At 48.1% G+C, this 70,063-nt stretch overlaps 5 protein-coding genes across 6 annotated transcripts in view; 1 reads left to right on the top strand and 4 right to left on the bottom strand.

Annotated features, from left to right (window-relative positions):
• Positions 1-2,713, bottom strand: part of LPO (lactoperoxidase) — a 14,591-nt gene extending 11,878 nt beyond the window's left edge. Inside the window, exons 1-3 of the mRNA XM_081110190.1 lie at positions 2,632-2,713; positions 1,980-2,067; positions 410-570 (exon numbers count right to left, since the gene is read on the bottom strand). Coding sequence (XP_080966316.1) covers positions 410-570; positions 1,980-2,067; positions 2,632-2,707 — 325 coding nt within the window. The 5' untranslated portion in view covers positions 2,708-2,713. The remainder of the gene's footprint in view (positions 1-409; positions 571-1,979; positions 2,068-2,631) is intronic.
• A 20,068-nt stretch (positions 2,714-22,781) lies between these two features.
• MKS1 (MKS transition zone complex subunit 1) lies at positions 22,782-34,323 on the top strand. 2 transcript variants are annotated; one of them, XM_081109988.1, is made up of 18 exons: positions 22,782-22,894; positions 23,289-23,398; positions 24,742-24,812; positions 25,255-25,410; positions 26,805-26,899; positions 27,087-27,215; positions 27,483-27,587; positions 28,242-28,350; positions 28,884-28,940; positions 29,981-30,023; positions 30,280-30,345; positions 31,364-31,434; positions 31,788-31,857; positions 31,958-32,065; positions 32,697-32,830; positions 33,284-33,366; positions 33,449-33,546; positions 33,648-34,323. In XM_081109988.1, the coding sequence occupies exons 1-18, from the start codon at positions 22,815-22,817 to the stop codon at positions 33,737-33,739; spliced, it is 1,677 nt and encodes a 558-aa protein (XP_080966114.1). In that variant the 5' UTR covers positions 22,782-22,814; the 3' UTR covers positions 33,740-34,323. The 2 variants fall into 2 exon arrangements, with proteins under 2 accessions (XP_080966114.1, XP_080966113.1); XM_081109987.1 differs by lacking the exon at positions 33,284-33,366 and having other exon boundaries at positions 22,804-22,894.
• A 995-nt stretch (positions 34,324-35,318) lies between these two features.
• EPX (eosinophil peroxidase) lies at positions 35,319-45,935 on the bottom strand (the record flags this gene model as incomplete). The annotated part of the gene is given in 13 exon segments (XM_081109290.1): positions 35,319-35,520; positions 36,076-36,313; positions 38,361-38,508; positions 38,512-38,531; positions 38,984-39,239; positions 39,617-39,777; positions 41,588-41,906; positions 43,271-43,477; positions 44,648-44,777; positions 44,896-45,013; positions 45,201-45,376; positions 45,612-45,705; positions 45,812-45,935. Coding segments are annotated over 13 exon segments (2,193 nt in total).
• A 5,872-nt stretch (positions 45,936-51,807) lies between these two features.
• LOC308532518 (olfactory receptor 4D2) lies at positions 51,808-52,743 on the bottom strand (the record flags this gene model as incomplete). Its single annotated transcript, XM_081110045.1, has 1 exon — positions 51,808-52,743. The coding sequence occupies one exon, from the start codon at positions 52,741-52,743 to the stop codon at positions 51,808-51,810; it is 936 nt and encodes a 311-aa protein (XP_080966171.1).
• Positions 52,744-59,743: 7,000 nt separating this feature from the next.
• On the bottom strand, positions 59,744-60,679 carry LOC308531777 (olfactory receptor 4D1; the record flags this gene model as incomplete). The annotated part of the gene is made up of 1 exon (XM_081108883.1): positions 59,744-60,679. One exon carries the CDS (start codon positions 60,677-60,679, stop codon positions 59,744-59,746), a length of 936 nt encoding a protein of 311 aa, XP_080965009.1.
• Between the last annotated feature and the right edge of the window lie 9,384 nt (positions 60,680-70,063).

Here is a 70,063-nt window from a genome sequence, read left to right as displayed (position 1 = left end):
TTGGAAATCTCATCTCCTGTAAGTGCCCCAGACACAGGTGGCTTAAACGTCCCCGTCACAGGCGGAAAGTGGCGACACTGTGGTTTGGAACAGGGAGCCCGTGTTCACTGACGTTAGTACTTCCTCTGGATAGAGGCCTCATAGATGTATACCGAGAGCACGCGTGTCCCCTCACTTGGAGTTGACAGTGTGGCCTCCTGGGCTCTGAGTTCCTTTCTCTGCCAAAAAAGAGCACGGGCCTCACTGTCCTCTGAGCCCCTCCTTGCTCTGCAGTTCTGAGAAGGGAGAGACAGGAGTGCTTCTCTGAGGAATGGCTCTTCAGAGGGAACGCAACTGTTGGTGCCTTCTGCTCTCTCCTGAGAGGAGACCACCCCTTCCTGCCCTCGGCGGGCTAGTGGGTTTTCTGTACCTGTGACATTGGTGGAGGTCGCTTTCTGCCTCAGTCTCTTTAAGGACTCCTCCCACACCTGCCCGTTGCGGATGGCTGTGCGCGTCCGGCCCTTGGCATGCTTGAGGTACTCTGAGAGCTGTCGGGTGGTGGCTGCCTTATTGCTCATGGAAGTCTTCAGCCTACAGTGAAGAGCAAGGGGGGGAGTCATGACCGGGCCCCCTGGGCCCTGGCCTGTAGAGGGGTGTGAGGTGGTGTGTGTATGGGGAGGCCACGGAGGGAGTGCTTTCAGGATCTTTGCTCCGCTCTCTTCTGATGCCTCTGGAAAAGCTATTCTGGGAGGAGGAAGCTGCCGTGTGCCTTTAAGCTTTGTCAGGTCTGGCTCCGAGAGAGGAACGGCAGATGGACTGAGTGCTGCCTGGGTTAGAACCAGATGGTTGCGGCTGTGGCAGAATCGATTGGGGAACCTTAAAAACACCGTAGTCCCAGGACATACAGATTCTGACTGAGGACCCCAGACATGGACCTAGCATCTCACGGAGGCTTGTGGGCGGAGAATTCTAGAAATGGCATGCCCAGGAGAGCGTTCTTAATCACCTGTGGCCCTAGAGTTGGTGTGGAGTTTGTTTAGATGTGGGCCTAGCACCCAGCCTCTTGCTGGCCATTTCTTGGGCCAGATGTTAAGCCTTTTATTCCTTAATTTCCCATGTGTAAAAAGAGAAGCCCAAACCCTTTTACTAAGAAGCTTGTGATGGTACAGAGATGACCAAGGCAAGGTGGTGTCCGAAAAGTCCCTCCATGGGGACACTCTCCCCTTCCCTGTGCCTCAGTCTCCTCATGCATGAGCTGAAGGGGTTCTCTGAGGTCATCTGCAATATTGGAAGAGGCTCGAATTCACACAGAAGACAACGCTGCTTTAGGGGTACAATTCACTGGCTGAACATCTGGCCTGTCACTATTAACTCTACTTCCAGTGTGAGGGGACACGGGGTCTCAGCCTGAGGGGTTATGTGGGCATGTGGGCCAAGCATAGGGACTGTGATAACCAGGCTCTAATCACCAGGCGTATCCCCTTCCAGCCTGCCCCAACCTTCATAAGAAGGAACCCTAACCTCTTTCCTGCCCCAGGACCTTTGCCTGTGCTGTTCCAGTCTCTGGAAAGCCATCCCTCTGCCTCACCACAGAGCTAGCTCCTTCTCATCCTCCATCCGGCTTCCCTGACTCCTATACCTGCAGTAGCAACCATTGCTGTGTTGATGCCTTCATTCCATTGCCAGTCATGATTACCGGATTGTCGATGTGCTTGTGTAACAAGCTGTTTAAATGTGATTCTTTACATCTCCATGAGGCCCCCAAGTCCAAGAGCGAATGAATGAGGACAAGTTCTAAACGGGCTGGTCATCCTATGCATGACTTGCATGGGAGGCGATGAACACGGACTCTGTGGCTTTTATTCAATCCCCAGCTTGGGGCGATAAGAGGATTGACATGAAGGAGCGGGGGAGAATTTTCATTTGGAGACAGTTGCTGAAATACTAGGCGTTTCCCTCCCCTGCCACCATGGAAACCTTCCTCGTTGTGTCTCAAATACCTGGTCCGGGAATCCAGGAAGGCCTTGTTGACTTGGACCTTGACCTGACTCACAACATAAGACATGGTAGCAGTCTTGGTGGCCTGTTCTTGGAGGGGAAGAAACAAGCAGAAGGTATCAGATGCCACTCCTGGGAGATGCCCTCTGCTTCTGTCCCTCTTTCTCATCTCCCCCCCCCACCCCCCCCGCCACACACACAGTCCCTCAAATCTGAGCAAGCAGAAGATCAGAAGATCAAGATTAGGAAAGTTTCTGGTACCAATAATTAACCAATCACATGCAACCTTATGTGATGTGACCAATAAGGTGCAACTCTATTATATGACCTATGTATTTATGGTTCGAGACAGGGCATTCACCCCTGACGGCTATTGTTGTGTTGACTGACCGTTGTCATTTTTTAAATTTGACAATGTAAGGGAAAAGAGGTCAGTGCCCTAAATATATGGTATTGCATGTGTTAAAAATTCTTGCGGCACACCGGCTGAAAATTACTGCTCTGGAGCCTTCAGAGGAGCATCCTGCTGGCACCTTGAGTTTGGATTTCTAACCTCCCAAACTGTAGGAAAAAAACTTGCTGTTGCCTTAAGCCAACCAGTTTGTGGTCCTTTGCTGCAGTAGCCCCAGGAAGACAATACAGGGAGGCACTTACCACTTGTGGCAGATGCTGCAGCGTGGAGCAAGGCCAGGGAAGCTAGGAGGCCTGGGACACAGAGAAGGGCCCGCATCGCTGAAACAAGATACAGATCATGGTGTGAGCCTTGTCAAGCCCCCAGAAAGGGGATGGTAAAGCAGAGAATCCCCAGGGACACCAGACACCCTAATATTGGAACAGAGAAGGGGGAGCTATAGTAACAGCATCTACCATATGTGCAGGCCCTTGCCAGGTGCTCGAATGAGGCAGTGGGAGGGAAAGAACTCAGCTTTGGTGTCTGGAGATCCTGAATTGTAGTTCTGCATTTGCTCTAAGTAGCTCTATGACACTGGGCAGGTTACTTCATTTAATATCTCTGGGCCACTGACCTGCCAAGTGAGGAGGGTTGGACCAAGTGATGCAGGACTTTTTATCGTGTCCTGACAGCCAGTGACTGAGATCCTGTACCCGTCTTGCCACCTACCTGTCTCAAAGAGAAATGCTGTTACCAGACCTGGAACATGTCTGTGGGTTCCTTCCCTCTTTCCCCTCAGGATGTATTGCTCCTTGCAAGCCATCCTCTGGCCCAACACCGGGAAGTATGCTCTAGAAGCAGACACTCAGCAATTCCCTTCAGAACTGGCAGGGGCTTCACTTCCCTCAAAAAGCCAATTTGATGGGAACACGGGAATGAAAGTTGTGGCAAAGCTCAGACTCCTCTGAGCCCATAGCTGTGTCCCAGGTGGCCTGGGGAGATTCCAGCTCCTTTCATTATGAGCTTTAACTTGGAACCTGAATCATCAGGCTAAAACTTGTACAGCTTTGTTTGCTGATGGGGGCTTAGGGGCTTAGAGTGTTGGTTAGGTTTGGTGGAATAGACCTTAAACATCTTTTGAGGAGATTCTAGCTCCAACCTAGGGAGGTGTCCATATGCGGATGGAATGATCATGTGTTTAGACTATGTTCTTGGCAGGCCCTCTGCTTGCACAAGAGGGCATAATTCTCCCCTCAGTGTGTGTTCACTGGTGAACCCCAGAAACACGTCAAGGAGAACATTCTCAGATTGGCTGTCCCCTCCACACCTGCTCGAAGCTCCCGAAGAGATATTATAGTTCAGGAGCTTTGCCTGAGAGACCACCAGGCAGCCTTCCAGACACTCTCTCGATAATAGCCCCTTGGACTAGGCCAGCCCAGAAAAGAAGAACTAACTGGTCATTTCAGCCTCTCTCTCATTCCCTCAATCTTTCCTTATGCCATTTTAGGGTCCCCCTAATAATTTTTGCCTTGTTATAAGCTAACTCTAGAAAAAAAAAGGCAAGATAAGAACAAATAACTCTGGCTAAGATTCTCTCTGGCAATTTTTTTTTTTTTTTCTGAGAGGAGTTCTCAAAGGACTTGACCCCTTGATGGGTTCCTGTCCTTATACCTATATGGACCCAAGTAGAACCAGAGTCTTCTTTGTGACTCAAGGAGACCATTGAGCCAGCAGAAACCTACCTTTTCAGCCAAACAAAGAGAATGGTTTTGGAGTAAAAGGTATCATCTATACTAATAAAAGGGTAATATGCTAATTGGACCAGACGTCCTTCCAGGCATCATTCCGGATGTCCTTCCGGACAAAGCCAGGGCCAGAGGGAAGTAGCCCAGGTCCCAGGTGCCAGAGGGAAGCCAGTACCAGCAGCTGGGGGAAGGAAGGCCTACTCTTGCACAAATTTTCATGCATCAGGCCTCTAGTTTATATATAAATCTATATAAGAGCCTAAGCAACTACTCAACTGCTCAACTGGTAGCTATGACACTCACTGACCACCAGGGGGCAAATGCTCAATGCAGGAGCTGCCCCCTGATGGTCAGTGCCGTCCCACAGTGGGAGCACCCCTCAGCTGACTAACGGGTGCCAGAGTCGGGGCTCACGGCTGGCCACCACAGCCTGGAGACCACAGCAGAGCAGCAGCGAGCCTGCTGAGCGGAGGTGGCAGGCACAGCAAGGCCGGGATGAGCAGAAGCGGCAGGCAGGAGTGGCAGGCAGCGTTGGATTGCCGGTTTCAGCTCACATATCACTGTTTTCATGTCTGTTTCCCCTATCAGGCCATGAGCTCCTCAAGAGATATGTCTTATTTATTTGTTTCTCCAGCAACCAAGCCTAGTGTCAGTACTTAATAGGTGTTGGGTCCATGCTGAACGAAATTCCTAGAGCAGAAAAGTTCAGCATCTGGATGGTGCAGTGGAAGAGGGTGGTGACTGTCCCTGAGCAGGCTTCTCACACCTTGATGAGCCTATTAATCACCTGGGGATCATGTTAAATGCAGATTCTGACTCTGGGTCATAGAGGGGCCCAAGAGTTTGTACTTCTAACAAGCTCCCAGGCGGTGCCGTTGCTGCTGGCCTACAGACCACACTCTGAAAACTAAAGCCTTCCAGAGTCCGGCTCTCACACTTGCTGAGAGATTACCAAGGAGGCTGCAGGAAGACCTGAGAGAGGAAGGAGTCAGTGGGATCCTTTTCCATGAATTGTGAGAGCTCTGTTGAGGGAGGTGAATGAGTCGGTAAGAAAACCAACGAACACCCCAAACACCCCCAAGAACGCTCTATTTGCTCTTTTGAGCAGCTACAGGACCAGAAGGAGAATGGAGTGGAGATAGCTCTTATCAAGCCGACTATAGCAGAAACAACCCTTTATCTCAGCCACCTAAGCTCATGAAAAGCAATGTGATTCAACTGCTTTTTCCTCCCTCAAATTAAACCTATCTAATATTGCTGCAATTCATACCCTTGGTTAAGAGCCAGCTGTGCAGAGGGCATTGAAGACACCTGAGTCTAGACATTCAAGGCTAACCAGATGTTCAGATCTGCTGTAGACATGAGATGCTGGAAACAAGATGAAGATCTGTCAGCCTTGGCTTAGGAAACCCTTTGAAACACTGCAAATTTTTCATATGATATCACACCAGTCTCAAAAATACCACATAGAGCAGCGGTTCTCAACCTGTGGGTCGCGACCCCTTTGGCTGTCGAACGACCCTTTTGCAAGGGTCGCCTAAGACCATCCTGCATATCAGATATTTACATTACGATTCATAACAGTAGCAACATTGCAGTTATGAAGTAGCAACGAAAATAATTTTATGGTTGGGTCACAACATGAGGAACTGTATTTAAAGGGCCAGAAGGTTGAGAACCACTGACATAGAGCATTATTCTGTTATTATTTTCCCCCCAACTCTCTGTGTGTCCTGAACCCCTGTCCTCCTTGCCCCTCACTGGACATAATCACATTCTCCCGTACATCAAACAGGGATGACCTACCATAGTGGCTGCCAAATCTGGGACCAGAAAATGCCCAACAAGTCCAAATCCTGTACCAAGCTTTCTGAGAAGCCTTTAGGAAATGTCATCGTCAACTTTGCAGAAACCAGGAAAAATTAAAGTTAGTGATTCTTACCTGCCAAATGCCTTGGTCTCCTGTAGAAGCCAGGAGCGTTGCTCTGCTTAGAGGAGCTGGACTTTTATAACTGCTACCAAGAATTTATTTCTGGGAAAGGCCCAGAAGGAAAGATTTGGAGGGGCTGATGTGGCTTGGAGGAGAGGCTCAGGTCCAGCAGGAAACACCCGGTGACTCCAGGCAGATGCATGAGGAAACTGACGAATAGTAGGGATTGGCTGATGCAATATCACCGGCTCTGGGTGAAGCAGATCTTCTTCTCTCCACTTTCCAGGTTAAACACGTGGCCCTGATGCAGTCACAGAAGGCAAAACTCCAAACTTCGAGCAGGCTGTCCCTCGTAAGCCCCTAATGAGACCTCAATCACCCTTAAAACTAGAAACAAATAAATGGCTCTTTCCCCATTCATTTATTCCCTGCCATTTGATCCCTTCCTTGCCTTTCACCCAACCCATTGTGGAGGCCAATAGATTCATCTTTTGGTTTTAAAGTGATTAGAAAATGTTGACTTCTTCCTTTGGGGTTTAAAGTTTCAAAATACTGCTGCTTTTTGGCCACAAGAGAGGTGAGAAGAGGCCTGGACCTGACATCTGCCTCTGTCACTGCATGGCTCTGGCCAAGTCACTTCACCTTCTGATGCCTCATATTCTCTAGCTGCAAAACTGACGGTTGGTTTAGAGTCAGACGATTTTGATGATTCTATGACTTCATGCCTGCCATAGGGTGGCCCATTAAAAAACACCAATATCTGGGAGCTTATTGATTTAAAGCACAAGTATAATGTTATGTACTATCTCTGCCTCAATGACTTTGAAATGCCAAGTTCATTAGATCCATAGGAAGGAAACAGCAAGGATCCAAGAAAACAAAATTCCATGAAAATTTTACAAGCAGACAATTTAAAACATAAGCCTCTTTATAAAATTACACATTAGGTTGAAAATCTCTGGAGTACTGTCAGAAATTCAGCAACCCAAAACCAAATCCTTGTGTTTACCTTCCAAAAAGTGATGTCGCCTTTCTCCAGCTGATGGATTGTAGGTAAAAGCTGCTCTCTTGTGATGAATCCAGACAGATTAGCTGGGCGTTTCTGAAAGAGGCAGCTGGCCCAGAAAGGTGAGTGAGGGACTTCAGGATTGTCCTGTTTTCTTTGAAAGACATTTCCACTCCTCAGTCAAGCATTGTTTTTCTTTTACCATTCCCTACATTTTGGAGCAAGCTTCTCAAGGCTCTCCCTTCCAGGTTAATGAAGCTGTGTCTTTATATGGATCTTGAGCTAGTTGGTTCTGAATGATTTCAAGAGCGAACTTCATTCCGGAAGATCCTATGGGATAATATTGCTTTCTTATGTGCAACGAACAGTGAGATACTGGAGTCAGGGTAACAGCCAGAGGCAGGTCTAACTGTCTCTTGGTCTCAATCATGTTATGATAAAATATAGTATGTCCTAGGTTTATCCTTTTTTGTAATGGGCAGGGATGTGCAAGCGCCAGATCAGTATGTTTTTCCTTTGTTTTGAGCATAAAACATACCTGGAAGCAGTCACAGAGGACATGTAATTGTCCTATGGATAATTTGTATTTTCAGAGCTTTGCTGACATGTGTTGACATGTGTTAATGGACTTATCTCAATCTAGTTAGATGTCTCCCCATTAGGAAATGGCAAATTAGCCAGAGAAGTGGAGACTGGAAGACAGAAAGTCCAGTAAACAACTAAAACAGCCAATAGCTTCTCATCTATCAGCACAGAGATTTCAAGAAGTGTTAGTAACAGCAGCAGCAGCAGGAAGTATCCAATGAAAATATAGTCCATCCCTGGCACATGGCAACACACACACACACACACACACACACACACACACACACACACATTCACTTTCTAGGAATTCACAGTTTATAAATGAAGCTTACCTTGGACATGGTTAGTTTTCTTCTATGCCCTTCCAGAAGTAGAATTCTGCATACTGCACATGAAACCTTTGGCTGATCAATGGGACACTCACGGTCAGTGACAAAGTGATCACTCTGTTTATATGAGGTGATCGTAGCTCTCCCACTGGGCCACAGCCTGTCAACCATCCCCACCATTTCAGGCGCCATCTTCCTTGGAAACCTAGCCAGTGCCTTCCTCCTCTGTCTGTTTGACATCCCAACTCCCATGGACTTGGCTGTCATTCATAACTTGACAGGTTATTTTTTTTCTTTCCTGGCTAAGATGTATTTCCTCTTGTTCATTTCCCTAGAACACCAAACAAATAGACTTCTTGTCCCCACTATGGCTCCATATGCCAATGTTTATTCTTTCTGGGACTCATCCATTTGCTCTATCCCAGAGAAGGGAGGAACCCAGGTGCTCTGACATAAGCCATGCAGGCCCCTAGAGGGGTGTTGGAGATGACAACTCTTCTGTGAATGGCGACCCTGGGCAACACAGGCCCTTGGGAAGGATGGGGACATGGCCAGGCAGCCCCCTTCAGGCTGAGGAGGGATTTGTGGAAGAGAAAAATGTCTGGGATGCGTATGTGGCTCCCTCAACAGACAGAAAAAGGCTCTGTTGTCTTCTCTAAGTATTTTTTAGGGGGAGGAGTGACTGGATGTTTGGCAGCTTCTGAGACTGGCATAACATCAGGCCTAGTATCAATGAGTTTTTTCAATTAGCCACAGAATGCTGGCAACTGAAGGGCTGGGTCTTGTTCAGGGCCTCCCCAGGAACCCCCTGATGGAGTGGGCAGCGGGAATTCCCAAGAACCACTCTGGTGGAGTGAGCAGAATTCTGCCCCTTCCTTCTCTTCATTAATCAAAAATCCTTTTTTCCATCAAGGCCATTCTTCCGTGGCCCATCAGTGTTCTGTATCTTCTTTTCTTTCATCTCCCTCTTAGATATTCACCGAGCACCTACTGCTGTGTGCTTCCTGCTTTTACCTTTTCTTACTCCCAGTCCTTTTTCTTCCCAATTAGCTTGCAAATGATGAAACTTGATAAGTTTACCCCATGTGAAAAAGGTGCCAGATCTTTCCTGTCTTGTCAGGGTAATGAAGAGATAGGGCTGGGAAAAGTGACAGATCTCAGAGCTCAGCCAAGATAATCTGACCCAAAAGAAAACCAGAAATGGTCAGGGTCGAGATGGAAGATAGCCATCTGTCATCTAAGTCACAAATAAACCCAGGATTTTAAGGATTTTATCATTGAGGAGTCTGATGGATATATTTTGTGGTAAATCCACAGAGAAAACATCATTCCAGTATTGTCCTCTGTTGCTCAAGAAAGCACACATGGCCCAGCCGGTGTGGTTCAATGGTTGAGCATCGACCAGGAGACCACAGTTCTATTCCCGGTCAGGGCACATGCCCGGGTTGTAGGCTTAATCCCCAGTGAGAGGCGTGCAGGAGGCAGCTGATCAGTGATTCTCATCATTGATGTTTCTACCTCCCTCTCCCTTCCTCTTTGAAATCAATTTAAAAAAAAAGAAAGTATGCCTGTGCACATGCATGCACACAGATAAAATACCAAGCAATAAGTGAAAATGCAAGGAGGTTAGCTAGATTAGGATTCAGAAAGCCAGGTCTAGTCTGAGCTTGCTACTCACTGGCCATGTGACCTTGAGGAAGTCACTCTTCATTTGCAGACCTCAACTTTCTTATCAGTAAAAATAAGTGGGGCCACTAAGTAATTGTGGGGTTCCCTTAAGATCCGCGGTTTGGGAGTATGTTGTGAACCATCAGACCCAGGTCTTAGTACCAGTCTGCTCTGCCCTGTTGTACAATCTTGTACAGGTCACATAGCCTCGGTTCTCTGTACACATAAAAGGAATCAGGATCCTATGATATTCACTTTTAGGACCAGCTGGGGTGGGGTTTTCTTTAGTTCTGAGGGACAACCAAAATAAAAGAATGAGAGGAATCTTGTTGAGAGAGGAGAAGAAAAATTCTGCTGGGAATGTGATTATTCTCTCAGTCACTCTGGTTGGAAATCAGAGAGTCATCTTGGGTGCCTTTACTCTTCTTTATTCTCTTCTTCCTTCCTCCCATCTCACATCTCAAACACCAATTCCTATCCATTTGTCCTTCATAAATCTTGTGCATCTGTCACTTCCTTACCTTCCCACATAGTTGTCTGCCCTAAATCATCTCAGTTTTGCTCCAGTGCCACGCCCTTCTCACTGGTCTCCCTGCCACCACCTCTCCCTACCCCATGCCTCCTCTACACTAAAGTTTCCACCACTGTGCTCCCCACTACCCACAGGAAAAATCTCAAGTTTTAGCCAAGGTTTTATCCTGCCTCCCCTCCTATGTCTTCCATCACACATCAATCCTCTACCCCAGCTCTTCATTCCAGCCAAACGAGCCTCCTCTTTCCCCCCAGCACTGCTTCTGTGCCTTTCCCTCTGCCATTCCCACACCTGGCTTGCTCTGTCTCTTCTTGTCCAGGTCCAATGTTTAGCTCAAGCCGTAGCTCCTCCTGAAGCCTTTCTGCCTGTCAAGCCCTAGAGAGCATTGTACACTGGTTTTCTTTTCCTCTTCTGTGCTTTTCTTGTTTATTATCTCTTTATGCATCTTTCCTGTTGCCCAAATTAGGTCATAAATTCCTTAAGAGCTCTAAATTATATTGAGCAATCAATAATATTTGTTTTGATGGTAAAGATGATGACACTGGTGTAAAATTTACCTTGGCTTAATTTAGTTATTCAAATCCAAGTTCTTGACTGTCAGTTCTCAAGCTGTTTCTGGAAACCATACCCTAACCCAGTGATGGCGAACCTATGACATGCGTGTCAGAGGTGACACGTGAACTCATTTTTTTGGTTGATTTTTCTTTGATAAATGGCATTTAAATATATAAAATAAATATCAAAAATGTAAGTCTTTGTTTTACTATGGTTGCAAATATCAAAAAATTTCTATATGTGACACGGCACCAGAGTTAAGTTAGGGTTTTTCAAAATGCTGACACGCCGAGCTCAGAAGGTTCGCCATCACTGCCCTAACCTGACTACAATACTGTGTTTAACGTGTAGCTAGAGTTTCTGGATTATTCTCTTCTCTCTTCCATCTTCCCCAACGTCAGAGCCCTACTGCCCATTCTAAGCTGCACAGAAACAGTCAAGAGATTATGAAGAACATCTGAGTCTTGGTCCCTTTACAGTTGGGAGAAACAGCAGCTTAAACCACCTTTGAATCTTAAGGTGGAACTTCAACACCTGTTTCCCAGATGGCTAAAGAATCTTTCAGCTTATTAAGAGATATTATCCTGTGTGCTTTGGCTTATGAAATTATTATAATTTCTACAGCAAGTTTGTGCTTAAATAAATTGCTGGCGAAGAAAAAAAAAATCTTTCAGAAGCAACAGAACCCATATGCCCCAGGCTCATGAAGTTTTATCGTTCGGTCTCTGTGGTGGATGGAGGCTGAAGTCCTGAATGGATGTCCCTGAGGAGGCACCCCACTCCCCAGCTGACTCTCCCAGCACTAATGGGTGGTGTCCATTGGGTGCCAGGGTGTGTCCTCTGGGACTTACTGTAAATGGCTGAGTTCTCACTACTTTTTTCAAGGTTACTTGGGGGTGTGCACGAATAACATGCTCTGGAAGATTGTGGTAGAGGCTGGAATAGGGTGAGGCATACTTTGTGGTAATAGAATCCCTTCCACTCAGGTGGGAACCTGGGGAGGGCTCATTGGTTATGTGCCTGTCTCTCTTCTCACAGTGGCCATGGGAGAGGAGTGAAAATATCCTTACCATCCTGCTCTTTTGTTCTTCTCTTAAGAAATGCAAGCTTTGCCCTAGCCAGTTTGGCTCAGTGGATAGAGCATCGGCCTGTGGACTGAAGGGTCCTGGGTTCGATTCTGGCCAAGGGCACATGCCTGGGTAGCGGGCTCGATCCCCAGTCGGGGGCATGCAGGAGGCAGCCAATCAATGATTCTCTCTCATCATTGATGTTTCTATCTTTCTCTCCCTCTTCCTTCCTCTCTGAAATCAATAAAGAAATATATATATATATTAAAAAAAGAAATGCAAGCTTTGCAAAATGCTGTAGACTGTCCTTCTGCAAACAACAGGGGGTGGGCAATGCTTTTTTATACATTGTCTCTGACACAACTCTAGCAGGGGTACCTGTACCTCTGACCAGAAACCCCTGAAGGAAAATACAGTTTCTTTGATAGCTCATACTTTTTAAAATAAAGTTTTCATTTCAGAACAGTCTTAGATTTGCAGGATTATTGGGAAAATGGTATAGAGTGCCCGCATTCCCACACCTAGTTTCCACGATTATTATCACTGTCATCTGATCACTACGGTACATTTCTCACAAACAGTCAACCAACGTTGTTACATTATTATCAACTAAACGTTTGAGATCTCACATTTTAACTAAAAAAGTCACCCTTTTGTGTCTTACGGCAGAACTTATCTGCATTTGTTTTTGTATACAATTTTTAAGTTTACTTTGCATTCAGCTAAAATGGACACCCCGAGGAATGCGGGCCACACTGCGCCTGTGCTCTGTTCTCTGGGCTACTCGGCTCCCAGGGGTGTCCAGGCAGCTCCCTCGGCATGAGCCTAGGACAGTGAGCTCAGAGCAGGGTCGGAAGATCTCACTGGGTCCTGACAGCCCGGTCCAGAGGCTGTGCAACCCCCGACAATCACTCGTCTCAGAGACCCAGCTTCCTCCTCTGGCAGAAGGAACACGGCGCCCGCCTGCTGTGAGGGCCACCCGAGACCATGCAGCAGACGCGGAGAGCATGGCACACGTGTAACATGACTATCGGGCTGAGTTCTCAGTCATGGGAGGGAGCAGCTACTTCAGCAGGAGCTTGTTCTTGAGACATCGTGCTTTGGCCTCATCTGAATCTCTAGGTACAATTCTGAGGAGGTAAAAAATGGAAACTAAGAAAGAAAACTGCTTCAATCGCATGTCCTCGTTGCCGGCTTGCATTTCACAGATTGGAGGAGGAGGAGGGATTTTTCCCTGGATCCCAGTCCAGTGCTCGGGGCACTGCTACTCCTGATAGGTTGAGTTTAGTACAATTCAGATGATTATGTACTGAGTCATCGATTGGGTTATCCGAGGATACAAAGATAAATTGAATCTGGTTCTTTTAGGTTCACTGGTTAGTGGGGAAGAAAAATATAAGAAGATAATTGTTCATTTCTTGAGCAAGTGCCTACCATGTGCTGGGCACATAAGTTCTGGGGATGCCTTGGGACTCAAGACAGACATTATTGCTGCCTTCACGGAGTTAGAGTAGACAATTTTTTTAAGTCACACTTTTAATGGTATAACTACAAACTGTAAGAATGCCAGGAAATAGGGTACATATGACGTGAGGTCATAAGGCAAGGGTGGTGGAGGCTGCTCTGAGCAAGGGGTGTTTGAGGAGGACAGTGAGCTCAAGCAGGGGTTGTAGGGAGGGAAGGGAGAATATTAGGCAGAAAGGACACACTGTGCTTATATTGACACAGAACACCCTGTGTGTTGAGATAACTCTGGAGGGATGAGAATGTGGTCAGATTGCCCAGATTTAGCCTGCCTATACACCTGCCTGTTTTCTTTCCCATGGCCTGTGACCACCTGCCAGGACACCTGTCAGGGCACATCTTACAGGCATTCCCTAATGCTTGCTTTTTTCCAGGCCACCAGCTGTAACCCATCATGGTCCTCACTGGATTTTATATCTTTACCAACTCAACAAGCCCTTCTCCTAACCCTTGCAGGGAGTGGAAGTCCAGCCCCTCCTTCCAGCCCCAAGTTCTAGGACCAGGTTCCTGCCAGTCTCCATGAATCCTTCCCTATGTGGCTCTGTCACAAGAGAGGAGACTGAAGATGGGCAGGTAGGAAAACAGGAATTGCTCAAACCATTCTGTGATTCTGCATCTAGAGCAGCCGTGGGCAAACTACGGCCCGCGGGCCGGATCCGGCCCGTTTGAAATGAATACAACTATTGAAATAAAAGACCGTACCCTTTTATGTAATGCTGTTTACTTTGAATTTATATGAGTTCACACAAACACTCCATCCATGCTTTTGTTCCGGCCCTCCGGTCCAGTTTAAGAACCCATTGTGGCCCTCGAGTCAAAAAGTTTGCCCACCCTTGATTTAGAGCAAGAGATCATGGTTCTCACAAGCTCAATTTGGATCACTCCTGTTGGTGGGATTTTATTTATTTATTTTACCCTCACCCGAGGATATTTTCCCATTGATTTTTAGAGTGGAAGAGAAAGGGAAAGACAGAGAGAAATATTGCTGTGAGAGAAACATATTGATTGGTTGCCTCCTGCAAGAGTCCAACCAGGGCTGGGGCTGGGAAAGAGCCTGCAACCGAGGTACATACTCTTGACCAGAATCGAACCTGGGATTCTTCGATGTGCAGGCTGATGCTCTATCCACTGATCCAAACTGGCTAAGGCAAGGGATATTTTCAATGTGTCACACAACCCTAGATGGTCTTGTTATTTTTGTCTTTTGAAATATTCTCCAAGAAACCTAATGGAGAAGTTCCTCTTTTTGATGGAGCTCAATAAATCATTAACCGAGCTGTTTGAGAGCACAGTGGAAGTCTGTTCTGCAAAAGGATAGACGATGCCAACTTCCCAGGAAAGGGAGTGAGTGTACGTCTGGGACTCCTCCATAGCAGGGCAGTGTTTTGACCCTGTGCTATTTACAATGTAAATACAGTGGGAGAATCACAGCCAACCTGGCTCTGCTCCATCCTGGTTTATATTTGTCAGATTCTTCAGAAAAGGAAGCTCCGAGTTTGAAATAAATTTAGGAAGCCTCTGACTCAGTGGGTCTCAAACCACAGAATCGGTGGAAAACTCATTAAAAATACAGGTTTCCAGGTGCTGCTTCTCAATTAAGAATTCAAATCTCTGGCATTGGAGAATCTAAATAAATGTCCTGGGTGAGTCTGACATGCAGGCAGTTTGGAAAAGTACCAACCTAGTGGACCTTTCTATCCACCGTAGGATTTCCCACGACATCCTTTCTACTTCAAGTATCCTCTGGAGGCAAGATGGCACACAACCACATTCAGAGGAAAGCAGAGAGTTTCATAGAAGAAAAACAATATCTTTCCCAGAAATCCTGGCCACGCTTCTCTCACTGGCCTAAATTGGATCACGTGCCTGTTCTTTAATTGACAAAGAGGTTTTAAGCCTCATCAGATTATTGCCTTAGAAAGGTTACTTTGGTTTCTGAATGGAGAAGAGTTGAATGGAAACAAGACTGGATAAAGAGAGGTCAGGTAGGAACCTGTTGAAATCATCTAGGCAAGAACTCATGGCACCCTGGAACAAAGTGATTGGCGGTCCTTAGAGAGCTGGGAGAAGATTCCACAGATGTTCATGTGGTTGATTAACCTAATAGAGATCTTAACTCTATTTTCTTCTATTGAAAGAATAAAAATACTTTTCCCTCAACTCTCCCTCAAGAGAACAATTAAAGCATTGCATCCTGGAGGGCTGGAATTTCCCTGCCTCCTGGGAAATTAATAAGTCTTTGTTTTAAACAAAGAAACAATAAACCAACCCATGACCAACCACCACCACCACTGCCAACAACAACATAATTGACAGACAAACCTAGCTCATAAATGCTAGGAAGCTCCATTGAGGTATTGTGGGGAGGCGGGAAAGTAGAGAGAAGAGTAGTTGGATTCTTGAAGCCTAAGGGGATGGAGGAACTAGTAATTATCTTGGAAATACAGGGAACTTCAGCTCCTATTCTGCATACCTAGATGGAGCAGGACCTCTCTGGGGCTGATCCCTAAATCTGTGGCCTCAGGGGACCAAGTCAGTCTCGAGGAAGATGGACACGATGAGGAGACAGCAGCTGGCTCAGCTGGAAGCTTGAGCCATGACTTTCCCAGCAATGACCACGATGGAGTGAAGGCCTTTTTCCAGAGCACAGGGAGGGGACTCCACTCTGAGTCCAGAGAGTGGAAAGGGCTACCAATAATGACTGACATCCCATCAGCTTTGCTGAGTGGAAGCTTGCAGTCAGATTTAATTTAACAATATATATTATTGTAATTATTCATTATATAATTATATGCACTGGCTATTTTCTATGCCTCAAATGTTCATTCTCTAGATATCCACATGGCTTGTTCCATCACCATCTTCAGGTATTTGCTTAAATATCACAGTTTCACTTAGTGTTTTCCTGATTTCCATTTTTAAACATTTCAAACTCTTCTCCTCTTGACAATACTTATCATCCTTCCTTGCTTTATTTGTCTTCATGGAACTGACCACCATGCATTGTACTCTGTATTAGTTTTTTATTTGTTTACTGAATATCTATCCACCCCTACCATAATGTAAATTCCATGAGATCAGAGACTGTATATCCCCAGGACTTACCACAATGCCTGCCCCACATAGAAGATGAGCAATAAATATTCATTAAATGAATGAATGAATTAATAAATTGCAAGACAAATAGACTTAGAGACATAGAACGACTGTGGAACCTCAGAGGGAAGGCAGGGGATGGTGGGTGAGTGGTAAGTGATCAACCAAAATAGTTGTGTTACCCATGGACACAAACAATAGGGTGGTGAAGGCCTGGGGCGGGGGGGGGCGGGGTGGAGGTGGGCTAGAAGGGGCCAATTCAGGGGAAAAGGGGACATATGTAATACTTTCAATAATAAAGCTTTAAAAATTAAAAAAATAATAAATGATGGGACAAACTCATAACTATCAACATTTAGGGGCTCAGATAGGAATGCTGAGAATCCTTACTTAAAATAATTTGAATTACCACCTAATGTCAACCCCAATAGCTAAAGCCAAATGATTCTTTTGAGACAATAGCCAAAAATTTAATTCAAAATTAAATTGTGTAGATGAATATAAACTTTCAAAAGGTCATTACTGCTTTGGGAAAATTCAGTGAACTTTAATGAGATTAAACTTGAAGAATCCTACAGTTGGCAGAAAATTCTGTCACTTATTAGAATTTATTGAAGAGATTGATTTCTTTGTATTTCCAGTAGAATGCCAAGAAAGGGAAGGGCATTGAAGGTGACTTTTAAAGTTCCTGTATTTCTTTTTATTTATTTATTGTTTAAAGTATTACATATGTCTCCCTTTTCCCTGATTGAGCCCTCCTCCCCCAAGTTCCTGTATTTCTAAAAATAGAAATGTCTTCTTGGAGGGTGAGGCGTCATAGAAGCCAATGTCATCAGAGTCCTACTATTTAGAACACTCCTATTGCTCTAAGTCTTGACATGTCACTGAAGACCTAGGTTAACCTGTAGGGCCACACTGTAAGGGAAGGGGTTTCCCAAGATAAAGGCTGAGTATGTTTCTTGGGAAAAGGCAATTGAAATCTGGATTTGACATAAATCAACTTTAGAGGTGGAGCTTCTGGGTCCTGCTGACCTGTCTTGTTCTCTTACTGATTTGGATAGTGTCAGTTCCAGTAATACCCATGTGGTCTCACCTGTTCTACCTGTTGGCACACTACCTGGAAGGGGCTGGGAAAAGGTAGAGATGCTCACTCTCTTGGTGCCCTGAGTAAGTTGGCCTGGGTTTAGCCTACTCCCATATCAGTGTTTCCTAAGACACCTTCGCAAAACGTACCTGTAGCAGAAGCTGTTGGTGCCCTGCTCAGGTCCTCCTGACCAGCTGCTGAACACCGTGGCTGTTAACAGCTCATACCTGCACCATCTCAGGATTCCCCTTGGCTGGGAGCTCCCTGGCCTAGAAATGCCCAATAGACTCCATATGCTTCTTTCGGGGAATCAGTCAACCCTTGATTGCTTCACCATAGAGAATGGTATTTAGAAGCCAAGATCTGGACACTGGGAGTGCTCATTTCTATCAGGGAGTGATTGCTTCTAGCCCAGGGAGGTGGGGGTGGGGGAATGGGGGAGTGGGGGAGGGAAACTTTCTTCTGCCAAGGGCCATTTGGATATTTATAACATCATTCGTGGGCCATACAGAATTATCAACTTAAAAATCAGCCTGCTATATTTGCTCAAGCATTTAATTAACTCACCTCTAATGCCTTGGTAGGGCCAGACCAAATGATTTCTCAGGTCTTATACGGCCCGAGGGCCGGACATCCCCCACCCCTGTTCTAGACTGTCTCAATGGACATAATTAGGAACTATATGTATGGATACCAACTCATGCATATGTACACACATAACTATATTCATTTCTGACCGTGTCTTTATATATAACCATGAGTTTTTACTCCTTACTCCAACTACAATCTACATAGTTCATTCTTGCCTTTACCCCTGTTGTAATGTACCCCGCGAATCGCAGAAGGATGCCTCAAGAAGTCGAATTAAAGAGTCACATTATTGCAATCCGGGACTATGAGGGGCCATTCCCAAATCTCATAGTAACCATTTGGTCACAGTTCCAGGGTTATATAGGCAAAAGTCATAAAGGTATTGATTACATCTCAGGGTTTGGAATGAAACACATGGCTCGCAAAAAAAGCAGATTACAGAAGCAGAATTAAGCATGTTAATTACAGTTTCGGGTCTCGGGGTCACTGAATTGACAGAAATACATTTTCTAGAGCCTTTGGGAAACCTGGGTTAAACTTAGGCATGTTATCTAAATTACAGTTCTGGGTCTCCGGATCACTCATTATCTAGAGCCATCGAGGCAATTTAGAGTAATTGCACTGTCCTGGTCTTAGGACCACTGAGTCAACTGGAACGCACCATCTGTGGCCACTAAAACAATTTAGGATAATTGTGCTGTCCTGTTTCCAAGGTACAGAAGAATGTGCTTCGATAACCAGTAAGATCACAGTCAATGGGATAGTCACGTTACAATCAATAAGGCATTCAATCGAATGGGATGACTTACACAATTTAGAAAATCAAAGTAACCTTTCTATTGTTAAGCCAAGCAACAGGGTTAGAGTTAAACTACAGTTTCAATCTGAAATGATTGCTACCATACTTCACCACTTTTCTTATTTATAATTTCTTTCTCAGACAGTAAAAAATATGGCTCTTCTTACTTACAATATATTTCCTTATTTTTTCAACCTTAGTGTGTATATATATATATATATATATATATATATATAGTTTTCAAAATTGCTGAACCATACCCCTCTGAGAAACAAATTTACCAACTAGAGTACATCATTTATGGATAATTCTTTTTATCTTTAGCCTTCAGTTTCCAGTCAAAACACTGTTTCCCAAAGTTAAATAAGGGCGGCTCCTTTCTTTCTCACTCCCTTCAGTGTGGTTATGTGAATCATTTGTAACAAAGATTCCTTTGTAATAGACTATATTCCATTTTAGGTACCTTTCAAAACTTGATAAATAGTTTACAATTTACATACTGTAAAACCACTCATCATGACAGACAGTTCTATAGGTTTTAATAAATGCAATGAGTACCACCACATTTCCATATCGAACACTTGCATTATCTCCCAAATTACCTGCTCCTTTGTAGTCGAACCCTCTTCCAAGCTCAACCCCAGGCAACCTCTATAGTTTTTCTTTTTTCTAGAATGTCATATAAAAGGAACTACACAGGATATAGCCTTTTGTGTCCAGCTTCTTTCACTTAGCACAATAATTTTGGGGATTCATCCATTTGATGTATCAGTAGTTACTTTATTTTTATTGTGGAGTAGAATTCCATTGTATAGATTTTATACAATTTGTTTAAGTATTTACATGTTGGTAGACATCTGGGCTGTTTCCTATTTTTGCTGTTGTGAATAAACTTGCTATGCACATTCATATATAGGTCTTTGTGTGGATATATGTTATCACTGCTTTTGAGTAAATAATTAGGAGCGGGATTGCTGGATCACAACTTTAACAGGCAGATGTTTCACTTTATGATATTCTCCTTCTTTTTCTTCTGCTTTCCTAAAGTCTAGTAGTGAGGAGAGCCCAAGTAGGTTATAAAGTGCCAATTAGGAAGGGGGAAGGGAGAGTGGCGGGCTGTTCTGATGTGGCTCAGATGGGGCTGGTTTAGGAAAGAAAAAATTGGGGGAGGGGATGGGGATGAGTAGATATAAGGAGGCAGCACAGTTGGAAGGAGAGCCCATGAGTTTGAGTCAGAATATCTGGACTTACCTCCCAGGCTCTTTGATTCCTTTCCTAAGACTGTGAGAAATGTAATTAATGTCCTGGTTTCTAAATATGTGAAATGGAAGCAATAATATTTACCCTTCATGATGATTTGTGCAAGTGTTTTCTAAACCCAAAAATTTCTCCAAATTATGGTGTTGTTGCAGAAGACCCCAGAAAAACCAAGCGACGCTTTGAAGAAGTGGAGAGACACTGTTTTAATTACACTGGCGGACTCCGGGAAGCAATTTCCAAATCAGAGTACCGAAACATGCAGGGGCCTTCATTTTATATCTCCCTGTGGTCTTTGTCCCGCAAATATGAATTATGCTTCCGGTCCTTTTTGCGGGCTTTGCAAGAGGCCCCCAGGTGTTGGGGGTTTCCAGGCCATATCTGATGGCCTGGCCTGGCGCCAGCGATGATAACCATAACCCTCCCTCCGGGCAGTGCACTGTTCACAGGTTTACGGCCTCTGTAACAGATTCTGCAAGACCAGTTTCTGGGAAGGAGGTAAAGACTTAATTATACGTTAGCTTGCTGGCATGGATTCCGATTGCTAGCCCCCCAAATATCAGGATTACAATTGAATTAGCCCCTTTTCACCTTCTCAGTGTTATTTCAGGGAGAACACAGTAATGTAAGCTCTGAACCACCCTGATTGGGGACAAGGGTGGAAAGGTTGCTGGTGTTGGTACAAAGGTTGCTCTTTATGATTTGTAATCCAAACTTTTTAAAATATATATATTTTATTGATTTTTTACAGAGAGGAAGGGAGAGAGATAGAGAGTTAGAAACATCGATGAGAGAGAAACATCGATCAGCTGCCTCCTGCACATCTCCTACTGGGGATGTGCCTGCAGCCCAGGTACATGCCCTTGACCGGAATCGAACCTGGGACCTTTCAGTCCGCAGGCCGACGCTCTACCCACTGAGCCAAACCGGTTTCGGCGTAATCCAAACTTTTGACTTTTAACAAGATGTTAGTATATAAGTAGAGTGGGGATCATGATATCATTCTTCATATTGGGGTACAAACTCCTTTAAGAATCTAATAAAAACTATAAACTCCTTCCAGAAAATGCTCCCCACAGAATTCTAGGAAAGAGTTTATAGACCCTTTGAACACCACTCATGGACTCCAGTTTTGAGAATGCTGATTTATAGATACCAGTAAACAAACATAAAAACCTAGTTACCTGTATAAAAATAAATCAATTATGCTTACTTATACAAATAGCTTATATTTCCATACCATGTGGTACAGTCCCATTTTGCTTCTAATGATGTCAAATTGACTTTGATATAAATTTGATTTGGTTATAAAACTAAATTGTTAATGCAGTCTACACATGTATCATTTGTTGTTCATGTGGCAGTTTTGTCTATTCACAACTTTAAAAGGAAAAATTAGAGAGCTTGTTTCTTAAGAACTAGTATTCTGACTCCACGGTTTCATCTGTTGAAACAATTATTTCCCGGTTGAAAATTATTTGCTTTTATGGAATAAACTGGTAGGTGAGAGGCTGTGAGGCAGAGTGGAAGGTGTTCAGGCTTTAAAAGACAGACCTGGCTAGAATCCCAGCTTCTTGGCCACTTATTAGAGTTCTACCTTAACAGCACTTTCAGCCCTGGCATTCACTAACTCCATCAATTAAATGGGAACAATATCTACTTAATGGTTTCTATGACATTTAGGGACAATGCAAACGAAGTGCTCAGGCTGTATTAGACGTTAAATAATGGTGCTACTATTATGGTGAGTCCTTTGTGCTACACAACAGCAGCTATGTTGACCAGGGCTCCCAATGCTATATAGTCAAACTGGCATAAGATTCCTGATTTCAGGGAACAATGGCTTACTCTGTTTGGGGGAGTAGCAAAGGTCAAAGGCTGATAGCTGTTGACACCACCTTGGGGGTGCCAGGGAGCCAGGCAAGAGGTTATGGTGTGCCTTGCCTTTGGTAGTCCATTGAAGCATGACTTCTCAATGGCACTTTCCTGGCTTTTCAGGAGGCCAGTGCAGTCTCTAAGGTCTAAAAAATCCGGAACTAACTCATACAGGAGAAAAAATAGTTCAAGAACATCGTTTCCTTCCTTACTGCTAGCTTCCTTGTGTTTTCTTTCTCTGGCTTAGTGAATACCAACACAAGGACGAATGAATCTTCTGACAGTTTTTATTTTCTTCCAAGAATATAAGAACATGTCTGTATAAGTGCCGTCACCTTCCCTGACTCCTTCGGGAAGAATGGAGACATTCTGTGAGTCACATCCTGATTTTCAGGCCAAAGCACTGCGCATTCCGTGGAAGTCCGTGTGGTGTGGTGGCAAAAGCAGTGGTTGGGCGTCAGGGAACCTGGGGCTGGTCCCCATCACCATTTCTGGATCTCCCTGAAAAGGGCCAACGGCTCTGCCTTCGTGTCCTCATTTGTAAAATGCACGAAGTCGGCCTTGGGTGTGCGTGAGCTGTGGTCACACTTGTGACAAGCGGCGACCCCGCGGGACCCCAGCACCGGGGCGCATAGGAGCTTGGCCTTGGCTGGGACTGCACTGGGCTGGCAGCGGCTGCGTGCGCTGGGAATCCAGGATCGCGCACGCAGCTCCTCCGCCGCCTCCCTCAGCCGGCGTCTCCGTTGCCAGGGGAACCGGGAGCGGCGCGCTTTCCGGCGCAGTCGCGGCGCGTTGCGGCTGTCATGGCGGAGACCGTCTGGAACACCGACACCGGGGAGGCTGTGTATCGCTCCCGGGACCCCGTGCGCAACCTGCGCCTCCGGTAGTCGCATCGTCCCGGAGCCCCGTGCTTTTTTGCTCTCAGCTAATTCGAGCCTGAACCTCACTTCTCAGCGTTCGGCGGCCCCCACTTTTGCTTACAACCCCGATCACTGCCTCCGCGGTCTCCCTGCGTCTCCCCTCATTGCCGGCACCCTCTCCACGCACAGCTTTCAGGCTCCCAGGTTGCTCGGAGCTCTGTGTCCCCAGTACACTCTCCCATCCCACTCGCCCCCGGAGGACCCGGCGCCCCGCTCACCACCTTTCATTTGCGGGCACCCGGCACACCTTCGTAGGCCCACCCCACCCTCTTCTGCATTGCGTTTCCCCATCTTTGCTCCGTGTTCATCTCCTTGTGTGTCTTTTAACGAGTATCTGGGCTTCTCTTTTCCTGACAGAGTCCACTTGCAAAGAATCACATCAAGCAACTTCCTCCATTACCAGCCCGCTACCCAGGATGGGAAGGACCTCATAGACTTGGCCACTTTTAGGCCTCAGCCTACCGCCAGTGGGTGTTGATGGTGATGCGTCCCGGGAAGGGCCTAGGGTGGTGGTTACTTCTTAAGACAGAAAAGGCCCAGGGCTCTAGTCTGAGCAAAGGCAGGGAGGTTGGGTTCCTTGCTAAGGTCACATGGCCGGTAAATGTTGAAGCCAGGGTTTCATGAGGCGATTTTAACTACTATATTATGTTGTGTTTGAAAATTGAATACGGCATGATTCCTGCCATCAAGATACTGATCTTAATTGTGGTTAGGTGTAGTGAAATAAAAAAAAAACAACCCATTCTTTATTTTTATTTTTTTTTAAATATATTTTATTGATTTTTTACAGAGAGGAAGGGAGAGAGATAGAGAGTCAGAAACATCGATGAGAGAGAAACGTCGACCAGCTGCCTCCTGCACACCTCCCACTGGGGATGTGCCCGCAACCCAGGTACATGCCCTTGACCGGAATCGAACCTGGGACCCTTCAGTCCGCAGGCTGACGCTCTATCCACTGAGCCAAACCGGTTTCGGCAAAACCCATTCTTTAGATATGTTATAAATGTTCCTGGCAACCTAAATTCCTTTTGTGGTATTTTTTTTTTCTAAGAGAAAATATGCTCCAAATTCTAAGTACACATCTGAATACTTTTTCAAACCATTTGAAAATTGGTGTCAGCTTGAAAAATGTGCATGTTAACATGCACTGTGCTCCTGCAGTGTTCCTTATCTGGGAAGGCAGCGGAGTGAGGAAGAGGGGACAGTGTGCTTGTGTTAAGCCACTAGTCTCTCTGCTTTTGTTTCTGTTAAAAAATAGTCTTGGGCAAGAAGAGTGTGGGCTGGTGGATTGTGAAGCATGTGTCTCTGCCAGGACTGTATTATATTTGGTTCTTTATATAATCATTTATTTGCTTTTCCTCTTCTCTCCTGATACTTGGTCCTAAGGCTACAATGTTTGTGATTCTAGATATATAGCTTCAGGAATAGTAAAGCGGAAAATACCATGATTCCTTTTAAGGAATCATTTGCTTTTAAGCAAATGTAGACAATTAGGATTGAGAAAGAGCTATTCAGCCTCGATCTAAATTTCAGCTACTGACACTGAATTAGATTAAATAATTCCTAGAAGGCATGTCTTCCTTTTCAAATTAGAGTAGTGATTAAGACCCATCCTTCTTGGGTCTTCATCTTGGCTTCTACTCATCCCCAGCCTCCCCAGCCTTTGACTAGAGTGAGTACTTCATAAATCACTGAACTCCAACTGGTTTTGTGGCAATAGAAGAGCAGGGACTTGGATTATGACTAACCACAGAGCAAGAAGTGGTGCTGGTTTGGCTCACACATTTGACTCACCCTGTTGTCTTTGGAGGCGGACACCGCCCAGATGAAGATGAAGAGGAGGAGCTTGTGATTGGGTGGCAGGAGAAGCTCTTTAGCCAGGTGAGCCCGTGTCACTTGTCTTCTCAGTCGACCTCCACCCAGGCCACCTCCACCTGGCTGGTGGCAGGAAGAGATTCTTGATACAGATTGCCAAACCGATTTCCAGAAAGCTTGTAGCGGTCTATACTTCCTCCTGATGTGTTAACAGGGTCAGGGTAGCGTAGTGACTGTCATTACCCAGTTTTATGATCCTGAGTGAGGCACTTTTCACCTCTGGGCCACATGCCATTGGTGACGGCAGAGTTCGATTAGACCATCACTCTGGTTCCCTTTAGCTCTTACATCCTTTGGATCCCCCGCGCTCCATTAGTTTAGATAAATGAGAGTTGGCCATGAAAAGATGTCAGATTGTATCAGCTCTATAGAACCGTTCTAATTAAACAGTTGCAGGAACAAAAGTTTGACATGGTCTCACTAGATCTTCCTTTCCTCGTGACCTCAGTTTGAAGTAGATCTGTACCAGAATGAGGCAGCCTGTCAGAGCCCTTTGGATCAGCAGTACCGTCAAGACATCCTGAAGCTGGAGGGTTCCGGTAGAAGGAAGAACCGACGGATCTTTACCTACACTGACTGTGATAGATTCACCAATTTGGAGGAGGTATTGTTCTTCCCAAGGTCCCATGGCTCCCTCTTCCTTTGTCTCCCTGAGCTTCCTGGCCTCACTGGGTTCTGTGTGTGAAATCAGGAGCCTGTTAAGGGATGACAGAGAGCCTGTCTAGGATCTGCCTTGCGCTGCTGGCAGCCAGGCTGGAATAGAGCGGTCTCAGTCTATAGGTGGTGTGGCTTCTGCTCTCGTCTCCGCCTGCTGGAGGGCCTGGAGGAGCTGGCGGAGTCTCAAAGGCTAGGCTTGCAGGCTGCAAACCAGGAGCTTGACTTCCCCCACGCCTCATGAGATAAGAAAGGTGGTTGGCATCTAGAACCATCTGGATCAGTGATTTTCAGCCTTTCTCATCTCATGGCATACATAAACTAATTAGAATTCCGTGGCACACCCAAAAATACATTTTTTGCTGATCTGACAAAAAATAGGTATAATTTTGATTCATTCACACTGGACAGCTATTGTTGTGTTGGCTGTTGTCATTTTTTTTTTTTTTTTGACAAGCTAAGGAAAAAGGTCAGTGCCCCTGACTAAATTAGTCAGATATCACATGTTTTAAAAATTCTTGCGGGACACCGTCTAAAATTGCTGATCTAGATAAAATTCACCAGGGATTTGGCCAGAACTCTGAGTGTGTGGGTTTGAAGAGGAATTCAGTGCAGCCAATGGCTTGCATCCTCAGTTTGCATCAGTTCTACCCTAGGGCAGCGGTCGCCAACCTTTCGGACCTCGCGGACCACCAGTGGTCCCAGGGCCACCCGTTGGTGACCGCTGCCCTAGTGGACTTAACATTTTCTTCAGTCACTGCCTGATGGGTCTGTCTTCTCAGGGAGATTTTAGACTCCTTGAGGGAGGATAGAGCCTCTATTTTCTGATTTGTCTACAACCTTGTAGATCTGTGCGAGGAACAGTTGTTAGTGAGTATTGTTGAATGATTGATACTTTTATTAGGAAAGTTGTGGGTTGGTAGCATTTACCATTGGGATTGTCCGTTTTGGAAAAGTGAATACAGTCGCAGTTAGTGCAGTTCCCATGTGAGGATTTCCCACAGAACACTTGTGTCCCGTTTGCCATCTTCCAGTTACCTGGCGAAAGTCAACATCTGCCAGGCAAACTCACCCAACTTGGTGTTGGTATGTGCTCAGCATAAATAAACTCACTTCCAAAGGTTAATATCCTGCTAATCTCGGGGCAAACCAAGGCATGGCAGGAGTCTTCTCTGGCTTGTTTGTGCCACTCCCCCTCTTCATTAGCACGTATGTTGTAAGGAATAATTTTAGATTCCGGGGCCAGATGAGGTTTCAGAAGGAAGGCTTCCCTCTTCCCTCTGGGTGACTGGTCCCACGTGGCCCTGACCAGCTGGGTTACACAAGGCTGCTCTCTCTTCCCAGCACTGTCGGAAAATGACCACAGCCAGGGAGGTGCCATCGTTCTTGGTCGAGCGAATGGCCAATGTCAGGCGGCGGCGGCAGGACAGGCGGGGAATGTGAGTGCAAGTGTGCATGGGGACTCGGGGGGCCTTTGGGGTCCTTCACACCACTGTTCTCGGTATGTCCGCCAACTCCAGCTTCCCATTCTGCAGTAGACCTCCACCTGGGCGTTCCCCCCTGTGTTCCTCCTTCAGGCTCTCCAGGGGGGCCCAGGGAAGTAACCCTTCCTGTGGTGTCTCCCAGGGAGGGCGGCATCCTCAAGTCACGAATTGTCAACTGGGAACCCTCAGAAGATTTCATCAAGAGCCAGCACGTCATCAACACCCCTCTTCAGACAATGTACATCATGGCAGACCTGGGGCCCTATGGGAAGTAAGTGAAGCTTCTCACTGCCCAGCTCAGGTCCTCATCCTCATCGCCTCCACTAGCCATCACCTCCCTGGTGTCGTGACCCCGGGGTATACGGGAGGAAGGGACTTCTTTTTCTTGTGATGCTTCTTAGTTGTTCTCAGAAGCATTAGTATTTTACCGTGATAATTCTCACTGCAGCCTCTGTCCTCTCCCCTGACGGGGTCTGACTACCCCTTCCTGTTTCCCTGGCGGTGGGACCAGTGATCCTGTTGATTCTCTGGTTTCTAGGCTCGGCTATAAGAATTATGAGCATGTCCTGTGTACTCTGAAGGTGGACAGCAACGGTGTGATCACAGTGAAACCTGACTTCACAGGCCTCAAAGGACCCTACAGGTGAGGAGAGAGAGAAAGGGGTGGTGAGACTGCCATTTTCCCCTTGGCTTCACTTCTCGCCCCTGGCTGAGGGATGCTCAGAAAGCCCTTCGTCTGTTCTGATTTTAAGTTCCCGGGCAGTGGTCCATATTCTGTTCTGGGTCATTGACCCCTGGGATGCTGGGGATGCCGTTCTCAGAAAACGTGCGACCACACCAACTTGAAAGCGACAGCCTCAGCAGCGTGCTTAAGTGACAGTAATTCTCTGCGCTGCTGAATAGAGGGACTAACCAGAAGGGGTGGTGGACTCAGCCAGGTCTTTCCTCCGGGCTAATTCGTTTTCACCTCTATGTCCGGGAATAACAGGGCTGTAAATTAGAAGTTACCTAGGCCCTCCTGTCCGTTTCTGAGGTGAGAGAACTGGGTGCCCGGGATGTCGTGCTTTCGGATTTCACCATGACTTTGAATCAGAAATGGGCCCAGAATCTATACTCTCAGTCTAGTCTGGTGCCCTTGCTTTACCATTTTGTTTCCCTCTCCCAGTCATCGTTCTATCTCTGTCATCGTGTCCTCTAAAGGAGGCGTACGGCCGGTGATGGCTCCTCCCTGGGCTAGGTCTGGAGGGCCTCATCTCTTGTTGTTAGAGTCGGTCCCTCGGTGGCTTTGCCCTTACAGGATTGAGGCCGAGGGGGAGAAGCAGGAGCTGTGGAAGTATACGGTCGACAACGTGTCCGCCCTCGCACAGCCGGAGGAGGAGGAGCGGGAACAGCGTGTGTTCAAGGATGTAAGAGCCAATTCATCCCTGGCACCCGGCGGGTGAGCCTCAGCGCCTGGGAGCTGAGACCATGGCCGAGGTTGATGTCAGCAGTTGCAAGGTCTGCTCTTAATGGCCCTCTCTGACTTAGGAAGCATTGCTGACATATCAGCCCCAAGTGCTGGATCATATTAGAACATCGTCATCATCATGACCATTTATTTGAGCACTTACCATGCTCTGGGCTAGATATTTCACATCCTTTATTTCATTTAGACCCTACCACAGCTCGTTGAGGTCAACACTTTTCTTACCACCATTCGTAAGTGAGGAAACTGAGACAGAAGCTAAGCAGCCTGCCCACGTTCATGCAGCTTGTACGTGTGAAAGCCAGGAGTGGGTCCCAGGCCAGCGGATTCCCTTTCAAATGTCAGTGGCCGGGATGCTTAGGCCTCCAGTTCCCTGTGACATTTCCTATTATTGCGTTTTTTCTCCCACTGGGACCTGAACCCTGGTCTGGCTTGGGTCACAGTCTTGGGTTTTGGTTTGGTTTCCTCCCGCAGCTCTATGGCCGGCACAAGGAGTATCTCAGCAGCCTCGTGGGCACTGACTTTGAGATGGTGAGTACGTGGCTTCCTGTGAGCTGGGCTCAGGCTGTGGCCGAGTCACAGAGCCTCTCTTAAAGGCCCTCCAGGACAAACTCTACTCTTCAGTGTCAAAGGAAATTAAAAAATAGCAGATAGAGGATAGTCCTCGTTCATGTTTTAAAAAATATTTGCGTATTGATAGAGAACTGTTAGTACAAAGAAAATACCTTAAAGGGTACGCGCATGCCATGGATGGCTCTTTCTGGGGCGAGGGGGGATTGGGAGATGGGCGATGAATACTCGAGGTGAGAGCGATATGTCAGGGATGTTCACTTTTTATTCTCTGCACTTAATGTAGTTCTGAATTTCTTCAGTGGTAATACACTCACGTGTTACTTTATAATTGATTTTAAAAATAAATATAAAGATGAAAATGCCTTCACGTGGATATTTTTCCTAAGGACCCCATTGAGAGGGAAGGGGTGTCATCTTTGCTTGTCACATAGTTTGGCTCTTTACAAACAAGACAAAACCGTTTAGGCCAGTTCTTTTATGGTCCTGTTCTTTGTGTCCCCTCATTCCGGGAGTTCCATTTCTAGATCTGGAAACAAGGATAGAGTTACCTGCTGGTCTCCCTCTCTCTTTTTAAAAAATTAACTCTCACTATTCTTATATTGCATTAGCAACAGATGGTCAGTGTTTAAAAGTTAGATAGCTACACAAATAATTAAAACAGGAAACTCCCTCGTTCCTCGAGTTTCTCAGCCATCTAAAGGGAACGGGGTCTCCACCCGCCAGGACACACGAAGGACAGCTGTTACGGCTTCCCTTCACTCTTGTCAATTTCCCACACTGTGTTGCCCTCCCCACCATTTAAATGATATACTTTTCCCCCTAAATTACAAACTTCAGGTATTTTAGGAACGAGATCTCTGAGTGGGGGGTGGGGAGGAAATGCGTTAGGGACACATCCGATCTGACGTCCAGTGTCGGGTCCTCCGGGGGTCTGTGGACAGGCCGGGGAAGTGCTGCTCTCCACACCGCCTGACCTTTCCCATTTCTCCCTGCCTCAGACGGTCCCAGGCGCCCTCCGGCTCTTTGTAAATGGAGAGGTAGGTAAGTGTCTTGCCAGGCAGAGACCTCCTATACTTGGTCAGGGGCCCCACGGAGCTGTGAAGTAATCCGCCCGGCCCCACGGAGGCCGTGGGCGGTCTGCAGTACTTGGAAAACTCAGCCATGAGTCTTTCCTGGACACACAAGGCAGGTCCTGGCCCTTGAGGGACTTTCTTCCAGAAGTATAGAAACCCTCAGGACTGGGTGGGTGCTCGGGGTGATAGGAGAATAAGCTGAAATCGTTTCCTGTTTTTCTTAGTTTCAGCCCAAGGCTATGAGTATGACAACCTCTATGTCCACTTCTTTGTGGAATTACCAACTACTAGTAAGTAATATTCATGAATCTTTTTTAAAATCCATTCTGAAAGCTTCTCTAGGCATTGGGTCAGGCCTCCTTCCCTGCTCCTGCACCAGAACTGCTACTGTTCTTTTCAAGGCCGTAGGTCATTTCCAAGCTGTCAAACCCGTGGTGTCCTCTCTGCTTCCACCTCACTTGACCTCTCGGCAGCATTTACACGGCACGTTTCCTCCCTGAGACTCTGCCCCTGCCTCCGGCGCCGTGCTCCTCTTCTCTCGTCAGCCTCCTTGGCTGATGCCTCATCTTCTGTTTACCTTGAACCCTTCAAGCATCCCAGGCTGCGCCTTTTCGGGACCATGTTCTGTGTCTGAACCCCTTTCCGTCACATCTTTGCACGACTGGTTCTTCCTGAGTTCAGGCCTCTGGGAGGTCTTCCCTCACCACTCAGCCTGCACGGCCTCCAGGCCCCTCGGTTTTATTTAGCGCAGCGTTGGTCACCACCTGAGTCTCTTGTTGGTGGTCAGTCTCCCTCCCCCTAGAACAGCGGTTCTCAGCCTGTGGGTCGCGACCCCTTTGGGGGTCGAACAACCCTATCCTGAGACCATCGGAAAACACATATATAATTACATATTGTTTTTGTGATTGATCACTATGCTTTAATTATGTTCAGTTTGTAACAGTGAAAATATATCCTGCATATCAGATATTTACATTACGATTCATAACAGTAGCAACATTACAGTTATGAAGTAGCAACGAAAATAACTTTATGGTTGGGGGTCACCACAACATGAGGAACTGTATTAAACGGTCGCGGCATTAGGAAGGTTGAGAACCACTGCCCTAGAAGGTTAGGTCCGTGAGACACAGGGATTTTCTCTGTCATCACCACGTTGTCCCCAGCGACTGTTCACAGCAAACAGTGGACACTCAGGAAATGTTCCGTGAATGACTGATTGAATGAGCAGATGAAGGAACTTGTCTCTTTCTCAACGGCTTGCCCTCCTCCCGGGTAAACGTACTGTCTGTTGTCTTTGGCTTTCAGACTGGTCAAGCCCCGCGGCCCAGCAGCTCTCAGGAATAACACAGACCTGCGCCACCAAGTCCCTGGGGATGGTATAGAAAGGGGGCCGGGTGCCTGGAAGGGAACAGGACTCTGATCCTGGGGTGGCCTCTGAAGATTTTTCAGGCCCCAGCCACGCCCTCTGGGAGGTCCCAGAGTTGGGTCTAGCCCTTCTGTGGGGGCTCTGCAGGGCTGCTCGGTCCCTGGGTCCTCTCGCTGCTTCGGGGAACATGGGAGCTGCTTGTAATTGGGTCCCTTTGCCTCAGCCTTTTACTTCCTACCCGGGGTGATCATTTTCCTTTTTCCCTTGTGAAGATGGCCTTGTTGGCCACAGGGAGAATCAATTTCAGCTGAGACCTTGCCTACCCCATGACACCGAGTATAAAATGATGCTCTTCTTTTTCAGGACAAGGTGGCCTACTTCTCCTATCCATTCTCATTTGAGGCCTCCTTCCTCCATGAGGACGAATCAGCTGGTGAGTATCTCAGCAGCTGATCCGGGGCTCAGGTCTCTGGGGCGGTGCCCCCTCCGGGTGAGGCCTCCCCTGACCTGCCGCTTCTCTCACTCGCTCACAGAGGCTCTCCCGACGTGGCCTGTGCTCTACTGCGAGGTCCTCTCGCTGGACTTCTGGCAGAGGTACCGTGTGGAAGGCTACGGGGCTGTGGTGCTGCCCGCCACCCCAGGTGACCTCTCGTCCCATGCCCTGGCTCCTAGGAACAAGGCTGACACCTCCAAAAGATCCACCCGCTTCCAGGGAGAAGGGGGGTGGTTAGGAATTAGAAGCATTAACGTGCAGGATTCCTGGCTCCCGTTGAGGAATGCCCCCCCTTCATTTGAGACAACTGAGCGGGAAGTACACCTCGCAGTGAAGGGGAGCAGCCCGAGTGTGTCTGGACTCTGCTCAGCGCTCCTCTGATTGGATTGCAGCCCCGAGGGAGAAGCTGCCGGGCAGAGTGGCTCAGCCTTCATTTTACCTCATGGTGTGCCAGACATTGTGCACTGTGCTTCTCTTTAGTTCTCCCAACTGCTCTGTGCGGTGTAGGTGTTATTTCCATTTGACTAGATGGGAATGAGGCTCAGAGGTTAAGACACTTAACCTGGGCACACAGGTATTAATGGGCAGGGCTGAATTTGAATTTCTGCCTGATTGATTCCCCATCGGTGCCCTAAACTGCTACCCTGACCATCTGCACCAGAGGTCAGACTGTCACCAGAACAGGTGTGGTGGTGGTGACTAGGCCAGTGTCATCGCTGGGGAGTCAGCAAGGGACCATGCCCCCTTTCTGGGCCTGGCCTCATTTTCCTCCTGCACAGGCTCGCACACCCTGACCGTGCCCACGTGGAGACCCATGGAGCTGGGCACGGTGGCCGAGCTGCGGAGGTTTTTCATCGGTGGGTCTCTGGAACTGGAGGACCTCTCCTATGTGCGGGTTCCAGGAACCTTCAAGGTGATTTCTGTCTCTGGGCAGACTTCATGCTGAGAACTTAGGTTCCTGTTTCATCTGTAGCAGGTGGGGTCCGGGTTAGGGTCCTTAATTGTTCGTCGCTTTCTTATTCCTGAGCCCCTTCCTTCCTGCTGCTTCAGCTGGAAGTCATAGCCACAATCTGAGCCAGGTACAACTATCCCACTGCTCTCGTAGGAGGACTCTGGGAAGTAGCAGGCTCCAGATTCCCGGCCCCATCACACTAACCAGCCCCTCCTCCCAGCCCATCGCCGAGGCCTCGATAACCAGGGATGGGCAGGGTCAGCAGGAAGCTTGTGAGACTCATTCTCAGTGAGGTTGGCCCCTGCTTTAACGGTTGGGAGCCCAGTGATGGAGTCCGGTGCTGGACTGGGAGTAGGAGTGAGGCCGACATGGGGTCTAGAGACTGGAGACGTGATGCGTCTAACTGTGCCACAGGGGGAGCGTCTGAGCCGCTTTGGGCTCCGCACAGAGACCACGGGTAGTGTCACCTTCCGCTTGCACTGTCTGCAGCAGTCCAGGTGAGTGACCCGGCCCTGGGGCTGGCTCGCTATCCCGGGGGGCTGGCGAGCAGCCTGGGCCATGTGGCACGCTCCCCTGCAGGGCCTTCATGGAGTCCAGTGCTCTCCGGAGAAGGATGCGGAGCGTGTTGGACCGTCTGGGAGGATTTAGCCAGCAGAGTTCCATTCACAATGTGCTGGGTAGGTTCCCCCCGTCCTCCCAGCTGGCCACCCAGAGCCAGCATGGGCCCTGTTCCTCCCCGCACCATGGCAGCTGACCACTGTGTTTGCTTCCCTCACAGAGGCTTTCCGCCGCGCCCGGCGCCGCATGCAGGAGGCCCGAGAGAGCCTTCCCCAGGACCTCGGGAGCCCCTCGGGAACCATGGTCTCCTAGCCCTGCCCCTCCGCGCAAGAGGACACAAGCGATAGCTAAGGCCGGTGCTCTCCCTCCTCCTCACCTTCCTTACTAGAGACCAGCTGAGAACCAGAAGAGCAGAGAAGATATCAGGCCAGCCCCCCTGCCTAGCCTTCTGCAGGGCCTTCTCCCCGCCGTGTGGCAGTAAAGCCCGAGACCCTGAGGCCCCATATTCATAGGTCAGCTACTGCAAGTGGGCATCGCCACGGACATTTTTTTTTTTTTTGGTTTGAGACTAATTTGGGGAAACCACATTAGTAAGCTCTTTCCTCGGCACAGCTCCTCTGGCTTGTCTCACAGTCTCAGTAGCAATGGGCTGCAGGTGCCTCCTCTACAACCTCAAGAAAGGAGGCTCAAGAAAGAAGGAAAGTGAGGGACCTTAAATCCCCCGCCCCGGAATCTCAGCCCCTTCTCTCCAGGGTGGCCTCGTCCTGCTGCTCGAGGCTTGTTTGCGATACAACTATTTCGGGAGCAAATGAAGGCTGAAGGCGGGGCCCAGTCCTCAGCTAGCTGGGTGGTATCTTTTATTGTGTTTTTTATACATAAAAGCTTGTTATACTGTCTGACGTTCTGTCGGCTGTTTCTCTGCTCAGGTCGCTGGCATGGTTGAGGTATTCCCCTTAATAGCGAGGTCCGTGTGCTGCCACCCTTCCCCCTTTCTGCCCTTTTCCGCTCCGGAGTGTTTCTTCTGACTCTCGTCACTCCGCCCCCAGAAGAGGCTTAGAGGTTAGTGCCGGCTGTGTCTTATCAGCAAAGCATGGGACTGGGGTCACGCCCTCCCCAGCCCAAGGCAGAGACCAGCCCCTGCCCTCAGCAGTGCTTTATTGGCAGAAGCAGAGCATGTCACCCAGCCTGCAGGCTCCCGAGGAGGACTCTGGGGTGGCTGGAGGCAGGGACTAGGTGGTGGGAAATAGAAGAAAGTGGCTGGAAACCCTCCTGGTGACTTCTCCTCAAGACCTCCTTGCTTGGCTCCCAAGGCAGGTGGGCTCATTGCTGCTAGACACCCTAGCTATCACTCCCAGCCGAAGAACAAACTCGGAGCTGCTTCCAGCAAAAGCATCAGCAGGATATGGTTGCTGGGGGCGGGGGGGTGGGGGGTGAGGGGTGGGGAGCGGAGGGCAGGGAAGAGTGCGCACGGGATGGGGCGGGGGGGGGTAAATTGTAGTCTTCCCTGGTTCCCTGTCTCCAAGGTCAGAGGCTTGGGATGGAGGCCTGTGGAAGCAGCAGAAGTGGACATGTGAGGAATTGCTGGACATCCAGAAATGAGCTGTTTTAGGGTGTTGATGACTAAGCCCAGGCTAGCTGGACACTTGCTACCCATGCTCCTACCCCTCTCCCCAAAGTTCTAGGCCCTGGGTGGGATTGACTATCAGCCCAGAAGCCGGAAGCTAGCATACTGGGAACCCTGTATGGAAGGAGCACCTTGTCCCCAGTGACAAGTTCTGTTGTCCCTGCTTAGAGGCCTAAGAGGACTCCGCCATCCCATCCGGGGAAGGAAGTGAGGGCCTGCCCCAGCCCAGGGCTCTTGGGGAAGGGCCTCCCCTTACCTGCAGAAGCCTCATTTGCTCCGCCAGGCTGACAGGTTCAACCTGGGGATTCTGCTGCAGTGCTCGAAGTCCCGGGGGTAGGTGTTGGCTCTGAAGATGTCCCTCGGAACCATGGTGATACCGGTATTGTCACACACAATCCGAGACAAGGAGATCTGTCCCAGGGCCCTGCGCTGCCCCTTGGTGAAAACACCTGGTTTCTCCCACCAAAACCTGCCAAGACAATCGAGAGATGTGGGTGAAGGTAAAATGAGCACCTGCTGTGTGCCAGGTACATTATGTCATTCCATCCTCACAAAGTTCCTGCAAAATAGGTATTATTCCTGTTCTATAAATGAAGAAACCAGTTGAGTAGTCAAGTAAATTGCCCAGTATTAAAGGCCTGGTGATTTAAGTGGCCAGGGCTGGATCTGAACCTAGGTAAAGGTCAAATCCAAATAAGAAGTCCAGTCTTAAACCACAAGCTTATAGGAGGCAAACCAGGTTTAGCCTTTTCTGCCCATGTTTTCCGGGACCCTTTAGCCTGGAATAGCGAGGAGGCTGAGAAGTCTCCTGGGTTAAGGGTGCCTCCAGCTCAGGCAGCATCAGCCTCCTGGGTCAGTGGTCTCTCCCTCTGACCAAGGTCTCCAGGAGCCTCCTGATCTCAGATCTTGTGAATGTGAAAGAAATGAAGCTAAAAAGAGCACTTTCCCCCATTGTTGGGTCTTGAAATGTTAGTGCTTCTCTTCCCTGCTCTGGGGCTGGTTTCTTTAGGGTCGGGTCACTCACCTGTCTCCACTGCGGGCCCTTGTGAACTGGTTCTCAAAAAGACAAGCCAGAAGAGGCCCCACACGGGCCCCCGGCAGAAGCGGCTCTGCAATGGCCCCCATCCAGATGTCAATGTTGTCAGGTGTCCCGTATAGATTCAGGAACTTTCTTGCCAGACCCCGGTTTTTCAGCACACGGCTAAGCTGTGCCAGATTCCTGGGCTGGGAGAGCCCACAGAAGCGCCGCCAAGCATTGTACCCTGAGGGGAAGGGCGCAGAAGCAGTTTCAGTCTTACCCCTGCTGTCCTCCCATTAGCTTCTGCTTCTCTCCACATTTCTCCTGAGAGCTCTGTGGTCTGGCAATATCTGGCAGAACAAGAGCCCCGCAGGCAGAAGAGGCCCTGAACCAAAGACCAAATGCCAGTGGGCAACCATGCTTTGCGTGCATCAGCCTGAGGAGTGCCTAACACTCAAGACAGTACCCAGGACACAAAGGACTCTCAGTAGGGTTTGAGAATGAATGAAAGAAAGGAAGGAAGGAAGGAAGGAAGGAAGGAAGGAAGGAAGGAAGGAAGGGAGAAAAGAAGTGAGTGAACAAAACAAGAAGTGAAAAGAATGGATCAAGTTTACTCAGAAAGGGACCACATGCTGTATGGTTCCATTATATGAAAGGTCCAGACCAGGCACATACATAGAGACAGAATGTAGATTCGTGGTCATCAGGAGCTGGGGTGGAAATGGTGACTGACTGCTATTACAAGGTTTCTTTTATGAATGAAAGATACTAGATATGGTGATCGATACATGACTATACTAAAGTCATTGAATTGTATACTTACAAAGGGTGAATTTTAGATGTTAACTATACCTCAATAAAACAGTTAAATTTTTCACCTACTCAGAAACTTCCAAAGACCAGTCATGCTGACTTCTCCGCTATCAGGATCTCACACCAGGATCAGGCCACGTGATGTGTGGTAACATCAACATATGCGATGGCTTTGCCATCATCTGAAGGAACCCTAGCCCGACATCACCCATTGAACTACAGCTCACAACACCATCCCCCAGCTGAACTAAGGACAGCCATGTCATGTTTTACCATTGCTAAGCTCTGGTGCGTGTATCTCTCTCAGGATCCTCACAACACCTTTGTAATTACCATTTTATTAGTGGATACTTGTTGAGCTTAAGCAACCATGACTTTTACTAGTAAGTGGACTTCATATCTTCCCATTCCAAACTTGGTGTTGGATTTGGGAAGGGATTAGAATAGACTGTAAGAGACAGTATCAGGAGAATATTTCTGGGACAGCTTGCAGGGAACAGGTATTTGGGGAACAGAATATCTCTGTGAGGCAACTTGAGTGGTTAACAACCTCAGTTCTCCAGCAGGGGGCACCCACAGCTCTTTAGCTGTCAGGAGCACCCAAGTGTAATGAAGGACAGAAACTGGTTCTTGAGTGCCTGCTGTGTGCCAGCCAGGTGCTGTGTTGGGTGCCGTAGAAATCCCCCCCCCCCCCCGACTCTGTTATAACACAATCAGAGATTAGCTGAGGCAGATGGAGCAGGTGGGGAGAGGGAGAGGAGCAAGGTGGTGGTCAAAGCCTTCCCCTGACATTGTGGATTGAACAGGGGGAGGAAAGGAGAAACTCTGAATTTGATTCACATTTTACTACTTCTTAGTTACGTGGCATTGGGCAAATTACTGGGTGTCTTTGAGCTTATTTCCGTTTCTATCAAATGACTGTGGTCACTGGAAAGACCACACGAGTTATATCCACGAAAGTGCCTCCTTTGTCTTCTTCCCTGGGGTAAAGCTTTCTGTGTCCTCACCAAGCTGCCAAAGCAGCCTTCGTTGTACTCCGCCCATTCCCTGCCTCTCAGGCTCGGCCTGTCTCCACGTAGAGCCAGTTTCTCTGTCCCTGGAACCCGAGCCTTTCTCCTTGGAACTTGCTAGGATGCTGGGGAATGGGGCAGTTCGTCCCTGCCTTTTAGATCTGTTTCTCTCTACGTGGAAATTCCAGACCCCCTTTGTTCATCTCCCGTGTGCAAGGCCTGGTCCCATTGTGAACTTAAAGATACAGACCCTGCAACAGACGGAGATGTGGCAGGACAGCAAAAAGGTGGTCGGAGAGATGTCCTACTGCATCGGCCTTGGCCACGCCTGCCTCTGAGCCACAGCACAGACTGTAGACAGTCCCAATCGGAAAGGAGGCCCCCAGGACCTCCTGAAACCTGTCCCCACCACACCACCACCAGCACCACACCAAGCCACGCCTGGCGAAGGGGTGGGCAGCCCCTCACCTGGGAGGCCGTGGTCCCGGCTGCGCTGCATGTTGAGAGCCGCCAGGTCCAGCCCGATTCTTCTCACTTGCTGAAACAGCCTCTCCCGGAGCTCGTCCACTAACATGGAGTCCTGCCGGTTCAGCTTGGCCGGGGTGGCCATGAGGCCTCAGAGGATGGGGTCGATGCCACCTGGTGGCGGGGAATGTGAGCAGCACAGATTGGAACAGCTCTGGGAAGCCCCTGTGTCGTCACAGGAGGCCCAAGTAGCTCAGAGCTGGATAAGCCAGTCACTTTTATTCTATGATGATTATTTCAGAAAACAGGCCTGGGTGGACATGAAGAGAGCTGGTGTTGTCAGGGCAACGGGTCACCCCTACTTAAAGGAGTGGAAGGCAAGCTTTCAGGCCCACAAGCCACCAGTCTGACAGCCGTCTCCTCCCCTTTCAGAAATCCCTCATCCCAAAGGGGATGGGAAACCCGTGGCTGAGGGTCTCAGTGGCCCCTGCCTTGTTTTCACTGTCCTGGGGAGATGATTAGCCGTGGCCTGAGCAGCAGCTGGCCTCCTCGCAGTAGGCCTGGCCCAACTGGAGGGGGTGTGCTCCCCAACCCCATTCCCATCAGCCTCTGGAAAACCTGGTCACCTTCATGCACGATTCGCCAGCTGGCAAAGAAGGCAGAGCTGAGCGGAACACGCGAGTTGGGTGCTGAGGCCTGGTACTGGCTGTCCAAGCGGTACACGAAGGGCTGGAGCATGGTGTGCCCAAAGCGGAAGGCCAGGGTGAAGACATTGGACACGCGAGGGTCCACGTTGGAGCAGTACCCCAAGTAGGGCCCCAGGGTTCTCTTGGCCCGGGCCCTGCCCAGAACCAGGGGCAGAAAGTCTCGGTAGGTGATGATCTACAAGAGAAGACGTAGGTAGAAATGACCTTAGCGGCTGCCTAGCCCACTCCTTTACCTTTGGACAGACCTTGGGCTTTTCGAAGGGCTCCTCAGACATAAATTCTTGAATGTCTATCATGTCAGATGTCGCAACATTGATTTCCCATTGGCTGATGAGATGCTGAAGCCCAGAGAGGCTGAGTGACATGGGTAGGCTCACACCGTGAGTTGGTGGCGGAACTGAGGGGACAGGTCAGATCTCAGGCATACACACTCAGACCTGGCTTACTTGAGGCGCATCCCCGAGGATGTGTTAAGGAGGGTGGGAGCCACTTTTTCAGATGCTTCTCATGCCAGATTTTCTCTAGGGGATGCTGGGACCCCAGGCTCCCTACCTGGACCATGGCCCCCACGATCTTCCGCGCCTCCTGGTAGAGCTGGTCTCCGGTCCACTGTGGATTCAGGCGTCTCAGCTCGGTAGCCAGCCGGTTGTGCTCTCGCATAAAGAGGGTGTGCATGGCTGTCAGCGAGGGGTTTTCGCTTGTTCGAGAGTCACCTTGAAAACCCCAAGTTCAGAGTCACCATAGCTCTTCCCAGAGAAATGGCTTTCTGCTAGGGCAGACAGAGTTCTGGGGACTAGGCAAAGGTGGTGGGACTTGCTGACCCGTGTCAGGCTCCTGGCCCTCACTCGGCCTCCATCTCCTCAGCTGTGAGGCCACTCACTGACCGCCGCCCTCTTCCCCAACACGACGGGCCAGGGCGGGAAGACAGCGGGGCCTTGCATCCTTAAGTGACTGGAACAGGTGCCGGCGTGGGAAGAAAAGCTCAGGGCAGCTGCCAGCCTCGGCAGGAAAATCGGTGCCGAATGATTCTACTCCACAAGGTGACCAGCTGGTGCAGAGACCTGGATGCCTAGGAACCTTGACTTGGGGACCACGGGCCCCTCTCCCAGGAACTGCGTCCGTGTGCATGTTCTCTATCGAGGGCGGGACCTTCCACCAGCTTTGGAATTGCTACCATGCAAGAGGGAGGGTTGGGCAGAGCCTCTTTCTGCAGCTTTGCTAGGCCTTTTCTCCCAGAGGCCAGGAGGCAGAGTAAATGCCTGACAGTGGGCCTTCCAGTCATTTGCTGGCTCTGAACTAAGCCCTTTTGTACAAGGTCTCATTTAATCCACTTTTCAGTAAACCTCTCATGAAAGTGCAAGAAAAACCCATCTTGTCCTGGCCAGGTAGCTCGGCTGGTTAGAGCCTTGTCCCGATACACCAAGGTTGTGGGTTCGATCCCCAGTCAGGGCACATACAACAAGGAACCAATGAATACATAAATAAAGGGAACAACAAATTGATGTTTCTCTCTCTCAAAATCAATCAACAAAAAGTTTAAAAAATACAGTCTCTACAAAAGGGGGCTGGAGCCAACTCCCTGCGAAGAAGGCGGTGGAATAGCATGGAAAGAGCACAGACCTGGACGCTACCCTGACCGCAGTGCCCTCTGTGGGCTCTGCCATCTGAACTCTGTGCTCTGGACACATTAGTCATCTTCCCTGCGCCCCAGTTTCTCATCTGTAAAAGGAGGTGATAACCGTGGCCTCCTGTCATGGCTGCTATAAGATGGCACATGTGAGTATCTTAAATAACCAGAAAGGATGCCCATATCAACCAGCACTTGGTGGCAAAGAGCCCGAGGAGGGTTCAGATGATGCATCTGGAAGAAGGTACCAGGTACCAGTGTCTAGCAACGGTGGGGGATGAGAGGTGGGGAGTAAAAACCTAAGGCAGTGGTCGGCAAACTGCGGCTCGCGAGCCACATGCGGCTCTTTGGCCCCTTGAGTGTGGCTCTTCCACAAAATACCGACTTCTGTGCATGGGCCACGAAGTTTCAATCGCACTGTACATGCGCGCCCGCACGTGGTATTTTGTGTAAGAGCCACACTCAAGGGGCCAAAGAGCCGCATGTGGCTCATGAGCCACAGTTTGCCAACCACTGGCCTAAGGGAATTTAACCCAGAGAAGATTAAAAAAAAAAAAGTAGGTGGAAATACAGCTTCTTTCAAGTAAAGAGGCTATTAGTGAGTGAAAGATGGACGGCTCCTTCTCTGCGGTTCCAGAAACATGAAGAGCACTAGGTGGATATTGGATCCAAAGGGGAGGAGCTTTCTAAAAGTCAGCACTGCGGGAGAGAAACGCGTTTGCAAAGGGACTCCCGACAACCTCTGGGTCCTGCGACAGCTACACCTGGATCTGTCCTAGGCTGTGCCTAACGTTGACGTCTGAAGACGTGTACCCCCACCGCCTCCCACCATGGCCTCCAAACCCAGAACCCCGGGCGGCTGTTTCCCAGGAAGATACCACCTTCCCCAGCCTGACCTCCCAGGAAGCAGGGGATGCGCGCCGGGCGGTTGGTGAGGACGCAGGGGTCATCGTGCAGGTTGTCGAAGGGCAGCAGGTCCCGGCCGTTGTCTCTGAAGCGCTGGTTGACGGCCAGCAGCCCGTGGTAGTTGGTCCGGTTGCGAAGGCGCAGAGCCAGGGTGACCTCACTGCCGTACACCATGCTGGCGTCCACGAAGGAGGTGAGTGCATTGATCTGGTTTCGAATGATGTTCTTGTTTTGGGGGCATGAGACGGCCGAGCGGAAGAAGGGGATGCAGTCTTGCTGGTTCTTGATTCGGGGGTCATTGGCCGGAATCTGAGGTGCAAGAGGAGACAGTGACACTGGGGCCCCTTAAGAGCCAGCGTATCCTTCTTGGTCCTCCCACACTTGCTTCAAAACCTTGCTTCAAAGTCTCCTCCTTCAGGAAGCCCTCCTTGACTCATCCGGACTCACACTGCTCACCAGGTCAGTTGAAGGTCCTTAGGACTTTGTATCACAGATTCATGCAAGGTTAGAAATGGAAGAAACCTTAGCTCCTCATTTTCCCGGTGGGGAAACTGAGGCTTGGAGATGGGCAGTGACCACTAGTTAGCAGGAGAGGAAATAGTGAAACCTAGTTCTCTTGACAGGCCTGGGCTCCTTTCATTCCATTCAATTCAACAGATATTTCCTCAGCCCCTCTCTGTGCCGGGTGCTCTGGAGATATGAAGACCAGCAAAACCCAGTACAGGTTGCAGGAAGCTGGCAATTCAGTTGAAAACAGACACATATGTAGAGAACGTAACTCTAAATTGATGTGCCCTTTGCTATGCTTGATCTAAAAGCCAAAAGTCACAGGTGAAATAGGAAGATTCCGGAAGGCTTCCCAGAGGAGGTGCCCCTGAGCCAGAGCTTGAAGAATGGGCAAAGTTGCACCAGGGAGGAGCCAGCCAGGGGCCCTCACAGGTCAGGCCTCATGGAGATCCCCTTACCTGTCAGGGCACCTACGCCGCCCTCCCCTCCCCCCTCCCCCCAGAAGAGGCTCTGCTCCCTGGAATGCACCTATTTTTCCCTGGTGTCCACACCACCCTTGCCTGTCAGCCTGAAGGATAGCTCCCTGCTCACAGCCCGCCCCCGGAAGGAGAGAAGGTGAGAGCTAAGAGACTCTAAAGCAGTGGTTCTCAGCCTTCCTAATGCCGCGACCCTTTAAAACAGTTCCTCATGTTGTGGTGACCCCCAATTTCATTGTTACAAATTGAACATAATTAAAGCATAGTGATTAGTCACAAAAATAATATGTAATTATATATGTGTTTTCCGATGCTCTTAGGCGACCCCTGTGAAAGGGTCATTCGACCCCCAAAGGGGTCGCGACCCACAGGTTGAGAACCGCTGCTCTAAAGGCTTCCAAAAACAGCAGCCTAGGCTTCCACCGTCAGGATCAAACCTACGGGTCAAAGCCAGTCTCTCGATTGCTTCCCCTTCCCTGAAGCCTGCAGGGAACCTCCTGGCAGATTGCCCACCCCACCCCCGCCCCTCCAACCGCTAAGAACTGGAGTCCATAGCGGCTGTGCTTCCTGTCTGTCTGATCCTCCAGCGTTGCGGACACCTCCTTAGGGATGGTACTAAGTCTTCCAGATCCCACCCCCAGCTCTTGGCCCAGCGTGGAGGCCAGGGGCCTGGGAGTTGGCTGCGGGTACCTTGATGGGGAAGCAGGGCGGCAGCTGGGCACAGGTCCTCTCGCAGTCAACGCCTGCAGTGAAGCCCACTCTGGCCGGGGTCTCGGGGGAGAAGTCCAAGTCGTGGTCAATGAACTGGCCCCACTGCATGAACATGAGGGCCCGGCCCTGGTCGGAGGTCACCCTCTCTTGGGGGAAGCGCACGATCTGGTTAGAGACTGCCCGGACCTGGTGGGAAAAGAGGGCAGCGTTGGGGGGTGGGGGAGGCTCTGGACCCCGAAACCCAGGCCTCAGGGGGCAGCAGGTTGCCTCTGCCAGAGTTAACACAGTGTCTCCTCCTCTCCTGCCCTCCCCTCCCCTTTCCTGCGTTGTCCCACCTGCCCTGGCTGTCATTCCCAGAAGGATGGGCTCTGGCCTGGCTCCTGAGGGTTCCAGGAGGAAAGAGAAGGGGAGAGGCGGGGTTGGCTGGCTCAGACTCCACCAGCACTTCCAGAGAGGTTATTACATCAAACCGATAGATCAATGTATAAACTGATGGAAAACTGGATGATAGAAATGATTGATAGGTGCATGGATTGGCTGTTAGGTAATGGATAATGTAGAGAGAATGGATAGGTCAATAGAAGAAAAATTAAGAAACAGATGTTGATAGATTGTTATATTGACATGAATAGAAATTGATAAATTGATAAGTATGAAATAGCACAGATCAATAGATATAGCTAGATTAAGATGTATGGCTCTTTATACAGAGGTGGGCAAAAGTAGGTTTATAATTGTAACACAAATCAGTAATACAATAATTAATAAATAATACAAGAATAAATTCTGTTTAAATTCATACTCAACTGTAAACCCCTGTATTTAGCAAGATACTTTGACACTAATTCTTTGAGAAAAAAAAATACTATAATGGCTAGTATTAATAAATTATATCATATATGGGTGTTTCTTTAATACTAGAGGCCTGGTGCACGAAATTCGTGCACGGGTAGAGTCCCTAGGGCTGGCCAGCAATCAGGGCCAATTGGGGCCTTCTGGCTGCCAGCCGGGGCCTTCCTTCATTCCACTCCGCCCCCTGGTGATCAATGCACATCATAGCAAGCAATCAAACTCCCAATCTCCCAGTCAAACTCCCAAGGGGACAATTTGCATATTAGCCTTTTATATATATAGATTCATGCCAGCAACATGAGGCAGGTTTTACTGCCGTTTTACAGATGAGGAAACCAAGACTCAACACTATCACCTGCCCAAAATCACCCATCCCGCCAGAGGGAGAGCCTGGGTTCCAGTCTGTCTGGCTGACTCTGGGCTGTGCTTTTACCCCTCCCCCACCCCCTTGCCCCCAAGTTTAGCAGAGATCAAGCATCCTCCAGGTCCTCAGTCCCTACTCACAAGAGGGAGGAGGAAGCCATTGCGCCTCTTGCCAGGGGTCCAGCCGAAGGGGAGCGACAGCCCATCCTCATACTCAGCCGGCAGCCAGCGAGCCAGGGCAGTGTTGGAGGCCCCCAGCCAGGGTCTCCTCCTGCAGCAGTGGAGCGTTCGGGTCAGCAGGGTTCCAGCGTGGAGACCATTCAGCGTATAGGGAGGGGTGGTGAGGGAAGGGGGGCTCCCCCGGGGCAGGTGCAGCCCCTCGCTCCCACCTGTTATTACATCTCCCCGTGATGGTTCGGTACTTGTCACTGCACTTCTCTTCCTGCTTCTGGACAGTACAGCCACTGGCCTTGGACAGCAGCCACAGCTGGGATTCCGTCAGCAAACCTGAAGGTGGGGCAGGTGGGCAGGACCCTGGATCCAGGCTCCTGGCTTCTTCCGGAGCTGGTCTATTCTGTACCTCCCTTCCATCCGTTTACTCTCTCCCCTGCCAACACCCCAAAGCTGTGCGCCCCCTCCCCCTCCTGCCTTCCTTCCACTCCCAGCCCTGCGGGCTCAGTGGGGAGCATGGTACCAGTGACATTGAAGGAGCTGGACCCCTGGCGTTGTAACTTCTCCTCCAGCAGCCCCAAGGCCACGTGCATATAATCGGCAGCCTGAGTGATTGTCCTGGTGGCCGCTACCGGCTGTTTGAAGTAGAACAGGAGGTCCGTGGGGCGGGCAGAGCCACTGAGAAGGCGCTGCTTCATGCTGCCCAGGAGAGGAGGAGGGAGAGCTGATTTAAGGCTGCAGAGCCACCCAGCAGAGCCCCATCCCAGGTGGTGGGCAGTCGGGACAGCGTGAACAGATGGATGGAAGGGAGGACCTCTACCAACATGGCACTGCCCCCGTGGTGCCCAGGGGCAGGGTGATGGGTGAGATGACCGTGATTGGAGCCCACCCTCCCTCAGCGACCCTCCCCAGGCCCACACAGACCCAGACCCACCTCCTCTGAGTCTGATTGTAGGCGGCATCCACCAGGAATTTGGCCTCTGTGATGCAGCTCTGCAGGACCGAGGTCTCCACGGCCCCGGGGGAAGCTGCTCAGAGGGAAGGGGACTCAGGGTCCATGGGAGCCACAGCCCCCCAGGCCCAAGCAATTCCCCCTCCATCGCCCTTCTCCAGGGCTGTCCAAGGGGCTATTACCTGGGGTGGTGCCCTCACAAGGCTGGGCCAGGACGAGTGTGAGGACGAGCCCTGCCAGGGCCAGGAGCAGCTTCCTCTCCACAGTGAGACCCTGAGTCACACGAGTAACACCCGCGTCGCGCATTCTGGCGGCTCTCCTGCTCCCTTCTCACCCGGGGACCCCACGCTGACCTCTCCCCTCCTGCTCTTCTTCGGAAGCAGCTGGGAAGGGACTTTTATATCCAGCCCTAGGGTGGGGCAGGGGAGCTCTGGGCCCCAGAAGCCCAGCCTCTTGAGGTGGAGCTCTAGAATTTCCCTCTTGATTTTTTTTGGGCGGGAAGGGGGGTTGTGGGACTGAAATCCCCACCCCACCCTGCCACTCAACCAGCCTCGGGGCCTCCTTCCCTCCTGTCCACTCACCGCGTCCCACCCTCTCTGCTACCGAGTTCACGGATCCTGCACGTGCCTCTCAGGGAATGTTTGCTGGATGCCCGAGGAACAGCCTGCCTCGTCAGAGCCCTGGGCTGGGTCCTGCCACTCACTAGTTGTACGGTCACTACCTACACTGTTTCCACATCCCGAACGTGGGACTTGGGCCAGATGACTGGAAAGGCTCCTCTCCTTGCCCAATAGGGCAGAAACTGGGTCTGCCTTACTGTAGTATCACCCCATACCCCACCCCCCACCCCCCACCCAGCACAAGGCCTGGCATTCAGTAGGTGCTCAATAAATGTTTGTTGAGTAAATTCATGATGTAAGATCAATGATTCAGCCCCTACCCCTTACTCCCTACCCTACCAGCTCTCTCCAAGATGCCAATGGAGGGTAAGGTGATGGCTAAGTCAGGGCCTGAAAATTATGGGGCTATTTCATGAGGTCATCTGGGGACACAGTGAGATGTCACAGTAAAGCACCCAGCAGAGCAATGGCAACAGCCTCCATCTTCCATAACAGCTGAGGACCTGTTAGACTTCGTGCTCCTCCTCGAATTTAAGCGCTTAGCAGTAGTAGGTGGGCGCTGAGTAGGAGGCGTGAATTCTGACTTGTCAGGCTGATCAGCAGTAGCTTCCTGGAGGGGGCTTGCTGCAGGGGCTCAGAATAATCTGGGTTGGGCCTGGCTCTGTCACTACCTGTGCGCCCTTGGCTAAGCCTTCATTTCCATATCTTAAGGGTAGAACACCCCAGTCGGTCTTTCCCCTCAAGCGACAGGCCCTCTCATACCCTCTTGTCTTTCCTCTTGCAGTTCCCTCCACTGGATGAGCCAGGCTCACCCTTTGCTTGGACCCCTCCCTGGTCTACCTGGAGAACCCGTGCTCATCTCTCCATACTGAGCTCCAGAATCATCCCCGCTGAGCCCTGCAGCCTGCCTGTCCTCCCCGCTTCTTCAGGTGGACTTGCCCATCCCTGTCCCTGCTCCAGACTCCCAGCAGGGCTGTCTGAGTGTCTTGTCTCCCGCCCTCTATCCCCCATGCCCTACCGAAACCCAGCCCCACGCCTTGACAGCGCCCTCCTCCCACACCAACGCCCCTGCCTGACAGTTGCTCTTGAAATAGCCCCTTCAGCAATCCCTTTCACAAGCTCCCGTTGAAGGCCTGGGCCCTGATCTTATCTCCTTATCTTCCGCAGGGTCGCCTCTCCTGTGACAAGGGGGCTCGGATGGAAAGTCTCAGGGGAGTTGCCAAAAGTGCGCTTACCCCCTGCACGACTTGGGGTGAATCACTCCACTCCCTGGACCTCAGCGCCCACATCTGTGACACAGGGACAGTGAGCCTCATGAAGGAGAGAGCGTTAAAAAGTGGACGCCTGCTCCTCAAACGTGCTTTCCCTTTTGGACCTCAGGGAGCCAGGTACCCCCAGAAGGCTGGCAGCCAGGCGGGGACCCAGGTTGCCTACCTTCCAGCCCCGGCAAAGGAAACTCAGGGTGAGCTCTGCTTGCCCTCCCAGAGGACTCTAGTTCAGCAACAGTGAGTGTGCGAGGGTTTGCCACAGCAGTGGGCTGCTGCAGGCTGTTGGGACAAGCCGGAGACAGGGCCCTGGGCTCTGGACCCCGCCTGCCATATTGGCTGATCTGCTCGAAGTGCTGATGAGAGACAAGCACACAGAAAGGGACCACCGAGGGGCCCTATGCAACCAGTCTATGGAGGGCAGGTTTCCTGGGCTGGGGCAGGACCGGCAGGCAGAAATGCAGGCAAGGAGACCAAAGGGAATGCTGGCATCTGCCACCTGGACTCCTGCCCCTCAGCCTGTTTCTGCTGCCCGCCCTGCCACAGGACCCTGCCCCTACGCTCCCGCCACCTGAATCCTCCACACACAGCACCCTCCCACCCCACCCCTGCCAGCCAGTTTCTGTTTTCTCAATTTTCTTTTTAGTTTTAAAAATAAACAAAAAACATTTTTAAAAGGATAAATTTTAATGGCAAAGATATTCAAATTCCGTAAAATAGCCATGCATGAAGTAAAATTTGCACTTAAAAATATTATACAGTTTGCATTCTGTTTCAATGTTTTACATTTTAAACACAAATTATAACTCCCAACGGTCACGTGGCGTGACAGAATGGAAGGACATCCAGTTCTGTCTCTTCACCTTTACCATCGCTGTGGGATCGCTGTTCATATCGGCTGTTCAAATGCACGAACATGCATCGCTGCAGGGGCGGGAGGCGTGACGTGTAGCCGATGTCAGCTCAGAGATTCCAAACCCAGATGATTTGAAACTCACTCTCAAAGCAGATGCACGTATCCGAGGGAGCCACCATGGAACTGAGAACTGACTTCCACGTAGAATGCAATGCTTCTTGAAGGATAAGGAACAAAAATGCCTTCATTTGAAGCTTACAGGCTTGGGCCTGGTTGGACCGCAGGTGGGGGAGTCGTGCAGGAGAGCTCTGCCTCTGAAAGGGAAATGGCCAAATCAGACTCCAAGACCGAGCCACATAGGAAGAAAAGATTTGTAACGAGACACATCAAAAAGAGCCCTCGGGGTAACAGGAGGAGACAGGCTGCTTGGAAACTGTGACTAAAGGGGCAAGAGGAAGGATGGGGGCATCCTCAGGGATCAGGGCCCTGACCAGCCAGCTCTTCAATGGCTCTCCCTCCCCCCCTGGTGGCCATAGGACTCTGTGGCCCTGGGAGACTGGGAACCACTGGTCCCATGAGCATGCCGTCCCCTCTGCCAACACATCTTGGTCCTCCATGCAGCTTCTCCTAAAGAAAGAGGCCCCCAGGCTCGCACAGTCTCACTCCTGCCACCTCCCCTCTTCCAAAGCCATGTCTCCTCTCTCCATTCCTCTCTCCTCTAAAACCACTGGCTTTCAGCTCCTGCAAGGGACCTACCCTACCTGCAACGGATCTCAACCATGAAGACCCTTCCCCTTTTGTGGCTGGTGACTCCTACTGACCCTCCAGGCCCCATCCAGAGGGAGCCTTTCCTGTCTCAGGCTCACTAGATCCAAATCAAGTGTCTGGGTCTCCCTGGCCCTTACTCTTATAGCTCCTTTCATAGAACATAACATCACTAATTACACGTGTATGTCTGTGGTGGATCTGGTGAAGCTACAGCTCCCTACAGGTCTGTGAGTGCCATACAGAATAGGTGTGTGCCTGTCCCGTTGCTCACTGTGGCCTCAGCCCCTAACACAATGCCTGGCAGGGCCTCAATGCGAATTTGTGCAATGGATGCATCTGCTGTGACCTTGCCTGTCACAGCTCTTGGGTCAGGCTTGGGTTTGTGCTTGAACAGCTATTAGGACCTGGCGCCTTTGGTCAGGGGCAGTGTTCGCCCTGGGTCAGGCCAGCCCCGGGTCAGTGGACACCTTTGTGGAGACTGGTCCTGCCAGGCTGAGGCTCAAACCCAAGACCATGAGGGAGCCTTCCCTCCCTGGCATCTTCAGCTGTAATACCCAAGAACCCTCTTCCCGCCCTCCCCTGCCCACCTCAAAACCTCAGCATTCTGCAACCACTTTCACAAAAACTGTCCTCCAGCCACAGTGGGGCTGCTGTTGGCCACAGGCCTGATTGGATCTCTTTATCTCTCAGCTCCAACGGCCCCCGTGGAGACAGCTGCAGCAGAGCAAGGCTCAGGGCCTGGTGGGCCTGCTCCTGTTCCCAGGGGCTCCTGGGAGTGGGGTCCTTGCACCTATTCTCATACAAGAGCACTGAGGTTGATAGTGAGAAGGGGCTTAACTCAAACTATGGTGGCTTCACACTGGGTCGAGGCTGGGGCAGGCCAGGAGTGTGTGCACATGTGTGCATGTGCGTATGTACGTGTTCCGGTGCTGAGGACTCTCCTGAGAGAGGCAGCTTGTTCTGTTCTATTTTGTTGTTTTTTATTGATTTCTGAAAGGAAGGGAGAAGGGGGAGAGGGAGGGAGATGGAGGGAGAGAGAGAGAGAGAGAGAGAGAGAGAGAGAGAGGAACATCAATGACAAGAAAGAATCATTGATTGGCTGCCTCTTGCATGACCCCCACTGGAGATCGAGCCCACAACCCAGGCATGTGCTCTGACCTGGAATCAAAGCGGGGACCCTTCAGTCCACAGGCCGACACTCTATCCACTGAGCCAAACCAGCTAGGGCTGGTTGTTCTGTTTTTAGCAAGACCAGAAAAACTTACTATGGGGCCTTGGAGAGCTGGCCTAGGAGCCAGTACCACCCTGGGGACCTTGAGCAAGGGGGACCAAGGCAGAGAGGAAACTAGGCACAACAGTGAAGTGGGAGAGGGACACCAGATGATGTCAAGACTAAACAGGCCGAAAATCAGTGTAGGGAGGGAGGGAGGGAAAGGGAAGGGGGATGGAGAGAGGATATCTATCAGTGTAGGAGGGAGAAGGAGATAGTCCATAAACTGTTCTAGAGCCCTTCCTAGAAGACTATATCAGGTCCCAAAAGCATATTTACAAATACGAATGAATGAACAAATGAATGGACCTCCCATTCCTGTTTGCAAGACGCGTAGAGTCTGAAAATGGGGGTGGGTAGGGGAACAACAGTAAGAAGTCGAGTCTTACATACATGCCCCGAATTGATGTGCTTTCTCTTCTCTGCCTCACCCTTGGGGAAGTCGCAGGCCCCTTGGAGTTCAGCCTCTGCCCTTGCAATGCCTCCCTCCCTGCACTTAGGAATTTCTGCCATATTTCCAAAACACTACTCAATTGATGAAAGGATAAATGCCAGGCATAATAGCAACAATAACAATAATCCTTACATAGGTTCGATGATTTACATCATATTGAATCTTATAACAAATCTGTGAGATTATCAGAAAAGATATTGTTTTATGCCAGTTCAGTAAGAAAGAAACCATCTGCCCCAACCGGTTTGGCTCAGTGGATAGAGCGTCGGCCTGCGAACTGAAGGGTCCCAGGTTCGATTTCGGTCAAGAGCATACTCCTTGGTTGCGGGCACATCCCCAGTCGGGGGCATGCAGGAGGCAGCTGATCGATGTTTCTCTCTCATTGATGTTTCTAGCTCTCTATCCCTCTCCCTTCCTCTCTGTAAAAAATCAATAAAATGTATTTTTTTAAAAAAAGAAAGAAAGAAACCATGAGTCCAAGAGAGGCAGGTGGCTCAGCCAAGGTTACAAGTTTGGAAAATAGTGGAACATGGGCTTGTAATTTAGGGCTAAGTCTCCAGGCTCTGCACTTGCTCTATCACTCTGGACAAAGGCCAAAAGGGGTATTGGGAAAAGAGGTCAAAATAGAACTGCTCTTATGGAGAAATGCTATCATCACAGAAGGAAACTATCCATCAAGAAGGTGGAAAGGAGGGAGTGATTTTCCAGAATGTTTCTATGGAAATATACTTCATTGTCACAGGAGTGTTCAAATCATATATCACAATCAAAAACAAAGAAATTTTCCTTTGCCTAAAAATCTGAGTAAGTTGCTTAGTTTCAGAACTCACTCACTTCTACAATGACCTTCACAACGTATCCACAAGTTATGAAGAGAACAGATACCAGCTCTCTGTCCACTCTACAAATGGAAAACAAAGCCAAAGAGAAGTGACCTACCCACTGTCAGTCCTTTCTACAAACCAGTCGCTGTCTCCCTAATCTCTTCACTGCTGCCTGCATCTCCTGGTTCCTCAGGGTGTAGATCATGGGGTTGAGCATGGGGGTCATGACCGTGTGGCTGATGGACACAGCCTTGTCCATGGAGAAGGCAGTGAAGGACCGGGCATAGAGGTAGATGCTTGGAATGAAGACCATAGACACCACGATGATGTGGGTGGTGCAGGTGGAAGCTGCTTTCCTCCTTGCCTGCTCTGAATGGGACCTTAGCATCACCAGGATGACCAAGTAGGAGGCCAGGAGGAGAAAGAACCAGATGACATCCAGCAGCCCACTGTTGGAGATCATGAGGAGCTCTAGGAGGGAGGTGTCAGTGCAGGCAAGTCTCAGCACTTGTGGGACATCACAGTAGAAGTTATCCAGGACATTGGGGCCACAGAAAGGCAGGGGGAGCATCAGAGCCAGTTGGGTAATGGAGTGGACAAAACCTACCATCCATGCTGTCACCACCAGCCCCACACACAGCTGAGTGTTCATGATGGTGACATAATGGAGGGGCCGGGAGATGGCAACAAGGCGGTCATAGGCCATCACTGAGAGGAAGAAGACCATGGCACCTCCCAGAAAGTGGAAGAAGAAGACCTGGGCCATGCAGCCCCCGTAGGAGATGGTCTTCTTCTCAGAGAGGAAGTCCACCAGCATCTTTGGGGCAGTGACTGAGGAGAAACAGAGGTCTAAGATAGCCAGATTTCGAAGCAGAAAGTACATGGGGCTGTGAAGCCGGGAGTCTGCGGTCACTGTGATCACGATGAGGAGGTTTCCCAGAACAGTGGTGGTGTAGACCAGCAGGAACACCAGGAACAGGAAAAGCTGGAGCTCCCGAGTCTGTGAGAGCCCCAGGAAGACAAATTCTGAGATCCAGGTGAGGTTCCCTGACTCCATGGGGTGTTTTCCATACACCCGAGGAAAGCGAACCACACACGGAGATACATGAAGTCACTTTCAGTGCTCAGGAGCTCAGTCGATTGGTCCCGGTCCACACGATGGTCATCCTCATGTGCAGACCATGTAACCAGGTGCTGATTAAGCAACCTTATCGCTGGAGAGTTTACAGTTGCTGCTGGAATAAATATTTGTGAGATCGTCAAGCCAGCCAGAGACACATGCCACCTGCCTTTCGAAGATTCAGTGTAACAAATCGGTGGGAAGACACCTGGAGTCCAACAGACCTGCAGTCAAACTTCAGGGCTGCTATGTCCTCGAGATTTGACCCTCAGTAAATTACGTAACCTCTCTGAGTCTCAGTTTCCACATCTGCAAGGTGAGAATAAAAATGTTTTCTTTGTAGACTAGTCTAGGGAATTAAATAAAATACACATAAAGCTCCTCGAACAGTGCCTGGAATAATAAATGATAATCACTCTCCTCTGTATAGTCTCCTACTCCAAAGACACTCTCTTCTTCCTGTCTCTAATGCATTTTTCTACCCATCATTTTTCATGCAACGTTTAACACATTATAATGTTGATGAACTTTCCATGTGTCTGTGTTTTACCTCCAGAATTCATTAAAGTTCCCAGAGACATAAATGTGGATCTTATAGTTTATTTGTGCCCAATCTTGCTGATAGATAATACTCAAAAAGCTTGTGATATTGACTGCTGGATGGGTGACTAGCTATAGGGTGAGTCCCCTGCACCTTTCTGATGTAGGTGGCCCCTTACTGAGTGAAGACCGGACATACGTGGTGTGGATATTGAGACAAGAGAGATGGGTGAGAGAGACTCTCTGGATTAAGAAATAGATGATGATGAAATTGTATGCAGGGGACTCAGAGAGCTCTTTTGAAAGGAATAAGAATTTTAAAATATGTTACTGAATACAAGGGTGGAAAACAAAGGGTGATGTTAAAATAAGAGAAATAGAATAGACAAAGGAATAAAGAAGGGCGATTAAGAGGAAGTGAGATAAAGGAATAGAGCAAGTGAAGGAAGGGAGTGGAGAGGTAATGAAGTGAAGGGGGGAGAAAACAGGACCAAAGTGGTGAAGGGGATGGAAGATGAGAGACAGAGGGTAACAAAGGAGGGCTTAGGTGGCCTCCCAGGCCCTCCACCGTGTCTCAGCCTCCCGTCCTCTCCCAGCTGCTGCTGCAATCTATTGTCTATTAGAAGTCCTTTTAGTTTCATCCTTCTGCTTCCATTTGCTTCCACTCCAGCCCATTTTCTAGATAGCTGTCAAAGTGATCTTTCTAAACTCATATCTGACCTTGCTTCTCCCTCATTGTATTCTTTTGATGGTGTGGTGCCTACAACTTAAAACTCAGACTCTTAGAAGTCCCCTACCAAGCTTTTGTAAATCAATTCAAGGTAGAAAAACATGCTTATGTTTTCTAACCTAATGTATTAGTAGGCAATTTTTGTGATCTTGTTTTATGTGACTACGTGGAGAACTTTACGGTGTATTTCCTTACCCTTTGCTCTCAGCATCCTCCCTCTAACCCACAGGGCCAATGCCTCATTCCATCCTTAAAAGCCTGGGTTTTCACATGCAACCTGAGGCATCAGTTTTCAACATCACATTCCCCTGCATTACTGTCTGAGGCTCTCTTCACATTTGAGACTTACTCCCATCAAGTCCATGTCACTTGTTTATTCTCCCCACTCTCCAGCAAGTGCTTCTAGATCCTTCTTATGGCTGATCTATTTACCGCTGGGGAAACTCTGGTCTCTCACAGTTCTTCAGCCCAGAAGGAGAGAGAGGCCTCAGGTCTTACATCTTCTTGAAGATCCTTTTCCTGCAGCCTCAGTTTCCTACCCACGGCCCATACATCATGTGCACAATGGGTGTGACCCTAGGGGATGAGACAATATCTTCAGGGAGCAAGGATTGGGCTGGGCTCAGGAAGCAGGACTGGGCTGATTACCGCTGGGGCCGAAGGAGCAATGGGAGTTGTTAAAAAGTTTCTAAATGTCTCAAAAACACATACTCTTTGAGAGTTCCTCCTTGGGGACCAAAGGTACCAAGGATAATGAACATTTAGAGATGTGTGGAATGTAGGATTCTCAGGCCAAGACCCAAAAGGTCAAGAGTCTCTTCAAAAGGAACAGACTTTCTGCGAGTTTTAGAAACCGTTTATTAGGCCAGTGATTCTTATCCTTGAATCACCTGCAAAGCTTGTTGAAAAACAAATCAGTGTGCCCCAGCCCCAGACCTTTTCATTCAGCTGGTCAACTTCGAGGCCACGAATTTGCATTTGTAAGAAGCTCTCAGATGCTGCAGACACTCCTGTTCCTGGGCCCACACACTGAGAACCACTGACTTGCTCCTCAGCACAGCGGACTGTTCGCTCTCACGGAATCGTCAAGATTAACTGGTTTGAAACTTTTCTTTCTTCTCCTTCTCCTCCTTTCTTCCTCTCCCCCGCCCCCCCCCCCCCACTTTTAAACTTAATATAAAATCTTTACTTAGATAGGAAAATGTTTGTATATAACATTGGAAATTTATTACCCTGTAAACCTTGTCCTTTATTTTGCCAGCCAGACCCCCAATGTTGATTCACCATCCATATCCTACTCTACTCACATCATCTATAAAATGCTAGCATTCATGCCCTGGCCAGTTAGCTCAGTTAGTTAGAGCATCATGCTGATATGCCAAAGTTGTGGGTTCAATCCCCGGTTAGGGCACATACAAGAAGTAACCAATGGGCCCTAACCGGCTTGGCTCAGTGGATAGAGCATCGGCCTGCGGACTGAAGGGTCCCAGGTTCGATTCCGGTCAAGGGCATGTACCTTGGTTGCGGGCACATCCCCAGTAGGGGGTGTGCAGCAGGCAACTGATCAATGTTTCTCTCTCATCGATGTTTCTAACTCTCTATCCCTCTCCCTTCCTCTCTGTAAAAAATCAATAAAATATATATATATTTTAAAAAAAAAAAAAAGAAGTAACCAATGGATGCATAAAGAAGTGGAACAACAAATTGATGTTTCTCTCTCTCTCACCACCCCTAAAATCAATAAATATATTTTTATTTTTTAATCTTTATTGTTCAATGTATTACAGTTGCCCCCCATCCCCCCCATTACCCGCCTCCATCCGGTTCCCACCCCACCGCTGGCCTTCGCCACCCTACTGTCTGTGTCCACAGGTAAAATCTTTGGTTAGCCGAAACCGGTTTGGCTCAGTGGATAGAGCGTCGGCCTGCGGACTGAAGGGTCCCGGGTTCGATTCCGGTCAGGGGCATGTGCCTGGGTTGCGGGCACATCCCCAGTGGGGGATGTGCAGGAGGCGGCTGGTCGATGTTCCTCTGTCATCGATGTTTCTGACTCTCTATCTCTCTCCCTTCCTCTCTGTAAAAAATCAATAAAATATATTTAAAAAAAAAAATCTTTGGTTAAGCTCTTCCTGCCCCCCTCCCCCCTTCCCTCTGAGATTCGTCTGTCTGTCCCATGCTTCCATGCCTCTGATTCTGTTTTATGCACCAGTTCATTTTGTTCATTAGATTTCTTGGTCTTTTATTTTGATTTTTAGATTTAATTGTTGATAGATGCGTACTTGTTGCCATTGTGGGAGAGCTGCTGTGGGGGAGGTGAGGCCTAGCTGTGAAGCAAGTAGGCTGGTGCTAGAGCCGGGTCTTGGACCCTTTATTGATGGTTTGGGGAGCGCTGTCATCAGCTGCAGCTTGTTTGAAAGATTTTAACAAAGTCTGAAGCCTGAGCCAGGACAGGCCATTCATATGGAAAAGCTGCGGCAAACGGTTTGGGTGGGGCTGCAAATAGGAGGGGGCGAGGTTTCAGGGGAATCCCCAGGTGGAGCAAGCAGTGTGGGCCACGCTGATATGGCTGCCAGTCAGCCCTGGGACAGAGGAGGTCCCAGCACAGGAACAATGATCCTTGCGAGCACCCTCGTCTGGGAGAAAGCCACCCCTGAGTTCCCGCCGCCACCACCCCTCCCCTAACACCGGAGATCAGAAAAAGCAAGACCTTGTAAGTTTGTGCGCGGGCCCCTTAAGAGGAACACGTGGGGCTCAGCAGCCTCTGTGTCACTCAGCCAAAATCCCCTCTGGTTTTTAAGGCCCAAAGTTACGGGGACTTCTCTCCCCAGCACTGGGACCCTGGGCTGGGGGTCTGGTGTGGGGCTGGGACCCCTTGCTCCTCAGGGGTGGCCTCCGCAGAGCCGATGTCCCTCACGATTAGAAAACGGCACACGTGGGTGTCGAACCAGCTAGTCCGTGGGCCTCCGCCCCTCCTACCCACCTCAATGTGCTTCTTCTTTACTTCTCTAGTCGTAGGACTTCCATTCAGTCAGCTTTCAGGTGATTCTGAATGATGTGTTCTGTATTTTAGTTGTAATTTTGATGTGGTTGTGGGAGGCGACAAGTACAGGCCATCTTGGTTCTCCATTAAATATATTAAAAAAATATTTTTGAGTCAGGCCAATCATGTCTCTTTCTACTTCCAGGAGCTTCTACCTATATGGCAGACACCACTGCTTGCCATTCCCAAACCCCTTCTTCCTGGCTGAAAAAGCCAGACATTCACCCTCCCATTTCCCTTTGCAGACAGGGGTGCCCATATGACCCAGTTCTGGCACCAAATCATAGGAGAATTCTGCTGAAGTGGTTCTAGGAAAATTTTTGTCCCCTGGTAAAAATGAAAACCCACATGGACGCCTCTTCTAGTCCTTCTTGCTAGATTATTTGAATATAAAGATCTGATGCCTGGAAGTTTAGCAGTCATATTGCCATCAGGAGGAGAAAAGCAAGGAATTTCAGAGCAGCCAACCCAGAGCCCTAAAATGTTTGAGCTGTTGAATTAACCAACTTTGGAATTTCCTATCTTCTAGTCTTTCTTTTAAAGTGAGATAATTTCCTCATTATTTTTGCCATTGTTTTATTGTTGTTGTTGCTATTTGCAGTCAAAAGCATCCTTATCCTGTACTAGAGGCCGATGCATGAAATTTGTGTAAGGGACTCGGCCCTCACAGCTGCGGTGGCTGCCTCGGCCCTCGCAGCCCCAGCTTGGTCTGGAAAGTCATCCAGAAGGACATCCGGAAGGTCGTTCAGCTGTCCGGTCTAATTAGCATATTACACTTTTATTATTATAGATAATAAAACCCTAATATACAAATTGACTGAACGGCAGAACGACTGGTCACTATGATGTGCACTGACCACCAGGGGGCAGATGCTCAATGCAGGAGCTGCCCCCTGGTGGTCAGTGCGTTCCCACAGGGGGAGTGCCGCTCAGCCAGAAGCCAGGCTCACAGCTGGCGAGCACAGTGGGGGTGATAGGAGCCTCTCCCACCTCCGTGGCAGCCTCTTCCACCTCTGCAGCAGCACTAAGGACCCCTCAGAAGTCCTGGACTGCAAGAAGGTGCAGGCCGGGCTGAGAGACACTCCCCCCCACCCCCCCGCTTCAGTGCACAAATGTCGTGCACCGGGCCTCTAGTAATATATATTTAAAGTGGGATAATCATTTTCTAAAGAGTTCACACCCCCAGTACAGCAGTGTGTCACGTGGGGAGCATCTCATCTTAAGGAGGATGTTGTCATACGAGGGTGATGTCACAGAAGGATGGTGGAGTCGGGAAACTTGTCACAACAGGTACAATTGAAGGGATACAGATGCTGCATCCGGGGACAAGACACACTGGGGGATGAGAAACGTATCATCAGTCGTTTAAAGGAACTTATAAAAGCAAGAAGAGCTGTTCTGAGGGACCACACAGATCAAATATGACACTAAGTCCATTTTCTCTCCCCTCATCTCCATAGGTCCACTGTGAGTAGGGAGAAATGTGTGAAACGAGGACAGGAAAGTGGAGGTGAAAGAGGGTGGAGTTGCCATGATGGCTTAGCGCAGTGGTTCTCAACCTTCCTAATGCCACGACCCTTTAATACAGTTCTCATGTTGTGGTGACTCCCAATATCGTTGTTACAAATTGAACATAATTAAAGCATAGTGATTAATCACAAAAACAATATGTAATTATATATGTGTTTTCCGATGGTTCTTAGGCGACCCCTGTGAAAGGGTCGTTCGCCCCCCGAAGGGGTCGCGACCCACAGGATGAGAACCGCTCGCTTAGAGAGAGCCCCAAAGGACTTTTATTTCTTGGATGGGATGGTTGCCGGGAGGGAAGAAAACACAAAAAGTTTCTACGTTATCTCTTAACTTTGAATCAACATTATACCTGACCAGAGACTTTTACAAAGTGAGGCATACTTCAGAGGAGATGGTGGGAGTAAATGTTAAGGTAGAGAGGCAGAAATAAAAGGTAGATTCTGAAATTGACAGGGAAAGAACAAGATGCAGGAAAAATGGAACCGCCTCTCTGTGTAGGGTACCGTTCAAGGTGCTGGGAGGACTGAAAGGTGAAGAGAGCACAGCCCCTGCCCTCTAGGAGTTCTCATCCCAGTGCAGGAAGTCCAAGAGAAAATCCACGAGGTGTTTCTTTGTTATGGGGTGGGGCCACAACATTAGTAACAAAGAAACAGAATTTCCAGAGGATGTGGCCCAGAAATCAGGATTTTAAAAAGATTCCCAGGTGATTCTAATGTGCAGCCAAGGTTGAGAACCACTGTTCCAGGTTTTCCCTTGTGGCTGTGGGAGACCCTGAGTTTTAAATCCCATCCATGTCTCCTTCCTCTAAACTTGGAGTCAGAGGAACCCCTTGCTGCTCATTACTCAGCAAGTCATTTCTCTCCGAGTTTCCTCGTTTGTAAAACTATTTGATAGAAAAATAAGGTATTCATTATGAGTTTTATGAGAATGAGATATAAGTGTGAAAGTGCCCAACACAGTATCTGACACAGGAGTGGGTCCGTAGAAATATTGATTTAATCTTTGTGTCACACTCTGTAAAGACTTTTCTCCGCTTTCACGTCGGGTAACGAAAGTTCAGAGAGAAGTTTGTCATTTCAAGTCGACCTATTTAAAGTTCACTCCCTGTTGTAAATCACTAGGTGTTTGCCTAACCTCTTCATGGCCGCCTGCATCTCCTGGTTCCTCAGGGTGTAGATCATGGGGTTGAGCATGGGGGTCATGACTGTGTAGCTGATGGACACAGCCTTGTCCATGGGGAAGGGAGTGAAGGGCCGGGAGTAGATGTAGATGCAGGGAATGAAGATCAGAGACACCACGATGATGTGGGTGGTGCAGGTGGAAGCTGCCTTCCGCCTTGCCTGTCCCGAGTGGGACCTCAGCATCATGAGGATGACGGTGTAAGAGATCAGAAGGAGGAGGAACCAGACGAGGACCAGCAGCCCACTGTTGGAGATCATGAGGAGCTCTAGGAGGGAGGTGTCAGTGCAGGCAAGTCTCAGCACTTGTGGGACGTCACAGTAGAAGTTATCCAGGACATTGGGGCCACAGAAAGGCAGTGGGAGCATCAGAGCCAGCTGGACAATGGAGTGGACAAAGCCCCCTACCCAAGCAGCCACCACCAGCCCCACACACAATCGAGTATTCATGATGGCGGCATAGCGGAGGGGCCGGGAAATGGCTATGTAGCGATCATAAGCCATCACTGAGAGAAAGAAGACTGTTCCACCTCCCAAGAGATGGAAGAAGAAGATCTGGGCCATGCAGCCCTGGTAGGAGATAGTCTTCGTCTCGTGAAGGAAGTCCACCAGCATCTTTGGAGAAGTGACTGTGGAATAGCAGAGGTCTATGACAGCCAGATTTCGAAGCAGGAAATACATGGGCATGTGAAGCCGGGGGTCAACAGTCACTGTGACCATGATAAGGAGGTTTCCCACGACAGTGGTGACATAGACAAGTAGAAACACCAGGAACAAGAATTTCTGGAGCTCCCGGGTCTGTGAGAACCCTAAGAGGACAAACTCTGACACCCATGTGAGGTTCTGTGGTTCCATGGAATCTCCCCCACATACCCAGAGAGAAACCTGCAAAACAAAAATTGTGAAAATTCACCCGTTTTCCTGTGGAATGTCAGGATGGAGTTGATCACAGTCATTATTCTGTATTATTCCAAGAGGAAGCGTAGGGGAGCCTTCCATGGAGTTGAATACATTTTTCAAGGCTCTCACGGGCTTATCTCCCTAACCACACCCTACATTGTTTTACTGGCATAGATGGATCTTTCCCCCTTTGAACCATGCTGTCCTTGTCTGTTTCATGTCTGATTCATACCTGCTGTACCCAGTATGTGCCTTGTGAACCACAGGATCCACAAATGCAGTTGAATCAATCAACCAATGCATAAACATGCCAGCAAGTATCCGGGACCACAGATACCATCAACCTAGGTGCAAAAATCTAGAGTGTGAAAAGTAGAGACTAGTAATTGTAAATACACAAATAGATGCTTCTTCACCACAAAGATTTCAGGAGATTCATATGGGTCATTTTGAAGGAAGAGAGGTGAGCATGAGACAAAATTGTCATGGACAAATTCAGAGACAGAGGTGAAGAAAAACAAGCAGACCTGGACGGTGGTAAAGGTGGGATGATTAGTGCTTCTCAAACTTTTGTGCAGAAATATTTCTCTAGTGGCATTTGTTGTCATGAGGCCATGTGCAGGGGGAACCCAAGCAGCCCAGGACACATGCAAAATTTCCTTGAACTCTTATGTTTTATATTTTTACACTTATGTGAATTTTCTATTGTATTTCAACATGAACACATAGGTTTCATGTGTGGATTTCTATGTTACAAAATCTGTAATTTAAGTATTGTGGCTTGTAAAACTTTGGTAAGTCCAAGGTGTTATATAAAATAAATACAGGAGATGGAAGAAACACATTCTTTTGTTCAGCAGGTGAAGGTTCTAGACAACATTCACTTGAAAAATGAACTGAGTTCTTTGGTGTTGAAACCCATTCCCTTGGGCTACACTTTTCCAAAATTTAATTGTTCAGGAAAATTTGCCAAGTCCCCACCCCAGGAAGATCGTAATCCTAGAACACTCTCCCTTCCCTGACTCCCGCCTGATTATATGGCAGGGACAGCAGAATTCCACTGATGCTCTTTTTACAAGGGAATTGAAAAAAATGTATGCCAAAAATAAAGTCCTATCAACTTATTACACAAATAAAAAACAGAATGATCTCTAAGATTATCTGCGAGGTATTACAGTACTCAAAATATCACCACATTTGTCTCATCCAAAACTCACATTTATCCTAAATATTGTGTAAAGATGATGCTTCAGACAGAGGCACTCTGTTTATTCTGTGGCTCACTGGTTCCCAGCATAGGACCATTTGAAAAGTGTCTCCATGGGCACCTGAGAACCCCTGGAAGACTTTTGAAGGAAAATGACCTGATGGTGCAGGGTTATAGTGGGCGTGTCCCAGCTCACTAGGGCAGGAAGCCCTGAGGCAGGCAAGAATGGAGCGGACACTTCTGGGCCTTTGTCACAGCAACCCCAGCAGAGGGAACATGTTTTTGTCTCTGGCTTTGTGTCCTTGTGGCGGTGAGACTGGGTGGGCAGCAGCCTAAATGGCGTGGTTTGGTCTCTCTGAGAAAGCCCCTGACCCCTAACCCTTCATCCCCAACCCAGTTCTCCCACCTGGTCATTGATTCCTACAATGCCAACAGCACAGCTTTAGTATCTCTATTTTCATCTCTGTCCGTATTAAGATTCCAAGTACCATACCCTTTTATACACCTGTATCAGTCAGAGAGGCACTGTGAAGGCATCAATATATCTGACAATTTCCACAGAAACAAGTTGAAGTATCTGGCTTTCCCCGGCAAAGCCATCACCCCATCCTACGGCCCCTCCCACTCCCGAGCCCCCAGCTACATGTTTAGGCAGACTGTGCACGGCACGCTGCTGCACAAGAGCAAGTGAGGCCTGGCTTCCCCGGACCGCTGCAAGGTGATCAGTGGAATCCTGCCGCCCTGTGACAGGAAAAAGCAAATGGTGGTTCCTGCCACCCTCCAAGCTGTGTGTCTGAAGCCTATATGGAAGTTTGCCTACCCAGAGCGCGGGCTCCTGGAGTTGGCTGGAACTATCAGGCAGTCACAGCCACTCTGGAGAAGAGGAAGGAGAAGGCCAAGAGTTATTACTGGGAGAAAAAACAGCTCATGCATCTACGAAACAAGCCCAAAATAACGTAGGGGGAGGAAAAGGACAAATATAAAGGTCCTCAACACCCATGGACTTCTGGTCTGAACCCAATAACATTGATTATTAATTCTTCAAAAAAAATTTCCCCCATGGTTCTTCATTGTTTACAGGAAAGACTTCATACTTGGATGGGTTTTCATGGGCTTCCTCACAACCTGGCTCCTACCTTTCTTTGCAGAGCCGTCTGCCACTCAGCAATAGCAGAAGTAATAAAATCCTCATTGTTAGTGGTAGGAATTATGGCCATGGTAGTAGTAAACATTTATTGAGTGTTTCTTATATGCTATTCCCTATGCTAAGCATTTTGTGAGCATTGTCTTGTTTGATCTTCATGCATTATTCTCATGCTTATAAAACGTAAATATATTTTTAGTTTTTATATTTAGATCGTTAATTCACGTTGAGTTCATTTTTACATACGGAATGAAGTAAGGATCCAACTCTATTGTTTTGCATGTGGTTATCCAGTTGTCCTCACCATTTTTTTTTAAGAGAGCCATTTTTTCTCCATTGAATGGCCTTGATACTGTTGTAAATAAAATTTCAAGAAATTCTCAAGAAAGTTTACAAGAACTAAACCCCTGATAATTAAGTACTATTAATTATCCCCACTTTGCAGATAAGTAAACTGAGGCTTAAAGAGGTGGTGCCAGGTCACACAGAGAATGATTAGTCCCAGAATTGTATTCTTAACTATAATTCTCTTTTTACCTGCTCCCCCTCTAAGAATCCTTGAGCTCCTCGGTTCCGCAGGTCTCAGTGCCTTTTGTCAAGCCAGTGCCCAACCTGATTGCCGCCCCATCCTGTTCCCTTATCTGAATTCTACCCCTCCTTCAAGGCCCAAAGCATTAGCTCCCCCATGCACTTCCATGTATCGGTGTTTTTCCATAAGGAAGGCTCTGTCACTTCACACGTGTTTTCCAAAAGAATGCTTGATATGTTTATAGTGGATGGAGCAACAGGATGGGCCAGACCGCTGAGAGAGGTGGAGGAGAGAGAGTAGCCACTGCATGAAAAGGTTCAGTTTAAGGGACCTTGAAGGGCACCCAAGGACCCGAATTCCCAGCATCACCAGATTTATGAACCCAGAAGCATTGTCTGAGCATGGCCAGCATTCTCTCTACACACTCATAATATTCTTTGGACATGATTCTTCAACCGACCTACACAGAGACTAAATTTAGAGGGCGTCTAGATGGGGAAGAAAACAAAGAGACCTAAAAAGGGGGCCTGATATGTATGGGGTAAAGGAAGGACTGCAGGCTCCTTTGTGTTGTTACTCAATCTTGTCTCCCATCTGTCCTGCTCTCAGGAAATCAGTCCACACAGGACTGAGAGAGAGGAGGGGAGTCAATCTAGTCGGTGGTCATCTTGGAAGCATTAGCAGGTTTTATTAAACGCAAGATTTAAGGACAGATAAGATGGAGGTATAGCAATAGAGAAGGAATGGAAGCCTGAAGCGAGTGGGAAAAGCAGCAGGCAGGAGGAGGAGGAAGGTGAAGGAATAAAAGAGGATTAAAAGGGAAACATTAGCGGGTGGGAAGTGTGAGAGAGGCTTGGTTTGTTGTCTCCGAGGTGTGGGAAGAAGCTGTAGATTGTTTGTGGGAGGTAGGGGAGAAAGCAGTTGCATCTATATTCCTCTCTCCCTCCTACCCTCTGTCCTAAATTCCACCCAACATATAAGCCAGTACAGAAAAAAGTCTTAATTCTTGATAAAATCAACTGTTCCCCAAATTCTGCCCGCCCGCCCCACCCCCCCCGCAGCATTCTTGCCCAATGAATTCCCATACCTTCCCTCCACCCCATGCTTATCTTACTTCTTTAAAAAAAATTATTTTTTAAAACATTTTTTTTTTTTTATTTCAGAGAGGAAGGGAGAGGGAAAGAGAGATAGAAACATCAATGACGAGAGAGAATCATTGATCAGCTGCTTCCTGCACACCCCCTACTGGGGATCGAGCTCGAAACCTGGACATGTGCCCTTGACCAGAATTGAACCCAGGACCCTTCAGTCCACAGGCGGACGCTCTATCCACGGAGCCAAACCGGCGAGGGCCCATGATTTTCCTACAATAGGCTTTGGCAGGAGCATTCTGTGCTGATTGTCCACGGGCAGGACGCTGGGCCCATCACCTACCTCCAGCCCGAAGTGGCCAAGTGGACTTAGAGCCTCCCATCTTCCAGGCCACCCTTCTCCTGCAGCTCCATGTTTCTGGCCTCGCTAAGACCAGGAACACATATAGGATTGGCCTTCAGGGAAGGCACATGCCTCAGAGGACAAAAGTTAGGCTTAACTTGTGAATTGAAGCTGGGCTCAGGCTGCTGAGGGTAAGAGCAATGGGAGTTATTAAAAAGTGTGTGAGCTGTTGCATCAGATGCACCATTATAAACTCTTCAGGGGCACTGAGCATAGGACCCAGATGAAGGGCTAAGAGCCCTTAAGGAAAATGAATTCTCAGGAAGGTTTATAAGAACTAAATCCCTGAAGTTGGCACTAAGGACAGTACAAGGCTCCACCCTCTGCTACCACCACTGTAGGTGAAAGAGTGAACTCTGTCCTCGGACATGTCCAGGTCACACCCTTCGAGGCCTTTTTCACATGTACGGCTGTTAAGGCATCTCTCACTCCAACCTCTGGTCTGTCCTTACAGCCATAGCGACCTTCCCAATATAAATGGGTGTAATTTACCTTCCAGATTTAATTCACATGCCATAAAGCTCTCCATTTTAAAGCGCACAGTCCAGTGGGCTTTAGTATATTCACAAGCTTTTGTAACCATTACCACTATGTGACTCCAGAAATTTTTCATGACCCCAAAAAGAAACCTCATATTTTCTAGCAGTCACTACCCCCTCTGTTCTCTCCCCAGTCCCTGGCAACGACTAAACTACGTTTCGTCCTTATAAATTAGCTTATTCTGGAAATTTTGTATAAATGGAATCATATAATATGTGGGGTTTTATGTCTTGCTTCCTTCTCTTAGCATAATGTTTTCAAGGTTCCTCCATGCTGTAGCATGTGTCACTTCATTCCTTTTTGACTGAGTAAATATTCCATTGAATGGATATAGCACTTTTGTTTATCCATCAATTCGTTCTTGAACATTTGGATTGTTTCTACTTTTTTACTATTATAAATAACTAGTAGCCCTGCGCAGGAATCCGTGCGCCAGTAGCTCGTTAGTAGCTCGCTGCCCGCCCTCCTGTAACTCCCCCATCCCCCTGCCCCCCTTCATAGCTTGCTGCCCTGCCCGCTCCATAGCTCTCCACCGCCCACTTGTAGCTCACTGTCCCACCCTCCTGCTGATCCATGATCCAGTCCTTACGCGATCGGTCGTTACGCTTCACGGCATAACGACCATTTGCATATTACATCTTTATTATATAGGATGCTTTGAATTATCTTGGGTATATACTTAAGCAGTGGAAGTACTGGGTCATATGGTAAGTCTATGTTCAACTTTTGAAGGAACTGCCAGCCTGTTTTCCAATGGCTGCACCATTTTATATTCCCAGTACAGTGTACAAACAGTGATGAACTCTCCACATCATCACCAACACCTCTTATTATCTGTCTTTTTATTTTAATCATCTTAGTGGGAGTAAAGTGGTATTTAGTGTGGTTTTGATTTGCATTTCCTTAATGGTCAATGGTATTGAACACCTTTTTATGTGCTTGTTGGCCATTTGTATATTTTCTTTGGAGGAATATCTGTTTTGGTTCTTTGCCCACTTTTCAATGGGGTCATATGTCTTTTTGTTGTTGAGTTATAAGAGTTCTTTCTGCATTCTGGATATTAGACCCTTATAAGATATGTGATTTACAAATATTTTCTCCCATTCTGTAAGTTATCTTTTCATGTTTTGATAATGTGCTTTGAAGTACAAAATATTTTCATTTTTATGAAATCTAATACTTCTATTTTTTTCTTTTGTTGCTCGTGCTTTTGGTGTCAAATTTTTAAATCTGTTGACAAATCCAAGATCATGAAGATTTACTTCTTTAAGAGTTTTATATATTTAGTTCTTATATTTAGATAATCAATTAATATTGAGTTAATTTTTACTTATGAAGTTAGGGTCCAACTGTATTGTTTTGCATGTGGTTATTCAGTTATCCCCACCAATTTTTGAAGGAACTATTCTTTCTCCATTGAATGGCCATGGCACCCTTGTAAATAAAATTAATTGACCATAGATGTTTTGGGCTATTTCTGGACACTCAATTCTATTCTATTGGTCTATCTGTTTATCTGTGGGCTGGTATCACACTATTTCAATTACTGTAGCTTTAATAAGTTTTGAGATTAGGAAGTGTGAATTCTTCTGTTTTTCTTTTTCAATGTTGTTTTGCTAATTGGAGGACCTTGTAATTGCATATGAATTTGAGAAATTGGATCTTCCATTTCTGCAGAAAAAGGCCATTGGAATTTTGGTAGGGATTGCATTGAATCTGTAGATCACATTGGGGAGTATTGCTATCGTAACAATATTAAGCTTTCCAATATATGAACATGGGATGTCTTTTTAATTTATTTAGCTCTTTATTTTTTTTCCAGCAATGTTTTATAGCCTTCAAGTGTACAAGTCTTTCATCATCTTGGTTAACGTTTTCCTAGGTATTTTATTCTTTTGGATGCTATTTTAAATGGTATTTTTAAACTTATTTTATAGGTGTCTTTTACTAGTTTATAGAAGCACAACTGATATTTTTATTTGATCTTGGACCCTGCAACTTTGCCAAATTTTCTTATTACCTCTAATAGATTTTTGTGGGTTATATGGGATTTTCTATATATAGAATCATGTCATCTGCAAATAAATAGAGACAGTTTTCTTTCTTCCTTCCTAATGTGGGTGTCATTTATTTTTCTTGTCTAATTGCTCTCGCTAGAACTTCCAGTACAATATTGAATAATAATGATGAAATAGGCATCTTTTTCTTATTCCTTATCTTAGTGGGGGAAGCTTTTAGTTTTCACTATTGAGATAATGTTTGTTATGGGTTTTTCCACAAATAACCCCCTCATATTCCTAATTTGCTAAGTTTTTTTCTCATGAAAGGGTGTTACATTTTTTCAAATGTTTCTTCTGCAACTATTGAGATGATTATGTGGGTTTTCCTTTATTTTATTAATGTAGTGCATTACATTGATAAATTTTTCTTATGCTAAACCATCTTTGCATTTCTGGGGTAAATCACACCTGAGCATGGTGTATAATCCTTTTAATTCACTGTTGAACTTGGTTTGCTAGTTTCTTTGTAGTTTTTTTTGAGGATTTTTGCATCTCTATGTATAAGAAATACTTATCTGTGGTTTTTTATTTTCTTGTGGTATCTTTCTTTGACTTTGATATCAGGGTAAAGCTCACCTTATAGAATGTGTTAGGAAATGTTCCCTTTACTCCTATTTTTGGGAAGCATTTGAGTAGTATTGGTGTTACTTCTCCTTTAAATTTTTGGTAGAATTCACCTAATAAAGCCATCTGGTTCTGGACTTTTCTTTGTTGGGAGGTTTTTAAATACAATTTTTACTTCTTTTAGATCAGTTGAGATTTTCTATTACTTCTTAAGTAATTACTTTGGCAATTTTTGTGTTTTAGGAATTTGTCCATTTAATCTAGATAAGCTAATTTATTGGTATAGAATTCCTCCTAGTATTCTATTATAATCCTTTTCATTTCCATAAGGCTGGTAGTAATGCTCCCACTTTCATTTCTAATTTTACTTATTTGTGTCTTCTCTCTCTTTTTAAGTCAGTTTAGCTAAAGATTTATAAATTTTGTTCATCTTTTCAAAGAATCACCTTTGGTTTCATTGATTCTCTCAATTGTTTTTCTATTGTCTATTTCATTTATGTCTTTTCTAATCTTTATTATTTCCTTCTTTCTTCTGACTTTGGGTTTAATATGCTCCTCTTCTAGTTCTTTAAAGTGGAGAGAGAATGCAAGAAGCCTGGAGTCCCACCTGAAGGGACTGGAGCTGTCTCAGTCACAGGAGCTCTCAGAACCAACCAACCAGAGCCTCCTCCCAGCACACACCCTACAGGTAAGAGATACTGCTGGGGATGGGATCAAAACAGATCCAGATGAGACAACAGAGACAAAGGAAGCAGAAGGTACCGACCAAAAAGCCTGGGAGGACAGAGTGAGCTCTGACAGAGCCAATCATTCTCAGAAAGCAAGAAACCACATTTTCAGATATTACATAAAAACAACAGGAGGGGCTGGGGATGTGTGAATCATGCCTCTTCTAAAACTTTATCAAAATTACTTTTACATAAAAATGAGCCACAGAAAAATATCAAGGAAAAATCGCACACAAAGTTGTTATCAGAAATAAATGACTAAAGAGCAGAGTCATATCCCAAGGACAATGAGATCACACCAGAAAGGCCACCAAACAAATCAAAACTAGACTTAGCCCTGGGCAGTGTGGCTCAGTTGGTTGGGAGTCCTCCCGTGCACTGAAAGGTCCTGGTCAGGGCACATGCCAGGTGTGGGCTCGATCATTGGTTGGAGTTGTGCAGGAGATGGCCCATTGATCAATTCACTCCCACATCAATAGTTCTCTCTTCTCTCTCTCTCTCTCTCTCTCTCTCTCTCTCTCTCTCTCTCTCTCTCTTTCTCTCTTTCTCACTCTCTCTCTCCCTCTCCCTTCTTTTCTCTCTAAAACAACACTAACAAAACAAAAAAAACAAACCTATGACTTAGAAATTATAAAACTCCCTCCATCTCTTCCCACTTACTACAAATAAAATGTGAGGACATTGAAAAGAGAACAACAGCTGGCAGTTTGGGGAGGGAAGTCAAAACTTGACTCATCAACCAATACAGAGCAATTGGTTCCCTGGTTGTCTTTCCTTCCATGGCTACTGATTTAAACTGTAGAGTCCTAGAAATGTACAGACAAAACAAAACTCCAAGGAAAGCCCTCTCTCTTTATGGCCAGAGGACTGAGAAAAGGAGCCCCTGCAGAACTGAGAATGTGTAGGGAAATCCTCGTTTTCTCCTCCTGCTCCTAACCTCCGGTCATGGAGCTACAATCCTGCAGCGACTGCACAAGCACTTCAGATTCTGAACAAAAACCCTCTCGTGCTAGAAGACTGGGATAAACAGGTTCACAGAGTCCAAATGGCATGCAGAGAATCCCTATGATTTT

This window comes from Myotis nattereri, assembly GCF_964212035.1.
Source record: "Myotis nattereri genome assembly, chromosome: 16".
NCBI lineage: Eukaryota > Metazoa > Chordata > Mammalia > Chiroptera > Vespertilionidae > Myotis > Myotis nattereri.
Note: the sequence above shows the minus strand (reverse complement) of the source record. Positions and strands in the feature narration are given on the sequence as shown.

Bases quoted from the DNA above. Each gene is read 5' to 3' on its own strand.
- MKS1 (XM_081109988.1), top strand. From the start codon at position 22,815: ATGGCGGAGACCGTCTGGAACACCGACACCGGGGAGGCTGTGTATCGC. The intron at 31,858-31,957 runs GTGAGTATCTCA...ACTCGCTCACAG, and splicing joins CCATGAGGACGAATCAGCTG to AGGCTCTCCCGACGTGGCCT. The intron at 32,831-33,283 runs GTGATTTCTGTC...ACTGTGCCACAG, and splicing joins GGGTTCCAGGAACCTTCAAG to GGGGAGCGTCTGAGCCGCTT.